At 45.0% G+C, this 72,089-nt stretch overlaps 1 protein-coding gene across 1 annotated transcript; it reads right to left on the bottom strand.

Annotated features, from left to right (window-relative positions):
* Nucleotides 1-5,550: 5,550 nt before the first annotated feature.
* sncb (synuclein, beta) lies at nt 5,551-35,701 on the bottom strand (the record flags this gene model as incomplete). Its single annotated transcript, XM_084332163.1, has 5 exons — nt 5,551-5,662; nt 9,743-9,826; nt 19,957-20,036; nt 25,469-25,498; nt 35,581-35,701. 5 exons carry the CDS (start codon nt 35,699-35,701, stop codon nt 5,633-5,635), a joined length of 345 nt encoding a protein of 114 aa, XP_084188289.1. The 3' UTR covers nt 5,551-5,632.
* Nucleotides 35,702-72,089: the final 36,388 nt, after the last annotated feature.

Below are 72,089 nucleotides of genomic sequence, written 5' to 3' on the forward strand. Positions count from 1 at the left end.
AAAATCAAATATGTGAAAAGATGCTGGTAGTGGATCGGGTACCTAAGAAGCGTTATAAATATGTAATAAAACAATAACAACTCGTCACGTATATACTCGTGGCTCTGGTCCACAACGCTCTTTTTCGAAACACGTATATACTCGTTCTCGGACGCCATAGTGTTAAGCTGCTGCGGTCAGGCAAGCGCCTACGGTCACACGCTGCAAGAACAGAGAGACTCCGACTCAGCTTCTTCCCCCAGGCCATCAGAACACTGAACACTGAACTCTCCACTCACAAATACACATGAGCACACACAGACACACACACACTACTCATGCGGCAACCGCTAAAAAAATCACTTTAAACAAAATGTCACTTTTAAAAAATATTATCTTTAGAAACACTTTAAAAGGAGGTACTGTATAGTTTAGATACAGTAAGAGTTAACATTGTAAATTGTATATTGCATAGTAGTGTATATAAGAACCAGTTTCTCAGGAACCTAGTGTGAGGTTTGGTTGGTTCCCCGCCACACGCTCTCCTGAGGTATGGTGCTGATTGGTGCATTCCCCACCACACGCTTTTTGAACGATTGCCACTTTCATCACGCAGCTGTCATAGTTTGTGATTAGCGCCCCAGAGGGCTTTATATACCAGGACCTTCCTTCTATCGTTGTCGGGTCGTTCTGGAATACAACTGCATTTGCCTGCTTTTCCCCGTTGCTGTTCCTGGTCTACTTTCTCTCCAGGACCTTTCTGTGGAGAACCGCTGTGGAGAACCTTGTTCCCCGTTTGGAGCTGCGCCTCGTTTTGCCCGCTTTACGCGTTGCGCTTGGGTGAGTGGAACCAAACCCCTCTGGATTATTCTGATTGTGTGTCTTAGAAGAGACACTGAAGACTTCGTTTTGTTGCACTAACTCGGCTAAATTGTGTGTTGTGGGGAACACTGAGGACTGTCACTGTCAATTGGTTCTGGACCCAGCTAGGGAGGAGGGAACCACACTGCCTCTGTGTTTCGTTGGACTGTTTCTGATATCTCTCTCTCTCTCTCCGTTTTCCACCTTGAGTGAAAGCTGGGAGTATCTGCAGAGCCGCTACAACGTCACATGCCAATTCCCCACCACTATCTGCTGGGAGTATCTGCAGAGCCGCTACAACGTCACATGCCAATTCCCCACCACTATCACCAGGAGGATTCTGCAGAGCGGCAGATGACTCTGCCGAAGGCAGTCTCCCCGTTTGTTTGATTATTGTACTTTATCCTTCTTTTGACTCTGTAAATAAATACGCCCTAGCATTTGGCTAACTCTGAACTTCCTGTCTGTGCCGTTGCGTTTGAGGTCGGTTACAAACCATAACACCTAGCATGTATTTTTTTTTACCATGCATATCTTTTGTCTTATCTATTTAATTTTTTCGATGCCTATTTTATTCTATTTTATTATTGTATTTTGCACAATCAATGCGGGCAAGACCACCCGCATTTCACTGTATGCCCTGGTATGGGGGTCACGCACTTGCTTGTTTTAAATCTTATTTAACTGATAGAACACACTGCATGGTCTATAATGATTTAACATCTGAGACCCTCCCAGTGCAATGCGGTGTCCCACAAGGCTCTGTCCTGGGCCCTTTGCTATTTTCGATTTACATGCTACCCCTCTGCAATATCATATGCAAATTTGGCATAAACTTTCATTTTTACGCTGATGACACCCAATTATATATATACCTATTAAGCCAAATGATTCCTCCCAATTACAAAATCTTGAGGCTTGCCTGCTTGCCGTCAAAAAGTGGATGTCGCAAAACTTTCTACTCCTTAATGCAGATACAACTGAGATGTTAATTGTTGGCCCCCCAAACCACAGAGGCCTGTTTCAGGACATCTCCCTCAACTTTGATACTTGTCATGTATCCCAGAGCTCCACCATAAAAAACCTCTGAGTAATTTTTTATTCCTCCCTCCCATTTAATGCACATATAAAAAATTTCACCAAAATTGCCTTCTTCCATCTTCGTAATTATCGAAAAAATTTGCACCATTTTCACTCTGGCTGATGCTGAAACTCTAATTCATGCTTTTGTCTCATCACGTCTAGACTTTTGTCCGCCCTACACTGGCTTCATATTCAAGCCCGATCTGACTTTAAAGTGCTAGTCCTCACCTACACAATTTTAAATGGGCTTGCACCGCTCTATCTATCCGATCTCATCTCCCGATACTCGCCCGCTCGTGCTATGCGCTCACAAAATGCGGGGCTTCTATCGATTCCTTTTTTTTTATCCACTTTTTCTCCCATTTTCTATATTTTCTCCCATCCCAATTTCGTATCATCCAATTCAACCCTCCCCTGTCACGAACGCTGTTTCTTGCCTCCCACAAGCCGGCTGCAATGTGGACTAAGTCATACATAGCACAAGTCCCCTCCGGTACTTGCGGTAACAGCAGTCGCATCTTTTCACCTGCGCAGCTCGATGGGATGGGACAACCTTTTAACCTCTGTCTCTGTCTCAACCGGTCCCATGGAACAGCTTCATACCGTCTTCTGTCTGGCCTGCAGTGCTGAACCTTCTGAGTGACTTCTCCTGCCCCCACGGGTATACGGCCCTGAGCTATTGTCTTGTATCTCATCCTGTATCCATATGCTTGCAGTAGTTCTATCTATTACTCTATTTCACAATTTTCTTATATACTATGATTCTACTGTCACCATGTATGCATTTGCTCACTACATGTATTTATTGCTCCATCTCCGCCCACTACAAACATGGGAACTCTCTAACCCCTGTCCCAACCCCCCCCCCCCCCCCCCCCCCCCCCCATCTCTCTGAGTGCTTGTCTCGTAGTGCTGACTAAGGTGGTGGATGTCTCGGGGTCTTGGCCAAGATTGCAGTGACTGTTCTATGTGCACCACAGAGGCCATGGGTCAGCTTCTTACCGTCTTCTGTCCGTGGTCTGTCAACATGGTTTCATTGCTGGGTTAAGTACTTCTATTCTATTCACATAATATGCTTACGTCATATATCTATTCTATTCACATATATGCTTACCACTTGTATCTATTGCTATGTCCGCCCATCACAATCACGTGAGCTGTCTAACGCTTGTCCCGTCTCCCTGTCTCCCTGTGAGTGGCTGTCCCGGAGTGATGACCGGAGTGTTGGATGTCCCGTGATGAAGACCGGGAGGATGCGACCCTCTCTGCATGCCCCCCTGTCTCCGGCTGTCTCGTAGTGATGACCGGAGTGTTGGATGTCCCGTGATGATGACCGGGAAGATGCGACCCTCTCTGCGCCGCCCCCTGTCTCCGGCTGTCTCGGAGTGATGACTGGAGTGTTGAACGTCCCGTGATTAAGACCGGGAGGATGCGACCCTCTTTGCGCCGCCCCTGTGCCTCAAATAGATCCGCTATCAGCTCTATCTTTAATCTTTCAAAATGTTCAGTTGCTATCGCTATCAGCTCTATCTTAAATTTTTCAAAATGTTCAGTTGCTATCGCATGCACTCATCTGTGTTTCACTACACACGAGTGCATGCTTACCAACTGTTTGCCTGTTTTTACTGCAACACTACTATCACCGACATCTAAGAAGGGAGATCCCCCCCTTGAATGGCCCTTCTAAGGTTTCTCTCCTCCACATTGCCTGTGGTGCATTTTTTCCTATTGCTAGGTTTTAGTGAGTTTTTCCTTACCTTCGCGTGGGGTATGTCTGGGAGTGTTGCATTTATTAAAAAAAAATTGACCTTATGGTGTTCTTGTTTTGTTCTTGACTTATTGTGATGTTTCTTCTTGACTTGTTTAAAGAAGACGTGTACGGCCCATGGGGACATTAACGTGTGTTGTCGGGCCTTACAAATAAATTTGATTTGATTCTTGATCTTTCGCCATCGACTAAAGACGCACTTCTTCAATCATTGTCTGAAATTTAAAAATTATAATAATAAAAAAAACTCTAACGCTAACTAACCTTACTGTCATGCATTTGTCCTAATAATATACTAACCTACACTGTAGCACTCAACACTTTGATGAACATTGTTACTCAGCTGATAGAGTTGTACCCTTCCTGCTGTCTTGTTAGTCACTTTGGATAAAAGCGTCATTTAGCTAAATGACTAAATGTAAAATGTAAATGGTAGGACATTCCTGTTGTAAACACTGGTGTCTGGTAGGAAATTCCTGTTCTAAACACTGGTGTCTGGTAGAAAATTCCTGTTGTAAACACTGGTGTCTTCTAAGACATTCCTGTTCTAAACACTGGTGTCTGGTAGGACAGGAAAATCATCCTCCACACAGGAAATTATGTGTTTTACATCAGTAAAATAGCAATCAGCAGCTTAAATATCAGGAATGCAAATTTCAATATCGTACAGTAAGTTAAAATTTCTCAATTTGATGTAAAAACTAGCCAAATCACTTAGCTCACCCTCAGTTTGTAAATCATCAAAAAAGGTGAAATACGTCATCAGTATGCAACCAAAATATAACAGAAATCCCTTTTAAAGAAGATCCACTGAATGACTAACACTAACACATCAATATGTTTCTAAGACCCTAAACATGGGGCTTTTACTGGTATAAGCTATTTTATGTCTCACTCCATTCAATTCTCTGCTTATTTTCTCAGAGCTGGTAACATAAGTAGCTAGTAGGGAGTTCCACTTCTCTGTCCCTCCCCGTCTCGGTTCCTCCCCGTCTCGGTTCTTGCACCACTGCGTCAAAGTGTCCTCAGGCATCGCTCACATGGCGTCCAAATAACCAGGGAGACGTTAAATTCAGATAAAGCCCAAAGAAAAAAAGGAACACAGTGTTTCTTTTTTTCCACGTTTTATTTACAGAGGATTTGTTCGTCTGGCTCGACACGTAAACCTTTATATTGACAAGTCCTGCGTTTTAAAGCACATTATTGATCCGACAACCATTATGATTTCAAGACATAATATACTGACTTTTAACTCGTTAAAATCTCTCAGTACACACAAACACGCACACGCACGCACACACACACAAACATGTATAGTTTGTCCATTTCTAACAGATAGAAGATTTCCACTGGAATGATTTCACAAGCAACTATAAAGATACAATGTATAAAACTCTTACTTCAAAAAACATTAAATAAATAAATAAATAACTTGCTTTTTCAAAGGAAATGCAAAAGAGAGAACCCCACAAACAGGCGTCGACACTTAAGAGGATTATTATTATTATTGTAGTCACTATCTGTTTGCAACCGGACTTTTTTTGTTTTGGGGTCACTCCCAACGTGTCATTGGAAGATGGGAGAACATCTATCACACATGTTCTAAATACAGATATTACACACAAGGACTAAGTCACAAGGGCCCTGGATCTGGTCTTATTTCATTGGGAGGGATTCAAGGAAATGAGACCGATTGAGGATGGCCCCTACATCTCAATAAATACCTACACCCAACACATTACATTGATAACATGACATTTACAATATTATCATAATAAAAGATTTGTCTTGAAGGAAGAACATTTTCCAGTGGGAATGCTTTTTTTTGTACTTTTTTGCAACAGGGGTTTAATTGTGACGGTTTCAGCATGTTTGTCCTTTTTATTGTTATTATAAATGTTATTGTGCTGCTGGTTGGACGGTGGCTTGGAATGTTGGTTTTTATGCTTCTGGTTCGTAGTCCTGGTTCTCCTGGGGGAAAGAGAAAGAAGAGGCACTAAATGGAAGTTGGCAGTAGAGGGGGGACCCTGGGTGAAATGTAGTTGCTCACTGCTGCAATAGGACACTTGTGAGCTCCACCCTATTCCTTATCAAGGGGTTTGGTATGGAGTCACAACAGGCCAGAAGGGGCCTCCATGACCAAGGTTTGAGAGGACCCTCTGAGTGTGTATTAGAAATGAGATTGTATTAGGAGTAAGTTGTTTCCACTTCAAAAGGACCAAATGACTCACAAGGAGAGTAGTGAAGGCTAGGACCACATGTGTGGGGCAGTTTAGCTGAAGAATTGTGCACTTTGTGATAAAGGCGTCAAACTTGGTACATAATGTAGCTTAATATATTTAGAAGAAATCTTGATATTGGGCCACTGCAAATTCGCCCCCTACTGGCCATGGCAGGCATCAATGTCATTAGATCGCTTTTTGGGGTGCTGAGCCCCCCCTACATTTCATATCAGCCATTCTGGAAAGACATAGGAGAATGCTACCTTTCCAGAGATACCAATATTATTATTCTAGTCCAAATAGAACCAGAGATATGCCATTTTACATGTTGAATGTCACCAATGCATGTTGAAAAAGGTTCCCAGTAAATTTTGAGACATTCAATATGTAAAATGGCATATCTCTGGTTATATTTGAACTAGAAAAATAACAATAACAATAACATGATTGTCTGCCGTTGTTGTGAGATTATTTCACTTCTTCCAATACAAAGGTTTCAAGAAATGTCGTGATGATATGTTGCTCTCCTAACGTCTTCTGCAGCAATGGTTCTGGTGAAAGTCTATGGAGCAGCACGAGACAGACGGTAACAATGACGTCACTACTCTATGTCGCCGTACTGCCGCAGTGACTCTCTCAGTCCAGCAGGGGGCAGAGTGAGCTCACGCCAGCCTCAAGGACACGTTGTGCTCATATCCTCAGCATCCTCGCAAAACCCTCACGAGCTTCCTCCTCCTCCTCTCCCCCCCCCCCCTCCTCCTCATCCTCCTCACACATGTCACAAGGGCTCCGGTCATCACTTATGCAACGTGATGAGGTCATCTTCTCATAAAGAGAGTGTGGGGTTCTAGACCAGGATATGTGCTTCTATATCTTTATATCGGTCGGCTGTCATGCGGCGCTGCTCGATGGAACAGCGGAGAGACTCCATGTTTACAGCACTGCAGGGAGACCCTGACACTACCCACAATGCACCAAGGCAGTGCACGTCACCACCACACCCATTCAGGCAGAGCGTGCGCTGCGTGCTGAGAGTACACGGGGAGGATGGGGGAGGGGAGAGATGCGGAGGAGGAGGAGGAGGAGGAGAAAGAGAGAGCGATGGAGGAGGAAGGGCACAGATAGAAGCAGGCTCTACTGTCTGAGAGACGTGCCGCTGAATCAGGACGGCGTTTCCACTCCCATTACAATCTAGACACACAATTACACTTTATATTTCTCGCTAATCTGATGTGAAGATTAAGCCCTTGGTGGAGGGAATTCTGGGAAATGAATAGTGTATCCTGCCCATGGAATTAAATGGTACATTAATTAAAGGCTACACACTAACGTAGCCTGGCAGGCATGTGCAGAGCTGAACATCGTGTCACATTTGCCACCTTTATCTGAACATTTAGATCTAGTCGACCTATCAGGAAAAATATAGGTAGAATAAGAGGAAATTATGTCTTTAATTTATATATTTCATACCCAGTTTAATCACCTGTACATTGTATATTATCATTGCACTTTACTGTTACATTTGCACTCTGGTTGGATGCCAACTTCTTTTCGTTGTACTGTACTTGTGCTGTATAATGATACATTTTAATCGAATCTAATTCCAACAACCTAACCACCAACCATTTTACATCCTAAATCACGCATTAAACATAACGTGAATTGTGCGATTTAATTTATTATTATACATTTTCATTTAGTATCTCAGTCTATCTGGTTGATACAGGCATGGGTTCAGTACAGACCGTCTCGTCCTCGAGAACCTGCGTCCAAAAATAGCCATCTGTCCTGGACTCGCTCCCATCCTCCACACACACACACACACACACACACACACACACACACACACACACACACACACACACACACACACACACACACACACACACACACACACACACACACACACACACACACACACACACACACACACACACACACACACACACACACACACACACACACACACACACACACACACACACACACACACACACACACACACACACACACACACACACACACACACACACACACAAATAAACACACACACACACACAAACAAACACACAGAAACAAATAAACACACACACACACACACACACACACACACACAGAAACAAATAAACACACACACACACAGAAACAAATAAACACACACACACACACACACTGTGCTAAATGCAGGAGGCACCATACCCAACTGTGTATGTGCCATCTGACTTATTAAATCAAACCCCCTCTTATTTATATTTTTGGTGGGAGGGGGGGTTATGAGCACCATAACTCACGCTGTGCTCTAATGCTTCTGAGGGACAGACACGGGGGGTAGGATTACAAAGAGGAGCGTTGCTGAAATGCAATACGGTTGAAATGTGTTACCGCCTAGCCACGGTGAATATTGATGAGCCTCCTTCTGCATTTATGTGGATGGAGTCATCCCCCCCGCCCCCTCCCCCCTCCTCCAACCCTTCCAAGTCACGACTAAACTGACACTACATCTAAAAGAAAGAAAAACGCCAATCACTGCTTTTTCAGGTGAGCTGTGGAAAACTGCATAGGTAGGAGGGTTGAGCTGGGGCAGTGGGAGGGTGGTAGGATGGGGGAGGCGGGTTGAGCTGGGGCAGTGGGAGGGTGGTAGGATGGGGGAGGAGGGTTGAGCTGGGGCAGTGGGAGGGTGGTAGGAGGGTTGAGCTGGGGCAGTGGGAAGGTGGTAGGATGGGCAGTGGGAGGGTGGTAGGAGGGTTGAGCTGGGGCAGTGGGAGGGTGGTAGGAGGGTTGAGCTGGGGCAGTGGGAGGGTGGTAGGAGGGTTGAGTTGGGGCAGTGGGAGGGTGGTAGGAGGGTTGAGTTGGGGCAGTGGGAAGGTGGTAGGATGGGCAGTGGGAGGGTGGTAGGAGGGTTGAGCTGGGGCAGTGGGAGGTGGTAGGAGGGTTGAGCTGGGGCAGTGGGAGGGTGGTAGGAGGGTTGAGCTGGGGCAGTGGGAGGGTGGTAGGATGGGGGAGGAGGGGCAGTGGGAGGGTGGTAGGAGGGTTGAGCTGGGGCAGTGGGAGGGTGGTAGGATGGGGGAGGAGGGGCAGTGGGAGGGTCGTAGAATGGTTGAGTTGGGGCAGTGGGAGGGTGGTAGGATGGGGGAGGAGGGGCAGTGGGAGGGTCGTAGAATGGTTGAGTTGGGGCAGTGGGAGGGTGGTAGGATGGTTGAGTTGGGGCAGTGGGAGGGTGGTAGGATGGGGGAGGAAGGGCAGTGGGAGGGTGGTAGGAGGGTTGAGTTGGGGCAGTGGGAGGGTGGTAGGATGGGGGAGGAGGGGCAGTGGGAGGGTGGTAGGAGGGTTGAGTTGGGGCAGTGGGAGGGTGGTAGGATGGGGGAGGAAGGGCAGTGGGAGGGTGGTAGGAGGGTTGAGTTGGGGCAGTGGGAGGGTGGTAGGATGGTTGAGTTGGGGCAGTGGGAGGGTGGTAGGATGGTTGAGTTGGGGCAGTGGGAGGGTGGTAGGATGGTGTTGTGGGTGTGTTTGTTAATGTTCTATACATTTTTTGTGAAGAATGTTAGTTGGAAGTTCAAAAAACATTTCATAATGTAAAAAATAAAATAAAAAGAAAGTGTAGATCAAAATAAAACACACTGCAGGCTACAGGACAGCTATACCTATATACATTAGCTATTTGTTATGTTAACAATGAATCGATCGATACCAAACTGTTAGCTAATGATTTATAAATTCTGATGACTACTGGTATATAAATGAGATCATGTATTGTTTGTTAACTGTTGACTGGTGACAACCATACAGAAGCCAGACTGTGGAACAGCCATTTTTGTTTGGGCCTCATTACCTGCTGGGTGTCATCATATGTCCCTTCTGGCTCCAGCATCGCCTCTCCTTGGCCCTCCATGGCCTCCTGCCCATACTCCTCAGGCTGAGAGAGAGAGAGATAGAGAGAGAGAGAGAGAGAGAGAAGTGAAAGAGAAGAGTTTAATTTACAACTACAGAATTTCTATCAATATTGAAAAAAGAAAAAACTAAAACCAAACGCTTGTATCATGAAGAAAAACATGGATTATCAAATGACTGGACAGTGGAAGATTGATATCAGCCTCTTTCGGGTATAATGATTTCTCATGTTTAAATGTCAAAGCCTGGTGCCCCTGTCCCCTGGAACCACAGGTATCACTGCCGGCCTGGGATTGAATCTCGCCAGAGCCGCCTGTCCTGCGTCTCCCTCCTCTGTCTCCCTGTCAGCCTTCCAACTGTCTCTAAAAAGAACCCTCTCTCTTCTGTCTCCCTGTCAGCCTTCCAACTGTCTCTAAAAAGAACCCTCTCTCTTCTGTCTCCCTGTCAGCCTTCCAACTGTCTCTAAAAAGAACCCTCTCTCTTCTGTCTCCCTGTCAGCCTTCCAACTGTTTCTAAAAAGAACCCTCTCTCATCTGTCTCCTCATCAGCCTTCCAACTGTCTCAATAAATAACCTTATCTCCTCTGTCTCCCCATCAGCCTTCCAACTGTCTCAATAAAGAACCTTCTCTCCTCTGTCTCCCTGTCAGCCTTCCAACTGTCTCAATAAAGAACCTTCTCTCCTCTGTATCCCCGTCAGCCTTCCAACTGTCTCAATAAAGAACCTTCTCTCCTCTGTCTCCCCGTCAGCCTTCCAACTGTCTCAATAAAGAACCTTCTCTCCTGTCTCCCTGTCAGCCTTCCAACTGTCTCAATGCAGAACCTTCTCTACTTTGTCTCCGTGTCAGCCTTCCAACTGTCTCAATAAAGAACCTTCTCTCCTCTGTCTCCCCGTCAGCCTTCCAACTGTCTCAATAAAGAACCTTCTCTCCTCTGTCAGCCTTCCAACTGTCTCAATAAAGAACCTTCTCTCCTGTCTCCCTGTCAGCCTTCCAACTGTCTCAATAAAAAAACTTCTGTCCTCTGTCTCTCTATCAGCCTTCCAACTGTCTCACTAAAGAACCTTCTGTCCCCTCTCTCTCAGCCTTCCAACTGTCTCAATAAAGAACCTTCTCTCCTCTGTCTCCCCGTCAGCCTTCCAACTGTCTCAATACAGAACCTTCTCTCCTCTGTCTCCCCATCAGCCTTCCAACTGTCTCAATACAGAACCTTATCTCCTCTGTCTCCCTGTCAGCCTTCCAACTGTCTCAATAAAGAACCTTCTCTCGTCTGTCCGCCTTCCAACTGTCTCATTAAATAACCTTCTCTCCCCTGTCTCCCTGTCAGCCTTCCAACTGTCTCATTAAAGAACCTTCTCTCCCCTGTCTCCCCATCAGCCTTCCAACTGTCTCAATAAAGAACCTTCTGTCCTCTGTCTCTCTATCAGCCTTCCAACTGTCTCAATAAAGAACCTTCTATCCTCTGTATCCCTGTCAGCCTTCTAACTGTCCCAATAAAGAACCTTCTGTCCTCTGCCTCTAAATCAGCCTTCCAACTGTCTCAATAAAGAACCTTCTGTCCTCTGTCTCTCTCTCAGCTTTTCAACGGTATCAACTAAGAACCTTCTGTCCTCTGTCTCCCTGTCAGCCTTCCAACTGTCTCAATAAAGAACCTTCTCTCCTCTGTCTCCCTGTCAGCCTTCCCACTGTCTCAATACAGAACATTCTGTCCTCTGTCTCCCTGTCAGCCTTACAACTGTCTCAATAAAGAACAGTCTGTCCTCTGTCTCCCTGTCAGCCTTCCAACTGTCTTAATAAATAACCTTCTCTCCTCTGTCTCCCTGTCAGCCTTCCCACTGTCTCAATACAGAACATTCTGTCCTCTGTCTCCCTGCCAGCCTTCCCACTGTCTCAATAAATAACCTTCTCTCCTCTGTCTCCCTCTCAGCCTTCCTACTGCCTCAATAAAGAACCTTCTCTCCTACTCTGTCTTCCTCTCAGCCTTCTTGCTGTCTCAATAAAGAACCTTCTCTCCTGTGTCTTCTCTCCTATATCTACCTCTCAGTCTCCCTGCTGTCTCAATAAAGAACCTTCTCTCCTGTGTCTTCTCTCCTATATCTACCTCTCAGTCTCCCTGCTGTCTCAATAAAGAACCTTCTCTCCTCTGTCTCCCTGTCAGCCTTCCAACTGTCTCAATAAAGAACCTTCTATCCTCTGTATCCCTGTCAGCCTTCTAACTGTCCCAATAAAGAACCTTCTGTCCTCTGTCTCTAAATCAGCCTTCCAACTGTCTCAATAAAGAACCTTCTGTCCTCTGTCTCTCTCTCTCAGCTTTTCAACGGTATCAACTAAGAACCTTCTGTCCTCTGTCTCCCTGTCAGCCTTCCAACTGCCTCAATAAATAACCTTCTCTCATCTGTCTCCCTCTCAGCCTTTCTACTGCCTCAATAAAGAACCTTCTCTCCTACTCTGTCTTCCTCTCAGCCTTCTTGCTGTCTCAATAAAGAACCTTCTCTCCTGTGTCTTCTCTCCGATATCTACCTCTCAGTCTCCCTGCTGTCTCAATAAAGAACCTTCTCTCCTCTGTCTCCCTGTCAGCCTTCCAACTGTCTCAATAAAGAACCTTCTCTCATCTGTCAGCCTTCCAACTGTCTCATTAAATAACCTTCTCTCCCCTGTCTCCCCATCAGCCTTCCAACTGTCTCAATAAAGAACCTTCTGTCCTCTGTCTCTCTATCAGCCTTTCAACTGTCTCAATAAAGAACCTTCTCTCCCATGTCTCCCTGTCAGCCTTCCAACTGTCTCATTAAAGAACCTTCTCTCCCCTGTCTCCCCATCAGCCTTCTAACTGTCCCAATAAAGAACCTTCTGTCATCTGTCTCTAAATCAGCCTTCCAACTGTCTCAATAAAGAACCTTCTGTCCTCTGTCTCTCTCTCAGCTTTTCAACGGTATCAACTAAGAACCTTCTCTCCTCTCTCCCTGTCAGCCTTCCCACTGTCTCAATAAAGAACCTTCTCTCCTCTGTCTCCCTCTCAGCCTTCCTACTGCCTCAATAAAGAACCTTCTCTCCTACTCTGTCTTCCTCTCAGCCTTCTTGCTGTCTCAATAAAGAACCTTCTCTCCTGTGTCTTCTCTCCTATATCTACCTCTCAGTCTCCCTGCTGTCTCAATAAAGAACCTTCTCTCCTGTGTCTTCTCTCCTATATCAACCTCTCAGTCTCCCTGCTGTCTCAATAAAGAACATTCTCTCCTCTGTCTCCCTCTTAGCCTTCCTACTGTTTCAATAAAGAACCAAATTCTAAGGGGAGTGGATTACCCACGCTCATTTTAGAGAGTGAGAGAGAAAGAGAGAACAAAAATAATTCCCAAACGATACCCATATATGGGCAGTAGCCATTGTGACATGTTCAGTTCTCAAAATTCTAATCTCATGTGTGAGATTGTAGAATAGACCTCAAAGGGTAAAAATCACGTCCTGTATTAAAAGTATCCGGTTTGCTTTGTAATACAGCACCTGTGACTCTGGTTGCCTGGAAATTAAGCTAGTGGGTCACAGCATATTTATTTTTAAACACTGCGCTAATTAAGTCAATTAGGCCACAGTGGAACAGACCATAATCCCCTGTTCTCCCATCACGGCCAGCATTATAACTGTAAGCCCACCAGACACGATTAGCATGGACACAGTGCTAAGACAAGACTAACAAAACAACTAACATACCATGCAGGTAGACCACTGTAGTCTGTATGGGGTGGTACAATGGGATCATAATTGCACTGTATGAGAACAATATTGCTACAGTGGTTCACATACGAACGTGCAAATTTTAAGAGCCCCCTTCAGCAAAAGAGTATATAGTAGAGGAATGTGATGAGTATGGTGATATAACTGTATATATAGTAGTAGAGGAATGTGATGAGTATGGTGATATAACTGTATATATAGTAGTAGAGGAATGTGATGAGTATGGTTTTATAGTGTATACTGTATAGTAGAGGAATGTGATGAATATGGTCATATAACTGTATAGTAGAGGAATGTGATGAGTATGGTGATATAACAGTATATAGTAGAGGAATGTGATGAGTATGGTGATATAACAGTATATAGTAGAGGAATGTGATGAGTATGGTGATATAACAGTATATAGTAGAGGAATGTGATGAGTATGGTGATATAACAGTATATAGTAGAGGAATGTGATGAGTATGGTGATATAAGGCTATAGCAGCGGGTCTGCGGTATTTTGTCGGACTGCACTGATATGAGAACCAAGTTGTACCCCACAGAGATGACCTTGAAGAAGCCTCTTAGACCAGATGGGGATATTTACTAGATGCGTGCGTCAGAGGAAAGGGTCCTGCTCTGGGAGCAGGAGGGTACAGGGCAGGAGGGTACAGGGCAGGAGGGCACAGGGCAGGAGGAAGACCATTCTGCATCACTGACAGACCTGCAGACGGCAGGTGGCCGCTGTGCATCCAAAGTGTGAGAGAGATGAAGCCTGCAAGAGAGTTGGAGCACAGCGCTCTGGCCGCTACGTGGTCAATGTAGAGTGTGTTTAAAGGAGAGGACAGGATAGTCAGGGCAATGTAGGGCGCAAGAGACTATGGGCTCAGGTCGTCTGGTAATCAGAAGGTTCCCAGTTCGATTCCGGCTCCTCTGGGAAGTGTTTTGATGTGTCCTGGAGCAAGACACTTAACTAACTGCTCCCGATGAGCAGGTCAGCATATTGCACATTGCCTCCGCCGTGTGCTGCATATGTTGTAAGGCACTTTGGATAAAAGCTGTTATATAAATGTAGTCCATTTACCATTTATTAGGCAAAATACTGAAATGACTTAAAGGTCCACACCTCCGTTCCATATCTTTTGTGGAAACTATCAGTCTTATCCTCCTCTCCTCTCCTCCCCACTCTCCTCATATCCTCCTTTCCTCTCCACTCCTCTCCTTGCCTCTGCTCTCCTCCTCTCCTTTCCTCTCCTTGCCTCTGCTCTCCTCCTCTCCTTTCCTCTCCTTGCCTCTGCTCTCCTCCTCTCCTTTCCTCTCCTTGCCTCTGCTCTCCTATCCTTTCCTATCCCCTCCTCTCCTGTTGCCTCCATTACTCCCCACTCTCCTTCTCTCCTCCTTTCCTCTGCTCTCCTCCTCTCCTCTCCTCTTCACTCCTCTCCTCGCCTCTCATCTGCTCTACTCTCCCCTCCTTTCCTCTCCACTCCTATCCCCTCCTTTCCTTTCCTATACACTCCTCTCCTCTCCCCTCCTCTTCTCTCCTCTACCCAGCTCTCCTCTCTCCTCCTCTACACTCCTCTTCTATCCACTCCCCTCCTCCCCTATCCCCTCATCTCCTCTCTCCTCCTCTCATCTTCTCTCCTCTACCCTTCTCTCCTCTCCTCTCCACTGCCATCTTCCTCCCCTCTCCTCTTTACCTGTCCACTCTTAACCTTGTTTTGTCTCCTCTCCTCTCCTCTCCTCTCCTCTCCTCTTCTCTTTTCTTCCCCTCCCCTCTCTTCTTTTCTGCCTGGCACCCCAGACGCTCTGTGGTGTGTGTGTGTGTGTGTGTGTGTGTGTGTGTGTGTGTGTGTGTGTGTGTGTGTGTGTGTGTGTGTGTGTGTGTGCGCGCACGCGTGTGTTTTAACTGATAGGAAACAGGGACACAGATATCAGTGACCTTGGCTAAGGTCGGCAGGGTGTGACTGGGTTGGAGGAGAGCTGATAGTCCCACAGAGAGATCAGAGAGGTCATTATGTGGCACCTGCCTGGGGGCGACAGTAGCTCAGGAGGTAGAGCGGTCGTCTGGATGGTAATCAGATGGTTTCTGGTTTGATTCCGGACGTGTCAAAGTGTCCTTGAGGGAGACATTTAACCCCTAACTGTTTTGACTCTGTTCTCATGACTGCCGACTTTCAACTTGGTGAGTGAGCAAGGAACTGCAACTCCACCCCTTATTTTTATTTTTTTGTCTTTTTCCCCCTCCATTTTCCTCCGATTTTTCTCCCATCCCAATGTTAGTCGTATGCCAATTCCCAGTCCCTTCCTGGTCGCTGCGCACTTACCCCCCACAGTCAGATCATCTGGGAGAGTGGAGGCTACCACGTGCTTCCTCCGACACACGTCCAGCCAATCACCGCTTCTTTTCACCTGGCAGCGCGGATTCTCATCGAGAGGGCGTAGCGTGTGGGAGGATCACACTATCCCCCTCAAGTCCTATCCGCGCTTAGCAGGCGCCCCGACCGAACTGTAGGAGTCGCTGTTTTACAACGACCCGGACCCACCCCGCCAGCTTCTCCCACCCTCTAATACAGCCAATTGTATTAGTGCAGACGGCCAGCCAAGCTGGTGACAACCCCGGAGCTGTGAGCTGGATTCGAACAGGCGAATCCAGCTCACAGCTCCGGGGTTGGTGACGAACGCAATCTCCGCTCGGCCACCTAACCGCCTAACTCCACCCCTTATAATAACCCTAACCCTAACACTAACCACAACCATAACCATAACTTTAAAGGAACACACCAACATTATGGTAAATCCTCTTACTGTCTTCTCCAGAGTCAGACAAGAACTATTTTCTTGTCCTCTCTGTGGATTGAATAGAAAGCTATCCGGCTGCACAGCCTAGCTTAACACAAATGAATGAAAGCAGACTTGTCTCTGGAGAAGACGGTAAGCGTATTTCCCATAGTGTTGGCGTGTTCCTTTAACCTTAACCTAACTATGACATTAACTTAACTGCAAAGTCACAGAATTGAACTAAGAATTGTTGGGCAACTTTTTGTACGAGCCGATTCATGAGAATATGTTTTTTAACCCTTTCACTAACACTACCAAAGGGTTAACCCCTTCACTGTGTCAATACAGAAGGTTAACCCTTTCACTGACACATGACAAATGGTTAACCCTTTCACAACCACACTACAGAAGGTTAACCTTCTGTAGTGTGGTAGTGAAAGGGTTAACACTGAAGTGTGGTTGTGAAAGGGTTAACCCTTTGTCGTGTGGCAGTGAAAGGGTTAACCCTCTCTGTGCCGCCCCCATGCCTCAAATAGATCCGCCATCAGCTCTATTTTTAATCTTTCAAAATGTTCAGTTGCTATTGCATGCACTTATCTGTGTCATTACACATATGAGTGTGTTACGGACGGTGTCCTTATGTATGTATATAGAGGGAGTAATGTATCTTATGTTGTATATATAGGCATGTTTTGTTTGTTGTTGTCTTGTCTCCCTCTTGTGTCTACATATCCCACTCTCAGGTTCCCAGTTGCAGCAGCAGCTGGTCAATCAGCAACTCACCCCGGTGCAGCGGCAGCTGAGACTCGTTCTGCAATCAACATCCACTCTCCCTTCATATACCCTTTTTGTTTCAGTGTTAGTTAGCTCCCTGGTTCGTTTGGTCTGTGTTGGTGGTAACTATGTCTCTGTGCTTTTGTAGGTAGAGCTCTCTCCGTTTGTGTGGTAATAGAGCTGGTGAAGGCTCTGGCACTTTGTGCTGTTAGTTAGGTTAAGAGATATCTTTTGGGTTCAGCCTTATTGTAGAACTGTGGCTTTTGGAGCATTATTGTAATTGTAGAGCTGTGTGCTTTTGAGGAAGAACTATTTGGTGAATAGTTCTTTATTGGAATCCTTGTGTATTTTGGTGTTTGTAGTACATTTCTGTCTAACCTTAATCCTTTGTATATTTGTTTGTCACCCAGCCTATGGTGATTGTTTTTCTTGTTATTAATCTTTTGTTTCGCACACAGGGACATTGAGGGCAGGAAGATACCCTGGGTCTACATTCTGCATCACGTAGGAGAACTACTGTTAAAGACACCAGCTTTAGAGTGAGCACCACCTCCTGTACTTTGGGGCGTCCGCGCCTGTAAAGGGGGGGAGGGTTTTTGTTTCCTTTTGATATTATTTGGTGCTCACTGGTAGGTCCTCTTTGCTCTCTGTGTTGCTGATCCTCATTTGTGAAATAAATATTATTATTTATTTCAATCTGTCTCTGGCGTTTTGTGTCACTGCACCCTCACCTACCCTGTCTGTGGCCTAGTGTTGCGTCTCCCCACGGGGGCACGTAACAGAGTGCATGCTTACCAACTGTTTCGCCTGTTTTATTGCAACACTACTATCACTGACATCTAAGAAGGGAGATCCCCCCTTGAACGGCCCTTCTAAGGTTTCTCTCCTCCACATTTCCCGTGGTGCATTTTTTCCTATTGCTATGTTTTAGTGAGTTTTTCCTTATGTCTGGGAGTGTTGCATTTATTTAAAAAGAAATTGGACTTTATGGTGTTTTTGTTTTGTTCTTGATTTATTGTGATGTTTCTTCTTGACTTGTTTAACTCATTCACGCCCAATCACGTAATATTACGTATTTGCTCGCCAACCGTTGGGCGCCAAAAAGGTAATATTAAGTTTTTAGATTGTTTTTTCTTTTATTAGATTTTAATATCAATATTACACTCACAGACCTATACCGCTGAAAGCCATACTGAGACGCCAAAAGTGCAGTACCGGCCAAATCCAGCTAGGTGGCAGTATTGCCCACCCTTTGAAACCCTGTTCCAGACCCTGTGTCACATCTAATGTCCTCCGGACGGAGAATTTGGTCCAGGCAAGTCGAACGCTTCACCCAATCACATTGAAACGCGTCCATGGCCCCTCGATGCATGTGTTGTGCCGGATTATGTCGGGGACCCGATGGACACCAATACTGGAAATCGCGATCAGACAATTGGAATATTCTTTTTGGAATACCCCCGATCAAAGGTAAGGACTATCTAACATAAATTCCACCTTGATCCTACAATGATTTCATATCGATCCAGCTGGTCAGCGTGTGTGGTGTTAAAAACGAATGCCGTTAATGACGATCAGATCATCAAAAAACTCCCCCCCCCCTTTGATCTTTGATGCATTCATGATGAAACATAATACCTATTATATACATTTGATTTGGAAATAGTCGCGTGTCCAGGCGAGAAACGCCAACGACTTTAGCAAAATTCACATAGTGCCCTATAACTCAGCTTTTCAGGAATTAGCCCAGATCACTCCTAAACTATACAATATTCACCACGGGATGACGCGTGAACATATACATGAAAAATGTATCTCTTTCTTGCATGTTCGACAGGAGAAAGTGACTGTCAAATGACCATAGTATTGTCTCCATAGCTATAATATAGAATATAGATATAGCTCTCCAAACATAGTGATGCACAGTGAAAATAGGCTATGGAAAGCTGGCGCATTAGCTACAGGGATAAGGGTAATGGCTGGCGCTGAAAATGTTAAAGAAGACGTGTCCGGCCCATGGGGACATTAACGTGTGTTGTCGGACCATACAAATAAACTTGATTTGATTTGATTTAAGTGAATCATTTCCACATCAGCACCACCAGGCATCACAGTGGACTAAGCATAGAAAGAGTCTATTTTTTGGACAGTCCATGTATTTACATTTGTAATGTCAATCCCAATCACTTCCACTGTGAATGAGAGTCTTTAACACATTCTGTGCCACACAGTTTGCCCATCATATACCACTCTCTGCCAGTGCTGTAAGCCTATGGAGTCGCTCACCTTCTTTGCAGGGCTATAACTTTTTAAATATTATATAGCTATATCGACATTACTATGGCCCATTCAACATCGGGTATCTATCTTTCCGGATGTGGGAACGTTATATTTTTCCATTCATACATTGTCGTGGTAGTACCGTCGTGAATATACGTATGTTTTTGGAGTGTATAGCAGTAATTCCTAGAATGCGAGTTATAGGCCCCGTCCCATTTTTTCCGTTTGTATGACGCAATAAACGCTGAAAGCATATTGATTCTTGCGTCTCGAAAGCGATCAAATGCACTCAAGTGTTTGTCTTGATCAACATAACAAGATATCTCTGCCAGAGGATTTCCCCCGATGCAGAGAGCACCACATCCGGTTTAGAGTAGAGTGCAACTCGCCCGAAATCCACCAGGAGGCGGTATTGAGGCGTTGAAATATCAGACAGGGTCCAGCTGGTCCCCGGAGCCTTCCTGGATGAATTATGAATGCCAATAGCGAATAAAGGAAATAACGATTATAAAAACGAGTAAACTCGTTGTTGGCGTTATTAGATTGGCGGGCAATAACGAGTAAAGATGTGGAATAAGAGTTATAATAAAAAAAAATCACAGATGGGGTGGTGCTTACGCTTACGGGGAACTCGTCCTTCTTCACGAGACCAGTGGCAGCAGCAATGTTCCCCATGGCCCCGTGTGTCTTCTCAGCCACTGCAGGAACACACACACACACACACACACACACACACACACACACACACACACACACACACACACACACACACACACACACACACACACACACACACACACACACACACACACACACACACACACACACACACACACACACACACACACACACACACACACACAAGCACTTTAGAGAGCATTTTACAATATTACCTGGCTTTTTTGAAAACCAAAATGTTTTAATTCTTCATTGTGGTCAAACATGTATATAGCTACTGTCTGCACGGCACACACACATGCAAGCACGCACACACGCCAGCCCAATCTTACGTAAAATATGTAAATAAAGTACTTATTGACGACAGGAAAAAGGTACATATTGTACATTATGTTATAGCCATAAGTTATATATTGACACATTTACAAAAATGTACAATGTGTATGTATTAGTTCAGTTTAGTTTATTTATTTAGCACATTATTATAAAAAAAAAAAAAAAAAACAGTGCTAGGAGGGAACGAAGCCCAAAGGGCTTGTACAAAGTTCCACTCCCATCTCATCAATGTCCATAATGATATATGAACAAAATACGTGTCAACATGGTCTAGAAAATAAACTCAAAACAAGATCATAGATCAAGGCAAACACTATAGCGAAATATAGCTATAAAATCTATAACGAAATATATATTTAAAATAAATATTCTATTTATTTTATTCGATATAAATAAATAAATCATAACATACTGTTCCATAAACTGTCCCAAAGAGGGGTTCCTAAGGTCACAGTTAGGATTTTAGCATTTTGGTATGCCCATCAGCTTATACAAGTTAAATGGGGTAACTCTATGTCAGCTCATTTTAATGTGGGTATGGAGTAAGACAGGGCGGGATTTTGTCTCCCTTCCTGTTCAATGTATATATGGATGACCTCTCCACTAAACTAAGGGAATGTAAGACTGGATGTATGGTGGGGGAGAGCCTTATAAACCATCTGATCTATGCTGATGATTTAGTCATACTGTCCCCCTATAGTGCTGGTTTACAGCAATTGCTTAAAATCTGCTCTGTGTATGGTATATACAACATGATATCAAATTCAACCCAACAAGAGTGTTGTTATGATAGTGAAAACTAAGGAGGACCAGAAGCAAAAGTTTCCCTCCTTCTTGCTGTCTGACTGCGCTCTAGATGTGGTGAAGAGTGTGCGATATTTGGGTCACAATATCACTGATGGCATGAGTGATGATGCTGATGTGCAGCGCCAGTGCTGCAAACTGTATGCACAGGCCAATATGCTGGCACGGAAATTTTTGTTTTTTTTGTATTTTATTTTTTTATTATTTTTTAAACAAACATAAACAAACATGACAACACACGATAAGATATACAAGCATTATTAACAGTGCACATCCAATGAAATCACCATATAGTTAAATGTCTTATACAGGATATACCCCCAATACCTGCTATCTAATACCCTACACACATGCTCTAGCTCGTACCCCCCCCTCCCGGACCCCCCATTGGATAATCCATCCATTATCCCTCGCTCCTAACCAGACACTACCATTATATGCTAGCTTTTATTTTCTCCAACACTTCTAACCACATTGTCATTTTGGATTCATTGACACGGAAATGTTATGTTTACAGACAGTGTGAAAATAAGCCTGTTCAGAGCCTATTGTTAGGGTGTTAGGGACCAATTTTAAACATTGCTTCTGCTGGTACAATTGACAATGTTATAGAACAGACTCTAAGAAGCACAACGCACTTTGTTTCGTGAAGATAGGTCCTACAATTGCAGAGATACAACACTTTTTGTGAACCAAGACGGGTTCAAAAAGGCCACGCACCTCACTGCATTATGTCAATGGAACAGCTGTGTTCAGGAATGGCACCAAATGCACCTTTTTTACCACTACTTTTGACATACTTTCCTTAATAGCTTAATATAGGTTGGTCACATTGTAATGACATTTTCAGGGATGATAGAGACTATAATGCTTGACATAAAAAAAAGAAAATCTGAAAATATTATGCTAATCCAATGAATAATATAATATTCAAATATATGTGTAATTTACGTTCTACGGGTCTGTCACTGTTTTAATGATCTCATAACTTATTATTATTAAAACGGACATTGATCAAATAATACAAAACTTTAAAACAAAACACATAAACGTATATTTTAATGTTGAAATGTAAAATGTATTGTCATATATTTGGCACAGAGTGGATATTTATATTTGTACTTCTGTGTTATTTTGTAGAATTCTTCCTAGCGTCCGCATTCTGTCACGTGACCTAACGCCCTACCATTGTACTCCATTTTATACTGCACACCTATGGTCTAATTATAGCACAGCAAAAATTCAAAAATTGCAGGTAGCATTTAGGATCCTCCTTAACACTTTCCGTGCCACTCACGAGATATCTCGTGTTTTTTTATAGGTGGTTGAAAGCCACTCACGAGATTTCTCGGAATTTTTTTTTTCTTTTTTTTTAGCGATCTGAAATCATATTGCATCACCCGAGCCTACCCGAGTATAACCGAGCGGCGCCGGCGATCATTGTGGAAAAAAGCGCCCCCTGTCGTCTCTCAGATGACATAAGTGATTTTGGAATGGACTCAATGAAAATGAATGGGGAAAAAAATTCTCCACATTTTCCAGTCCACTGATCCAGCCGGGGTTACCACAGTTAATTCTGGAACATCAGAGCCCCGCTGATCATGGAGTTCTACTGTATCGCGTTGGATCCATACACTTATCGATTTTTTCGAATGGTGATCAGGAATTGGAATATACCAGTTGGATACCATCTGATGTCAGGTAAGGACTCTATGTTATCAGTGTTAGGATAATCAGAGTAAGTTTGATGAAGTTATAAGCTGTTTTGTGAAATGTCCGCTTTCGGTTTCACTGTAAAAGTCCGAGAGGAAATCAACGGGGCGATTATCCGTGCGCGGCTCGAATGTGCTTGCGTGCACGTATAATATTGATCATCTAGCGTTTATTTGAAAACGATTCATAAAAAGGCTGACAAATATCAACGTTTTGGAATATTCCAGTAAAAGACGATTTTCATAGAATGCTCCAGAATGGGCTGTTTTTTTATCTGAAAACGGGTGCTTTTCTAAATGCTCTGAAGCGGAAACGACGCGATAAAAAAACAATCTGCCTTGACAGCACTGACTGGAAAATAGCCTTTGATAATGCGATGGGCAGATTAGACACATAGCCATAATGTAAAACATAGATTAGGCTATATTAACGTTAACATTGGCGCCGATGGTGGCATTCAGCGGGTAAAAAGGAAAACCCGGCGTGGCGCTCAAAGTGTTAAGCTCCCAAGACGGACTAGTGCAAGCCATTTGTTTGTGACTACTTGCTTCCATGCTCTGCGGAGGAACATGATGTTTAAATGTATGTGTCGTTTATTGGAGTCATATTATGTGTAATATGGACCTTGAGTCTGAAATAAAGTCTTCATCATCATCATCATCATCATTGATTGATTGATTGAATTGATTGAAAAGTTTATTAACAGATTGCAGAATGGGTACAGTACAGTACATCTCAATACATACAATTGTTAAGGGGATGCAGACCAGAGAAAGACTTTCGTCTTGTTTCCACCAGGGTCCCCCATTTTCAATTCATCATAACATATATGACATACATGACATACAGATAGACAGTACTGCTACATCTATACATTTATGACATATCAGATTTGCAAATACAGTACTGTTTGTGATACAAAAGTGTCCAGAAAAGGAGTGTATATACATTTGGCGTAGAAACTGTACATTGGAGGAGGTTGGTGGGGTGGGGTTGGGTGGGTTGGGTGAGGGCTGTACATTGGAGGTGGGGGGGGGGGGGTTTGGGTAGGGGACACACACACATTTTACACTGTACATTGGAATATTGACAAAGCCTTACTTGGTCATTTACTGTACAACTAGGTTAGGACATTTGTAGGGGCCAGTTTCGAATTGCAGTCTCACGTAGGTGTTTTTTGAGAGTGTTTTTGAAGGTGGGTAGTGATTCACATTCCTTTACAGCTTTAGGCAGGGCGTTCCACATTGATGTGGCATAATTGCGAAACGTGTTTAGTCCCTTGTTTGAGCCGAATCTGGGTTTTACATGATTTGTGGAGCTCCCTCTGGTGTTGTGATCGTGGTATTCACTGACCTTTGGGAAGTATTTTGACATGTACATGGGTACCTTGGTCGCGTAGTGTATCTTGTAGACCAGGCCCATTGCAAGTTGCTGTACTCTGTCGTCTACTCTAAGCCATCCTAGGTTGTCAAAGTGGGCAGGGGTGAGGTGGGTTCTAGGAGTCAGGTCAAGTAGTAGTCTGACTAGCTTGTTTTGAGATGTTTGTAATTTGTTTTTTAGTGCCTTTGAGGTGCTTTGGTACCATGAGGTGCAAGCATAGTCGTAGTACCCTTGAATGAGTGCTCCTGCTAGAGTCTTCAGGGTATTCTTGTTTACCAGAGAGGAGATCCGGTACAAGAATCGCGTTCGTTGGTTGACTTTTTTTATTACATTGGATGCCATTTTGTCACAGGAAAGATTAGCCTCTAGGATGGAACCCAGGTAGGTAATTTCATCTTTCCTTGTGATAATATTGTCACCCACTGTAACCGAGAAGCCGTCGGTCTTGCTGAGTTTGTTATTTGAGCCGAAGAGAATGGACTCTGTTTTGCCCATGTGTAATGATAGTTTGTTGTCGGCGAGCCATATGCAGATTTTGCCTAGTTCCGAGCTGAGGGCTTTTTCAACCTGTAACTTGTTCTTGTCAGAGACCAGCAGGGCTGAGTCGTCCGCAAACAGGAACAAGTTGCAGTCACAAGCTGACGACATGTCATTTGCATAAATTAGGAATAGTAGCGGTCCTAGTATGCTTCCTTGTGGAACACCACAGCTCACTGTGAGGGGGGGGGATAGGGTACCGTTTACTTCCACCATCTGTTCCCTCCCCTCCAGGTAGGATTGTATCCAGCTCACTGATAAACATCATCATGATCATCATATATTAAATAAGTAATATATTAACGGTTGAGTTCCTGGGGAGCGAACCCAGGACACTCACATGGGAGGCAAGTGCCTTTACCTGTATAAATATATTACTTATGGCTATAACACAATGTACATTGTGTACCTTTCTTACTGTGGTCAATTAGTACATTATTTACGTTTTCTGTTGCGCGCACACACACACACACACACACACACACACACACGCACACACACTATACAAACACGGTTGCGCTAAAGGCCATACGGCGACAACAGACTAATCTTTCTGCTCAGTTTAAGGCCAAACTCTCATTTTCTAATCAGTCGTAAGTGTCTTGTCACCGTAAAGTAACTAAGCCTCTTACTCCTCCAACCGTATTGATGTCACCGTCTGGCTTCTAGAGAGCTAACTTACCTGAGCCAACGCTGTCTTTGGCCTTGCTGCCTGTGGAGAGAAGAACAAGACATCAGTGAGGAAAAACATACCTTTTTTAAAGTATTTAAAGTTGCACTAAAGTTGAGGAAATAATTACTCGATAAACAGTAATTTGGCAATTCTTAAAATAGAAATCTATTTTCTTTATGAACCAAAGCAACATCTTATTTGAGGCAGTACAAACCAAACATAGACCCAGAAGATACTTCTTAACCCTTTCACTACCACACTACAGAAGGTTAACCTAACCGGCTGTAGTGTGGTAGTGAAAGGGTTAACCTTCTGTAGTGTGGTTGTGAAAGGGTTAACCCTTTGTCATGTGGCAGTGAAAGGGTTAACCCTTTGGCAGTGTGGTAGTGAAAGGGTTAATATTATATGTAACTAAATGACAGGCCCTGACACATGTAAACAACACAGTGGTAACAGTAACTGTCCTGGTAGGTGTCGAACTTCAAACGGTGTTCCAGTGACCCATTCTTCCTCTGAGGACAGATCGTTTAGTTAGTTGTTAAAATAACTACATGCTACGGCTTTAAACAGAGTGAACCATAAAGCTGGTTTCAAAGACAGTTCTATTTGCCGTCTCTATAGACCTGCTGTTATACCTATTAGGAAGTACACTGTACTGTAGGGGTACACTGTTCTGAGGCCATGCATAGTGTATGTAAAAGAATATTCATATCAGACTGATCTGAATGAGCACCGGGAGCTGTGATGTTTTGGGTTCTCACTGTAAGCTGCTTGGAACAGACTGTTCTTCCAATCATTCATTTATTGATGATTCATGGGGGCAATCTGACTCTATAATATCTTGTATTGTTGTCAGGTGCATGTTACTCATGTAGCACAAGACAAAATAACTGAAACCACAGTTCAGAAACTACAGTCTGAATGGCTTTAACCCTTTCACTGCCACACTACAGAAGGTTAACCTTTTACTATCACACTACGGTTAACCTGCTGTCGTGTGGCAGTGAAATGGGTTAACCTTCTGTGTATTGTGAAAGTGTTAACCGTTTGGTAGTGCGGCAGTAAAAGGGTTAAACAAACCGCACTCCAGCCAGAGGTCAGTCCTGTCTATGTGGACCACTGGTGCGGATCACTCAACCTTACTGTCATCCTCTATACTGTCCAGCACTCACGTCACTCACTGGTCCCTGGGGGCCTCTGAGAGCCCAGTAAGAAGAGGGGGGGGGGGGTGATGAGGTATAGAACTATAGATCTCGTTCACAAAGCAGAAGCCCTACAGCAACACATGCATCAGGCTGAGAGATGCATCCATTTAAGAGCTGCAGAGGCACTGACACTGTGCTGCGTATCTGGATGACGTGGATCGAGGACTAGAGGACTAGAGAGGCTATACACGTGTATGGTGGACTAGAGAAGCTATACATGTGTATGGTGGACTAGAGAAGCTATACATGTGTATGGTGGACTAGAGGACTAGAGAAGCTATACATGTGTATGGTGGACTAGAGGACTAGAGAAGCTATACATGTGTATGGTGGACTAGAGGACTAGAGAAGCTATACATGTGTATGGTGGACTAGAGGACTAGAGAAGCTATACACATGTATGGTGGACTAGAGGACTAGAGGACTAGAGAAGCTATACACGTGTATGGTGGACTAGAGGACTAGAGGACTAGAGAAGCTATACAGGTGTATGGTGGACTAGAGGACTAGAGAAGCTATACACGTGTATGGTGGACTAGAGGACTAGAGAAGCTATACACGTGTATGGTGGACTAGAGGACTAGAGAAGCTATACACATGTATGGTGGACTAGAGGACTAGAGAAGCTATACACGTGTATGGTGGACTAGAGGACTAGAGAAGCTATACACATGTATGGTGGACTAGAGGACTAGATAATTAGAGGAGCTGCATGATCGTATGGTGGACTAGAGAACTCTAAGCCTAGAGGATCTATACAATGTATTGAGGACTGAAGGACTAGAAGACCTGTACAAGTGTATGGAGGACTAGAGGAGCTGTACAGGTGTATGGAGGACTAGATGACTAGAAGGCTATAGGAGTTGTACAAGTGTATGGAGGACTAGATGACTAGAAGGCTATAGGAGTTGTACAAGTGTATGGAGGACTAGATGACTAGAAGGCTATATGAGTTGTACAAGTGTATGGAGGACTAGATGACTAGAAGGCTATAGGAGTTGTACAAGTGTATGGAGGACTAGATGACTAGAAGGCTATAGGAGTTGTACAAGTGTATGGAGGACTAGATGACTAGAAGGCTATAGGAGTTGTACAAGTGTATGGAGGACTAGATGACTAGAAGGCTATAGGAGTTGTACAAGTGTATGGAGGACTAGATGACTAGAAGGCTATAGGAGTTGTACAAGTGTATGGAGGACTAGATGACTAGAAGGCTATAGGAGTTGTACAAGTGTATGGAGGACTAGATGACTAGAAGGCTATAGGAGTTGTACAAGCGTATGGAGGACTAGATGACTAGATGAGCTGTACAATTGTATGGAGGACTAGAGGACTAGAGGACATCACACCACGGCCCTCATTTATCAATAATGCGTAGAAAGTGTTCTATTTTCGTTCCTAAACACGGAATTTAGAATGTCTCTACGCACAGAGAAATTGGGATTTATCAACCGTGCATGCACAGGTCCTACGCACACTCCGTGTTGATAAATACCACTTACCGTCTATGCTCGTGCATGATTGTAAGCATTTGCATACTGAACCGCCCTTAATGAACCATATATGGCCATGAAACACCCCCATGGAATGTAGAATAATGGACTAAGCGGACTTGAAACTTCACTGAGAGCGAGTCCTCCGTGATCAATCTCGCTCTCAATTTTTTTTCAACAGAGGTCATCTATTGACCAACCAACAAAAAATGTAAGCTAGAAAGCATTTCGTTGTGACCAATCTTATTTGGAAACATGACACAAAATAATAGTATTTCGCTTTTTATTTTAAACAATATTTAATCGTACGGCGGCCGGGTAGCGCAGCGGACTAAGCGTCTGTCTACCACCGCAGATACACTGGTATCGAATCCGGCTGTCAGCGGTGCCTCCGGCTTGGCCGGTCGTCATACAGACACAATTGGCAGTGTCTGCGGGTGGGAAGCTGGTGGGTGGTGTTCTGGTCGTTGTAAACAGCGACTCCTACAGGTAGGTCAGGGCGCCTGCACAGCAAGGGAAGGAGCTGGTGAGGGTAGTGTGACCCTCCCACGCGTTACACTTCACCAATGAGAGTCCGCGCTGTCAGGTGAAAAGAGGCTGCTGGCTGTCTTCCTATGTATCGGAGGAAGCATGTGATAGACTTCAGGGCTCCCTAGATGAACAAGTGGGGGGCAAATGTGCGCAACGACCAGGAAGGGGAGGGGGGAATTGGCATAATGACTAAAATTGGGATGGGAGAAAAATACAGAAAAAAATAGGGGGAGAAAAAAAAAAGTGGATAAAAATAAATATATATTATATATTTAATCGAGTTTGGAGGTCGGTGTTCTGCGTCAGCCCCCCCCCCCCGTGCCAAACAAGCAGGCCAGCTGCGCTCCAACGGGCTCTTGTTCGCGCGTGAGCCGGTTATAATTGCACTCCTGTTGGGTTGTTCGTTGGGTTGGTCAGAATCATTAACTATGGCTTCAGTGGATAACCCCGATCACCTGCACTTAAGCGATATTTTAATTACAGATACCCCAGTAATAACATTACAATTGAATTCAATACAATGCGTGCCTTCCTCCCGGTCACCAGCAACGACATGTATCAGTCAAATGCGCATCGCAACATTGAGTGGAATCCCTTTCTATTCACATAACTGAATTTGTGATGGAGCTTTAACAGCTACATGGGTGGTACAGTAACAGTCTATTGCTCGATCCATCTCCAATATATCACGATGGACCGTGCCGGTGGCCAAAGACCCGAGGGTGGAGAGGACTTGAATGTGCATGGGGTGGCATTTGTGCGTTTTGTTCCACGCTCAAATTTGGGTCCCAAATTGCGGTACAAATCAAGGAGAATGTGTCTCGGGTAGCGGACTCTAATATTATGTTCTCTCGGCAAATAGACTGTCCTATCTCTGAAAACAGCTCCCCACGGAGCGCAGTCAGCACACCCTGTAGTATTCCGATAACGCTATATAGATATGCTATTTATAGGGTTTGACAATAATTACACCAATGTCGCTATTTTACAATTAACTATAATGAATTACGGGTCATACCGAACATGTCAGTGTTGAAACTAATGCATGAAAGCTTATTTCCGTGTTGCAGTTTTCTTATTCTACCACTGGGCGCCATATATGCACGGTCTGAGCTGTGCGTATATATACGCACAATCTCAAGCACACGTTCAAATTGATAAGTCCCACACTTTGCTTAGAAATGATTGTACGCACGGTTTACGCACATATCTGTGCGTACGCACCATTGATAAATCAGGGCCCAGGTCTTTTAAACAGTATGACCAGGCTTACAGGACATCACACAATGTCTTTTAGTTTCTCAAGGTGTGTATGAATCACGGCTGGAAGGGGGGAGGGTGGGACCAGAGACACAACATGTGCACAGCATTTCTTGTTACACCCCTGGGCACAGTTATGGAATTATCGATTAAATCATATCTCACAACTCACAACCAATATCTTCTCAGAAGGAGGTGGGGGGGGGGGGGGTCCATGGCCTGTTACACATCAACCTGGGGTCTTTGACACGAAGAAGGTTTTGAGAACCACTAGTCTGGAGCAGGGCACCTTCCTCGTCCTCTCTGACTGCTCTGCTCAGCTGGGTGGGCGGTCCGCAGCAGCAGCTGTTAAAGGTGGGCCACGGACCTATCAGCTCCCTCTCGCCCCTCCTCCACGAAGGGCCTTCGAGCGAATCACATGCCGCTTTCTAGGGCACAGCACCAGCAGCACGCTCAGCATGCAGGAGGGGGCAGAGGCACGGGGCTACACACGCACGCCTGTCCCCCCCCGCAGCTCTACGGGAAGAACCCGAGCCAAGCTGCAGCATGGACGCATTGGACGGGGCCAACAGAGACTCGCCTGCGTGCGTTTAGATCACAGCCCACAGAGATTTGAACCCTTTCACTACCACACTACCAAAGGGTTAACCCTTTCACAATGCAGATTGTTAACCCTTTCACTACCACACGACAAAGGGTTAACCCCAGCAGGTTACCCCTTTTTACTGCCACACGACAAAGGGTTAACCCTTTCACTACCAAAGGGTTAACCCTTTCACTGTGACAATACAGAAGGTTAACCATTTCACTGCCACACAACAAAGGGTTAATACTTTCACAACCACACTACAGAAGGTTAACCCTTTCCCTACCACATTACAGACGGTTACAGCCGGTTAACCATCTGTAGTGTGGTAGTGAAAGGGTTAAACCTGTATTTATTCTCGAAAAGGGACGTTGAGGTTTTACCCTCGTTCGCAACACACGTTTGGTTTTGGTGATGATGAGCAGAGAGACACGCTGCCATCTTTGCCTGTATCGTGTGTTATGTGTTGTACTTCTCTCGTTGTAAATGAGAGCTCGCTCTCGGTGATCCTTCGAGATTAAATAAAGATCGAATGAATATCTGGGATGAGGATCGAGAAAAGAGGGTGGAGTTTCACACCGGTCAATTGGATCCGCACTTGTTCCGAACTGCTCTGCCTCGAATAGATACATGTCTCTCATTTGGAACAAAAAATATATATAATAATAATGAAAATAACAGTCAAATAAAAATCTGAATCAAGAGTCAGAATCACTTCAATCGCTGATGTTGTTTGGAATTTGACCTTGTTGTGACTAGAATTTGATGAATTTTGTGACAGTAATAATGCATTGGAATGGGATTATAAAAGGCTCCTTGTGTAATAAAATAGTAAATCCATCAGAATAATCTCCAGATTTCTATCCTTAGTGAGAGACGCTGCTACTTGCAGTGTTGTAGTACTCGGCTGATTTTCAGGACTTGTGACTCGACTTGGACTTGAGCACTGATGACTCGGACTTGGACTCAAGCATTGACTGCATTTGGACTCGGAAGATGCAGAGGACTCGGACTTGTTAATTGATAAATACAGTTATTTATTTATTCAGACTCGGGTAGGGACTCGACTCGGACTCGACTCTGGCTCTTTGGTGACTCAGACTTGGACTCTGACTCGAACACTGGGAACTCGAGACTCGAGATGTAGTGACTCGACTACAACACTGGCTACTTGGATGCCTGGATGGCTGCTCAGAATGTGCATTCATTCTGGAACCTCCTCTACGGACTAGTTATCGATAAGACAAGATAAGATATTCCTTTATTGATCCCCTTGGGGGCATTCAGACTAGGTATCAATTAGTGTGTCACTATTCACTATTATTACTATGTTCTATATTCATTACTATTGCTATTATTAGCTCTTCTGCCTGTACCTCCCCTCCCCCCTGCTGCTATGACACCTGTATCTCCCCTCCCCCCCTGCTGCTATGACACCTGTACCTCCCCTCCCCCATGCTGCTATGACACCTGTATCTCCCCTCCCCCCCTGCTGCTATGACACCTGTACCTCCCCCTCCCCCCTGCTGCTATGACACCTGTATCTCCCCTCCCCCCCTGCTGCTGACACCTGTACCTCCCCTCCCCCCATGCTGCTATGACACCTGTATCTCCCCTCCCCCCCTGCTGCTATGACACCTGTATCTCCCCTCCCCCCCTGCTGCTATGACACCTGTATCTCCCCTCCCCCCTGCTGCTATGACACCTGTATCTCCCCTCCCCCCCTGCTGCTATGACACCTGTATCTCCCCTCCCCCCATGCTGCTATGACACCTGTATCTCCCCTCCCCCCCTGCTGCTATGACACCTGTATCTCCCCTCCCCCCCTGCTGCTATGACACCTGTATCTCCCCTCCCCCCCTGCTGCTATGACACCTGTATCTCTCCTCCCCCCATGCTGCTATGACACCTGTATGTCCCCTCCCCCATGCTGCTATGACACCTGTATCTCCCCTCCCCCCTGCTGCTATGACACCTGTATCTCCCCTCCCCCCATGCTGCTATGACACCTGAATGTCCCCATGGGGATTAATAAAAGAACACTTGACTTGATACCTTAGCTAATCAGACCTTACTGTCTTTGTCTCGGTTGGCGGAGGGTTCGGGTTCGACGAGAAGTCGCCTAAAGCCAACCAGAGCTCATGTTCATCACACCTCTGGTCGCCTAAAGCCAACCAGAGCTCATGTTCATCACACCTCTGGTCGCCTAAAGCCAACCAGAGCTCATGTTCTGTTCATCACACCTCTGAGAGTACGAGTGCTGATCTGACACAGTGCTCACGTCACATGCTAAATGGTGCACTTATATAGCAGCTTTTATCCGAAGCGCTTTACAATTTGTTCCTCACATTTGACCCAATCACGGCGGAGGCAACCATGCAAGGTGCCGACCTGCTCATCGGGAGCAGTTATTATAAGAAGTTGTTCTTAATTGACCTGTGTGGTTAAATACAGGTTAAATAAAAGAAAATCCAAATAATGACTGTGCTCAAAGCGTGTCTTTATGAATGTAAGATATAAACAATACCACTGGAACCTACTGAAACGATAACTGTGGCTGGTAGCTCCTTGTTTGAGGTCCCTAAGGTATCTCTGATTGTGGCTCTTGCTGACTGGCCTGAATATAAAGGAGAGAAACACAGAAGCCTGGAGGGGCCTCTGGCCACTCGCTGAGACTCTGCCTCACAATCTGTTTCCATCCAACTCGCAGACATGTGACCTGAATCTGCTGGCTCCCCCGAGGACCAAACCACCCCACCCCCCTCTCTCTGTCACCACTCCCAGCCTCCTCTCTCTGTCACCACCACCCCCAGCCTCCTCTCTCTGTCACCACCACTCCCAGCCTCCTCTCTCTGTCACCACCCCCACCCCCCTCTCTCTGTCACCACCACCCCACCCCCTCTCTCTGTCACCACCCCCAGCCTCCTCTCTCTGTCACCACCACCCCCAGCCTCCTCTCTCTGTCACTACCCCCAGCCTCCTCTCTCTGTCACCACCCCCAGCCTCCTCTCTCTGTCACCACCACTCCCAGCCTCCTCTCTCTGTCACCACCCCACCCCCTCTCTCTGTCACCACCCCCAGCCTCCTCTCTCTGTCACCACCACTCCCAGCCTCCTCTCTCTGTCACCACCCCCAGCCTCCTCTCTCTGTCACCACTCCCAGCCTCCTCTCTCTGTCACCACTCCCAGCCTCCTCTCTCTGTCACCACCACCCCACCCCCCTCTCTCTGTCACCACTCCCAGCCTCCTCTCTCTGTCACCACTCCCAGCCTCCTCTCTCTGTCACCACCACCCCACCCCCTCTCTCTGTCACCACCCCCAGCCTCCTCTCTCTGTCACCACCCCCAGCCTCCTCTCTCTGTCACCACTCCCAGCCTCCTCTCTCTGTCACCACTCCCAGCCTCCTCTCTCTGTCACCACTCCCAGCCTCCTCTCTCTGTCACCACTCCCAGCCTCCTCTCTCTGTCACCACTCCCAGCCTCCTCTCTCTGTCACCACCACCCCACCCCCCTCTCTCTGTCACCACTCCCAGCCTCCTCTCTCTGTCACCACCCCCAGCCTCCTCTCTCTGTCACCACCCCCAGCCTCCTCTCTCTGTCACCACCACCCCAGCCTCCTCTCTCTGTCACCACCCCCAGCCTCCTTCTGCAGGCCGGCCAGGTCAGAGGACACAGGACCTCCACACTGTCCTACATCACACTGTCCCCTACATCACACTGTCATACAGAACACTGTCCTACAGAACACTGTCCTACAGAACACTGTCCCCTACATCACACTGTCCTACAGAACACTGTCCTACAGAACACTGTCCCTACATCACACTGTCCTACATCACACTGTCCTACAGAACACTGTCCTACAGAACACTGTCCTACATCACACTGTCCTACATCACACTGTCCTACAGAACACTGTCCTACAGAACACTGTCCTACATCACACTGTCCTACAGAACACTGTCCTACAGAACACTGTCCCTACATCACACTGTCCTACAGAACACTGTCCTACATCACACTGTCCTACAGAACACTGTCCTACAGAACACTGTCCCTACATCACACTGTCCTACATCACACTGTCCTACATCACACTGTCCTACAGAACACTGTCCTACATCACACTGTCCTACAGAACACTGTCCTACAGAACACTGTCCCTACATCACACTGTCCTACAGAACACTGTCCTACATCACACTGTCCTACAGAACACTGTCCTACAGAACACTGTCCAGCTCAAATCTTTAAAGAAAGCGAATGCTTCTAGTTGTTCCATTGTGTCCTTGTTCTAAAAATAAAATGCCGGTTAATCAAAGGCTCCATTGACTTTACTAAGTGGAACAAAGGTATATTGATCAATTTACTGACTGACTGGTAGATTAATTGATCTGCCCACTGCTCTGTTAAATTGCATCCACCGAGGCAGAGCATTCGCCATTCGGTCACCGTATGGGGCTCCTCATTGTGAAATATCAGTTATTTCATAATACTCTGATAAATCTGACATTTCATCACAATGTGTATCATGCCTGCTGATGACAGCATTATTTATATCCACTTGAAAGGTGTAAGACAATGGGAGTTTATTAGGCCTATAGTATAGTCTGATGCCATGCTATGTTAATGTGGAACCACTCTAAACCTTTGTTCCTGAGGTTTTCATAGCAGCTCTAAGAAAACGTCACTCAAATGAGAAACCATAGTATAGAACCGTTCAGCATCCATGGGGGGTAGAAATAAGAGCGTTTACATAATTTTAGGTGTAACATGCTGCTAACACGTCAAGCCACTAGTCTTAATTTATGACAGAGTGGGGAGCAAAGCCCCACCTCTTATCCAGCCAATCAAGACGATTTACAATTTTCTCTGGACCTATGGGGGGATGCTGTGATGAATAAAACATCCTCAACGCTGATTTGTCACCTGTTACATGAAGCCAGAGAAGACGATCGGACGGTGCCCATATATAGACGCGTGCTTTGCATCGATCGATATAATAATATATCTGCATGGTACTGTATATTATAGATAGACCATCTTACCGACAAACATCACTCCTTCTTTAGTCTTCTCGGCTGCAACGGCGACGCCTTCCTTGGTCTTCTCCGCGGCCACCGCCATGCCCTCTTTCGCTTTAGACAACCCCTTCATGAACACATCCATCTTGGCCGAGCTACTGTGGAGAGATGGAGCATATAGTCAGTTATCTGTTGTAGAGGCTTTAACAACCCATTCTCCGTAGTGTTTGTGCCTTGTGTATTGCATCACTTCTAATAATCATGTAATATGAATAAGTAGCTCAACATTCATTCATTCATTCATTCAACATAGTTTAATTTAGTCTGAGCACCATTTCTACAAAGAGTCACACCGTGGTGGAGGATGGCTGCCTGCCTGGCTGTCACCAAGGAGGAGGCCACGGGGAGGTGAAGGACGCAACGCATCCAGCCATTATAGTAAAACCCTCCATTCACTGAAGCGTTCACCCCCCCCCCCCCCCCCCCCCCCACCACCACCACCTTTCACATCATGCACGTCGCCAATGCATGAAATATTCAGAGCAAATATATTTCAATGAAACGGTTAATTGTGCACGCGCTCATTAATTATTGCACACTTGTAATGCAACTCTGTCAATGTGCCTTTGAACGGAGCGCGCACGGCCTTAGTGGCATCTGATGGAGCGCATAGCGATACATATTCAAGGTTTAGCCGAAAGTGGTGGGGGGGGGGGGGCATCGTTTATATTATGTTATTAATATGTTTATTATTTTGGAATAACAATTATATAATGGTGATCGAGTGACGCTTCCCACTTACAGCACGGCTTTACACAAAAATAACCAATTTCAAGATATGTGTTGTTGCTAGGGGTGACGTGTGTCACGAAAGATACAGTAGCAATTCGTCAAGAATCACACCCTGGAAATATCAAGTCTAGCCTTCGGTTACTAAATGCAACAATTTGCTCCGTATATCATTGGTCCTGTTTTTATTTTTAATTATTAACTGCGTCTTGGAAATAATCCTACAAAAATATATTATAGGATATATGAACCTGAAATAAAACGCGATGCGAATATTGAGTCATTTCTGCGAGTCAAAGGCGTCCCCTATAATGACGTTATATTATGCACGGTTTAAAAACCATTTTCTCACGACAAATACTCAATTCAAAATTCAAATGGTCTACGCCGGTGTTATATATAAAATATAATCTCATTAAATAAACGAAAGGAAGGGTTCTTCTTCTTACCTTTTTCTTCTCCCTAAAAAAACCTTCGGCTCGTCCCCCTATGATTCAACCGTACAGTCGATTCAAAAGCTCGTCTAAGTGGGAGCGAGATGTCCAAACGGTCTGCTAGGTGGCGGGCCTTCCTCTCGTCTGGATGCTCGCTCCACCAATAGGGACGTCCGTCTGCACAGCGCGGCGCAGCCCCCTACCAGCTCCACCACTATGGCCGCCTACACGTACGTGACTCGTGCGAGTCGTGCCTACTGGGATGGAGAAAGATGCATAATGAACAAATAAGCATAGTGTGTAACCGAGGAGCACCCAGTCCTTGTTGTCTCTCTCATCCTCTATTGTGGCGTAAAAGTATAGCCTACAACACATTTTATTAGATGCGATTAGATTCAAATGTCATCATCATCATCATCATTATACAGCACAAGTACAGTACAACAAAAATAAGTTTGGCAACCAACCAACCAGAGTGCAAATGTAACAGTAAAGTGCAATAGTATACAATGTACAAGTGATTAAGCTGGGTATACAATATATAAATGAGTACGAGTAATAGTTATAATTAGTTGTATGTGCAATGTTATAGTATATTATATGTACAGTGATACAGGTATAAAGACACTATATGGTAGTAATTCATACTGTCCAGCGGTATAGTGTAGGGATATGTACAGATATAGATATAGTATCTATAAAAAGGGTTATACTATAGATATGTACAGACAGATGTGGATAAATATGTATATGTACATGTACAGAGAGCTATGGGTTATATGCAGGTATGGGTTATATGCAGATTATGTTTCATCAGACTAATAGCCCACGAGGGAAGAACAGACAGGCTACTATGATGTCAAACCTATATATCAACACATCCAAATATGTTATAGACCCACTGCCCACATAGTCGACATTTGGCCTGGACATTTGAAAATATTCTATGATTTCAATCATTTGTATACATTATGTTGTAATGTTAACTTGTTAAAATGATAGTTAAACATTATTTTTTACTGGGAACCCCAGGTATGTTTGTCAACGTCAAGTGTATGATCATCATAATATAGACTACATGGTACTCGTCGGCATCACATCTTCCTGCAGAACCAACCACCCCTCTCATCATATATTATATATGATATATAGGATATATAAATAAATGCAAAAAACAAAACGCGCTCACGTCGACTTTGTGACGTCCGAAGCTTGTCTTATTTCATTGTTATATTTATATCATAAAACTGACATTCTGAAACCTGCATTGACCAAATAAGAGGGGAATCCGAGGGTCGTACCATTTTTACGACAGGGGTGGATTCTCAGATTTGATCTTTGTGTCCATATCGTATTTCCACTCAACAGTTATGCGCCTCGTTACTTTGGAAAACAACCGTGTTTAAGCTTGAAATGGCAACATTGGCCTCTGGGACACATGTTTTTTTCCGCGATTGTTTCAATCGATCAGCAGAAAGGGTTAAAATCACCATTTTACTCCGACATGTGCGCGCAGTGACGTCACGCTCGTGGAAGTGCGTAACCCCTTTCCCCCCCAATCCCCCCCCCCCTCCCGTCGAGGAATTCCCAGACCCTCCTTAAATCTCCTACCCTAGACTCTGTTACCCTATGAACAGCCCATACTCAAGTTGTACCGGCACTGCTTTCTACAACTGCCTCACACTGTAATCATATAATCATAATTATATATGTATATGTATGTATATTCAGGCAGATATGGATATATATTATATATATTATAATATATTATATATGTATTATATATCCATATCTGCCTGAATATACCTACATATAATTATTTCTATATACTTATACACCTGCATATAACCCATACAACTCTGTATGATAGCATGTACAATAATTCTGTATATATATACATATATATATATATTCTTACACACACATAGTATATATATATATATATATATATATATCCACCATATACATATTTGTCCACATCTGTCTGTATATACCTGCATATATTCCTGTACATATCTGTAGATACTATATCTATATATGTACTTATATCCCTTGCCTACTTTTACTAGTTATGCTGCTGGCCAGTATGACTTACTACCATAGTGTCTTTATACCTGTATCACTGTACATAATAATACTTCAAATATGTACATACATCTGATTAGTACTATTACTCAGTAGTATTCATTTATATATGTTATATCCAATCCATCACCTGGACATTGTATATTACTATTGCACTTTACTGTTACATTTGCACTCTGGTTGGATGCCAAACTTATTTTCGTTGTAATGTACTTGTGCTGTATAATGACCATACATTTGAATATAATCCAACTTGAATCTACACCCCCTTTAGCTTGACCGGGATCTGGCCTTTCTGTTTTGTTTTCAAGTTATTGGTGTTCATATTTATTTTTCTTTCTCATAACACGAAGGCCATTGTGGATATCCCCATTCTACCTGTCATTGTATTGTGACACATGGGATATTGTCATCCCATCAGAGACTTAACTGCCTTGCCTTCCTTTCCCTGTAGAAGATATCCAGGCTGTGCTCTAGTCTAGGTGTTACTCTAACAAAGGTGGGTATTATGTGAACATGCAAAGACAAGTTCATTGAATATAGGATGAATTCCAGCAACAAAATAAGTGCACATTTCAACTTGTTTTCGAGATTATACTGAAATTGACCCTGACTTTACAAGAAGCTTCAGACTTTGCTGCTGCCGGGAGCTGTCCAGGGTGCTGAACCCAGAGCCCGAACCACAGTTGGTGCTGAACTCAACCGACAGCTGTCCACGGTGCTGATCTGTTAAACGTGTCATTTCCGTTTCATGTAAATTATAATTGACCCAGTTTACTTTCCACCAACGTCATCTCGTAGGCAAAGTGCATCTAAAGTGCGTGCGCGATTCTTGAGTTGAAATCATAGAATAGAGGCCTCAATGTATAGTTATCTGTCTTCCAACATGGCTGCCTGTAACAGCAACCATTGCTTTGTACACGACAATGACAGAGACATAGACCACCGCAACTCGCAACACTTCCGGTATTATGAGTTTATGGAGAAGCGCGGGGGGAGAAAATGAATGGATGTGGATTTGAGCCTCGACGTAAGTGGTTGTAGCTACTGCTGACTGTGTTGGTGATGGAGACATGATCCAATATACTTTTATAGCCCGAGTCTCCTGAACACGGAGAGACCAACCCCAAGTCGATCGGCACTTTCTCCGCCGAGATACTCCCCGAACTCTGGATGCGCTTCAGTGTTAAGGTTCTGCTAGCAGACCCTATGACTTGTAAGCTGTTACTGCCCTCTTGTGGTGTAATGGTGGTACTACACAATTATCTCTTTTCTTTTGGAGGCTGTAAGCTACAGTACACTGCTATTCTTATAATCAACCATATGAACATGTCTATGTGAGAGGGGGAGTTCCATGCTGCATAGATAGAGATACAGCTTGTGGCATTGGTTCTTGAAGTGGGGTCATTCTAGGGGGTTCCCAGAAAGATAGAGAGTAGTTAAATTTCACTAATATTCTATTCTCAACACAATGTGTAAGAATGACTATTCTGATCCTAGGCGTCACTCTCCCTGGTTCCTATACAGTATAGACAGTATACAGTAGTTATGGAATTCTCAACTTTTCTTCTTTCTTTCTTTCTTTCTTTTTTTCTTTCTTTCTTTCTTTCTTTCTTTCTTTCTTTCTTTCTTTCTTTCTTTCTTTCTCTCTCTTTCTTTTAAACATTTAAACAATAAAAGATACAACTCCAAACATAAAATATAAATCAAACAATCTCCATCAGAAAAAAACAAAACAATGGATGTGTTCAAACTATTATTTAACAACTTATCAGGTGGGGGTCCCGAATCAAATCGGGGTCCATGGCTTGTTACATATTCTTTACCTGAAAACATTTTAGAACCAATGGTCTATAGGAGAGAGTCAGGCATGGTCTATAGGAGAGAATCATGGTCTATAGGAGAGAGTCAGGCATGGTCTATAGGAGAGAGTCATGGTCTATAGGAGAGAGTCATGGTCTATAGGAGAGAGTCATGGTCTATAGGAGAGAGTCAGGCATGGTCTATAGTAGAGAGTCATGGTCTATAGGAGAGAGTCAGGCATGGTCTATAGTAGAGAGTCATGGTCTATAGGAGAGAGTCAGGCATGGTCTATAGTAGAGAGTCATGGTCTATAGGAGAGAGTCAGGCATGGTCTATAGGAGAGAGTCATGGTCTATAGGAGAGAGTCATGGTCTATAGGAGAGAGTCATGGTCTATAGGAGAGAGTCATGGTCTATAGGAGAGAGTCATGGTCTATAGGAGAGAGTCATGGTCTATAGGAGAGAGTCATGGTCTATAGGAGAGAGTCAGGCATGGTCTATAGGAGAGAGTCATGGTCTATAGGAGAGAGTCAGGCATGGTCTATAGGAGAGAGTCATGGTCTATAGGAGAGAGTCAGGCATGGTCTATAGGAGAGAGTCATGGTCTATAGGAGAGAGTCATGGTCTATAGGAGAGAGTCAGGCATGGTCTATAGGAGAGAGTCATGGTCTATAGGAGAGAGTCAGGCATGGTCTATAGGAGAGAGTCATGGTCTATAGGAGAGAGTCATGGTCTATAGGAGAGAGTCATTGTCTATAGGAGAGAGTCAGGCATGGTCTATAGTAGAGAGTCATGGTCTATAGGAGAGAGTCATGGTCTATAGGAGAGAGTCATGGTCTATAGGAGAGAGTCAGGCATGGTCTATAGGAGAGAGTCATGGTCTATAGGAGAGAGTCAGGCATGGTCTATAGGAGAGAGTCAGGCATGGTCTATAGGAGAGAGTCATGGTCTATAGGAGAGAGTCAGGCATGGTCTATAGGAGAGAGTCAGGCATGGTCTATAGGAGAGAGTCATGGTCTATAGGAGAGAGTCATGGTCTATAGGAGAGAGTCATGGTCTATAGGAGAGAGTCAGGCATGGTCTATAGGAGAGTCATGGTCTATAGGAGAGAGTCATGGTCTATAGGAGAGAGTCATGGTCTATAGGAGAGAGTCATGGTCTATAGGAGAGAGTCAGGCATGGTCTATAGGAGAGAGTCATGGTCTATAGGAGAGAGTCATGGTCTATAGGAGAGAGTCATGGTCTATAGGAGAGAGTCATGGTCTATAGGAGAGAGTCATGGTCTATAGGAGAGAGTCAGGCATGGTCTATAGGAGAGAGTCAGGCATGGTCTATAGGAGAGAGTCATGGTCTATAGGAGAGAGTCATGGTCTATAGGAGAGAGTCATGGTCTATAGGAGAGAGTCAGGCATGGTCTATAGGAGAGAGTCAGGCATGGTCTATAGGAGAGAGTCAGGCAAACTCAGGCATGGTCTTTGCTCCGGGAAGCAGGGTCTGCTCTCTGTGAGTGCCCTGGCCCTTATAAAATACAAAGACTTCTCAGGTAAGTGTTTCTCATGTTGAGAAAATTACACGTTGTGTCTTTTTAAAGTGCCCTCCAGCCAGGAAATATCAAGATGCCAGTAATGTCTAGTGCAGCACTCCATTTAGACTTCTCAATATGAACAGGGACCTTAGACTAAATTGGTGAAGGACCCCCACCCGCCTCATGCACTCACCCCCACTCATCACAATTGCTGACTTTAAGAGGGTCCTTGTCTTGCAGTGAAGGAAAGGAAGCCAGATAACAATATGCTAGTTGGTTGATTCATACTGTGGCTGCATTATCATCATGTTGCTCTATTTAATGCAGCATGGGTCACGGCACCAGTGTAACAGAGGCAACTCGCCCCTGCCACGAATTCGTCCATGCATTGAGTGGGAGTCGAACCCCAGGCGTCCGCACTGCGGGCGACATCACAAACCGCTGCGCCAAGAAAGGAATTCCCTTCTAAGCGCTCAGTTTGGATGCCTCTGGGGAGTGAGTTTTACACCCGTTACACTCACCCCCCCTAAACTCACACCACCCAAGGCATCCGGGTCACGGCACCAGTTTGTAGCGTGATCCAATCTGCGTTGTGTCTGGTGTGAGGTGGAAGGAGACTCCGACAACGGTACTCAATTGATGGTTGTTTTATTGGTGACCTGTTATTTAACCACAACAGCACACACAAAACATGGCGTGAGCTACCATCCTAGCCGTGCAGTCCACCTCTGCTCTCGTTCACGGCAAACTCAAAGAGCGCGCGCGCACATTCAAAACAGCGCGCCATCCACAGTTACAACAATTGTTAGCTACTATTAAATACATGTAGCTCAGTACAAGTCAACTTCAGCAAAAACATATGAAATAATATGAAATGAAAGACAGTGTGTAAGCATTAATTAAACCGAAATACAAAAACAACGGTTCATACCTGTTATTGAACCAACACAGCACACACAAAACATGGCGTGAGCTACCATCATCACCGTGTAGTCCACCTGTGATTGCCAAACAGAATACTAGTTAGCACACAACGGTACTGTGGCTGTTTTACACAGGGTGAATTAATGTCATCACACAACAGGGTATTTCAGTACCAAAACCAAAACATAAATCAATTTTACAAGTTATACATAGCAATTAAACCAGATATTAGATAACCGAAAGGGCGTACCTCTGCTCTCGTTCATGACAAACTCAAAGAGAGCGATCACTTCCGCCGGCGTGTCTCTCGTCGACAAACCGGCTAAACCATTTTGTACATTGGTTGAAAGTATTTACTATACAACAATTACTCAACTGGAAAGATGACCTATCCTCTCTAAACCCATTATAAAAGACCAAAAGGGATTTCGTTTGGAGAATCAATAACTCAATATGAGGAAATTAATATAAACTAGTAACCAAGGCACCCCTCCAAAAACCTTAGAGTGAGCTCGGTCCACTTTGTTCCTTCAAAGTAAGAGTGTTTCCGTCTTGGCCTACTTATTTAAGATGAAAGATAACAGTTTCTGTCCATGATTCTAGCATAACAACTTCACTCTGCTACATTGGCACAGATAAGGCTGCATTATCATCATGTTGCTCTATTTGTGTGTGTATATATATATATATATATATATATATATATATATATATATATATATATATATATATATATATATATATATATATATTAACATTTAAAAATGTTACTGAACTGAAGACATTGAAATGAAAAGAAAGACAAAGAATAGAACATATCTGGACATTTGGTAATAATTTTGTTTAATATTTATTTATTTGATTTTTTTTTATTATTTTTTAGCATTTTTACAGCTTTATTGGTCACGCAGGACCGACAGAGGAGAGGGCGAACGGGAGGAGAGGTGGGGAGGACATGCGACAAATAACGACGGGAGCTGGGATCGAACCCGGGTCGGCCACGAGGGCGCCCCAATTTTGTTTAATTTAATAAAATTTCCCTTCAAACCTTTGGGGCGGGAAGGCAACTTTACAGTCACGTCGAGTGTACATACTGAAATAAATAAGCATAAAAGCATATTAATGGTAAATGGTGCATTTATATGGCACTTTTATCCAAAGCACTTTACAATTTTGTTCCTCACATTCACCCATTCACTCACACATTCACACACCGACGGCAGGTATAAAATCACACAGCATATAAAATCATAACAATAAGACAACAAGACAAGGCAAAGAGCAAGGATAACAAATCAATTAAAACACACACAACTTGATTGACAAAGGTTGGAGATCATGGATTGAAACTCTCCAACAGAGAGAAGAATTTCACGCTTTAAGGACTGTTTATTAATCCAGGAGCTAGGGGCCTCATAGTGAAATGCAGATTTACCCTATTCCGAGCAAACTCAGGGGACCTTAAGACCAGCCAGCCACTAGAACGGATTCCAAAGGTTGCAAAATTCCATTCCAATACTGATGTAATATAATGAGGTAGCTTACCAGTAAAGGCCTTAAAAATGAACAAATACCAGTGTTTGTTGCGCCTCTCCGTCAGAGAGGGCCAACCAACCTTCTCATAAAGGACACAGTGATGCGTGTCATATGTATCACCACTGATGAATCTGAGGGCAGAGTGATAGACAGAGTCAAAGGATTTAAGGGTTGAGGCTTAGAGTCCAAGACTGATAAGAAAACAGATTCAACAACTCTCTTCCTACTAATCAAAGGAAAGCTGGTTCTGTTTCTGTATAGGAAGCCAATTTTCTGTCGCAACTTGGATGCAAGGTTGTCTACATGGAATTTAAATGTAGATTTATCATCGATCCACACACACCAAGATATTCATATTCAGCGGTAGATATGTGTACACCATCATAATCAATATGTATCCCATAATCCCATTCCCCCCATCTGGCTTGCTGCAAATAAGCTTTCCAGATTCTAGGTCTGTCCCAAATTAAACCAGACATTATTTTATCAATGGATGCAAAACCTATGTATGTATTAGTATAGGAATCATTTAGAATAAAAACAAAAAACGTAGAAGAATGTTAATTATTTTCACTGCATTTATTCTGCGTGCCAAAGAGACTAATTTATAACCTGAGATCTCACCATATCCCTTCATAATAAACATTATGTTAGCGATGGACTTGCAGCAAGGAGGTCATCTGCAACCAAAGACACTTTATTTCCCACCCATCCTCTATGAATTAGCATGGCCTGCCTTGTCTCCCGTTGTAGGGGGATTTGATAGTTGGTCATCACTGAGGTGAGAGGGGATTGATACAACTTAACACAAGCTATGCAATTCTCACTCAGACCAAACTTCTCAAGAACAGCAAACAGAAAGTCCCTTTTGATTCTCAGCATCCAGGAAAACATGAACCTTCACCTGCCGAGGGGCAGAACAAAATATTATATAACCAACAAAGATTCATCCACATCTAAAAGGATGACCGGCCTATAGGAACCTGGTTCCTTAGGGTAGTAGTAGTAGTAGTCATAGTAGTAATAGTAGTAATAGTAATAGTAGTAGTAGTAGTACTGTAGTAGTAGTAGTAGTAGTAGTAGTAGTAGTAGTAGTAGTATGAATGAATGAATGAAAACTTTATTTAACAGATTGCAGAATGGGTACAATACAGTACGGCTCAATACATACAATTGTTAAGGGGATGCAGACCTGAGAAAGACGTTTGTCTTGTTTCCATCAGGGTCCCCCATTTTCAATTCATATAGACATATATGACATACATGACATACAGATAGTCAGTACTGCTACATCTATACATTTATGACATACCAGATTTGCAAATACAGTACTGTTTGTGATACAGAAGGAGTCAAGAAAAGGGAGTATATACATTTGACGTAGAAACTGTACATTGGAGGTTGGGTGGGGGGGGTTGGGTACATTGGGATATTGACAACCATACTGGGTAATTTACATTGGAGGTGGTTGGGGGGGGGGGGGGGGGGCGGGGGGCATACTGTATAAACAAGTAACACTGTACATTGAGGGGGGGGGGGAGGAGACACTGTACAAACAAACACAATTGTACATTGAACTATTGACAAAACCATACTAGGTAAATGACTGTACATTGGAGGGGGTTGGAATGATTGGGTTAGGATATTTACAGGGGCCAGTGTTGAATTGCAGTCTCCCGTAGGTGTCCCTTGAGAGAGGTTTTGAAAGTGGGTAGTGATCCACATTCCTTTACAGCTTTGGGTAGGGCGTTCCACATTGATGTGGCATAATTGCGAAACGTGTTTAGTCCCTTATTTGAGCCGAATCTGGGTTTGACATGATTTGTGGAGCTCCCTCTGGTGTTGTGATCGTGGTATTCACTGACCTTTGGGAAGTATTTTGACATGTACATGGGTACCTTGGTCGTGTAGTGTATCTTGTAGACCAGGCCCATTGCAAGTTGTTGTACTCTGTCGTCTACTCAAAGCCATCCTAGGTTGTCGAAGTGGGCAGGGGTGAGGTGGGTTCTAGGAGTAAGGTCAAGCAGTAGTCTGACCAGTTTGTTTTGAGATGTTTGTAATTTTGTTTTTAGCGCCTTTGAGGTGCTTTGGTACCATGAGGTGCAAGCATAGTCGTAGTACCCCTGAATGAGTGCTCCTGCCAGAGTCTTCAGGGTGTTCTTGTTTACCAGAGAGGAGATCCGGTACAAGAATCGAGTTCGTTGGTTGACTTTTTTTATTACATTGGATGCCATTTTGTCACAGGAGAGATTAGCCTCTAGGATGGACCCCAGGTAGGTAATTTCATCTTTCCTTGTGACAATATTGTCACCCACTGTAACTGAGAAGCCGTCGGTCTTGCTGAGTTTGTTATTTGAACCGAAGAGAATGGACTCTGTTTTGCCCATGTGTAATGATAGTTTGTTATCAGCGAGCCATATGCAGATTCTGCCTAGTTCCAAGCTGAGGGTTTTTTCAACCTGTAACTTGTTCTTGTCAGAGACCAGCAGGGCTGAGTCGTCCGCAAACAGGAACAAGTTGCAGTCACAAGCTGACGACATGTCATTTGCATAAATTAGGAACAGTAGCGGTCCTAGTATGCTTCCTTGTGGAACACCACAGCTCACTGTGAGGGGGGGGGATAGGGTACCGTTTACCTCCACCATCTGTTCCCTCCCCTCAAGGTAGGATTGCATCCAGCTCACTGATAGACTATCAAAACCAATTGCTTTTAGCTTGTCAATCAGAATGGAGTGATTGACCGTGTCAAAGGCCTTTTGTAGGTCCAGCATGACCATGCCGCAGTATTTGCCTGCGTCCACCTCTTGTTTGATGTGGTCATTCAAATAGAGAAGGCATGTGTCAGTGGAGTGGGATGTTCTGAGTAGTAGTAGTAGTAGTAGTAGTAGTCATAGTAGTAATAGTAGTAGTAGTAATAGTAATAGTAGTAGTACTGTAGTAGTAGTAGTAGTCGTAATAGTAATAGCAGTAGTAGTAATACTGTAGTAGTAGTAGTAATAGTAGTAGTAATAGTAATACTGTAGTAGTAGTAGTAGTAGTAGTAGTAGTAGTAGTAGTAGTAGTACTGTAGTAGTAGTAGTAGTAGTAGTAATAGTAATACTGTAGTAGTAGTAGTAGTAGTAGTAGTAGTAGTAGTAGTAGTAGTAGTAGTAGTAGTAGTAGTAGCAGTACTGTAGTAGTAGTAGTAGTAGTAGTAGTAGTAGTAGTAGTAGTAGTAGTAGTAGTAATAGTAATACTGTTGTAGTAGTAGTAGTAGTAGTAGTAGTAGTAGTAGTAGTAGTAGTAGTAGTAGTAGTAGTAGTAGTAGTAGTAGTAGTAGTAGTTTTATTCAGTCATCACACACACTACAATATGAATAATTCCAGACTGTCAATGGTCTTTGATTCTGGCAGTGACTGAAAATGTATTTAATTTGTATCAAATTAAGCCTCCACAACTAAAACAAATATTATTATTTGTAACCCTCAAAAATAACCATACAAATAATTATTTTGAAATCCAAAAGCGAATGACTCATTCTTAAGTACTGTATATCAGCATTGTTCCACAAGTGAACCCCAACCATAGAAATACATCTAAATTTAATCCCTTTCTTAGCATTTTTTTAACAGTAGACTTACAAACATCTCAAATAATATTTGCTCTCCTGTATTGAAAACCTTTGCACAGAGTCTGTGAGTAACTTTGTTTCAGCTCTGTACATTATTTGCATTATTTTATAATAAACCTAATCATTAAATGTCACAACATGGGACTTTATAAACAGTGAATTTGTGTGGTCATAGTAATCAGCCTTATTGATACTGTAGGAAAGCCCTGGTTAAGAAGACAAGTTTAATTTGGTAATTGATAATTGCCCATTAGATATATTATCATTGTTCATTGGCACAAGATAATGATTAATTTTATGCCAATATAATTGTTCAATATAATCATATACCCCAATTAGTATTACATACCTACTTCCAACAACAGCATACAGGCCACTACAATAGAAAGTAGAGCCACTGCTGATGGACAAGTGTTTCATTTGGCTGCCGGAAAACGCCTAAACACGTCATTCCCGGCCATGCTCAAGTTGCCGAAGACGCTTTACAGCGTCTTTAATATCAATATTTCAAAAATCTGGGATCGGATTCATATTTCCCCTCCGCTGGCCTGAGATCCACCAGGAGGACCCACTGAGCTCTCTGGCGGTTCAGGAGCGCCATCTGGTGGCCGATCGGCGCAATCGCTTAACAGGAAGTGCTATGGAGATTGTGCTGGTCGGCCGTATTACTTCCGGGCACTAGCTATAGGTTCCGGGACTCGATCTCGACACACTACATAGCGATCGATTGCCAATAACTCGATAAACAACATGATTTGGACGTATATACCATTATACAAGCTGGAGATGGACCGGGTAAATCGACATCCCATAATGGTAAAATTTCTACTCTACGATGATCGCCCAACGGCGCGCGGAGACTGGGGTGAGTTTTAGCGTGTAAAGTTACCGTCTTCGATACTAACTGCTATTATCAACATTTGACCCACATTAGATGATTGGTATAACGCTGCCCACGGAATTATAAACGCCCCCTAACCCATCCGGTCAACATCAGATGTCTAGTTGGAATTTTTTATATCGCGCTGATTGCCATAAAACTGTATTGCATCATCAATATAATGTATTTGGGGCTATAGATCACGTTCTGGAGAAAGCTGCAGAAAGAGATGAAAACATACTTATACATTAGACCATACTTTACTATGAATATGTGAATGAAAAAGTTTAACGTTGCTACACAATGAACAATACATATAGGACTTTGAATGGGCCCTAATAATGGCAATGTAGCAATAGAATTTAAAAAGTTATAGCCCTGCAAAGAAGGGGACTTTCTCTATAGACAAATAGAGCCGGCAACCTACGGTTGATAATGAATTTAACCCATGGCAGCCAAAGTGTTAACAGAGCATGATGTGAGAAGGACTTTCAAGAAATTGAATACCAGGAAAGAGGCAGGACCGGACGGCATCCCTGGACGCATTCTAAAAGTCTGTGACATAAGCGATACCGGAGTCTCAAGGCGAGCACAGAAAGACTCAGAAGAAGCTTCTATCCCCAGGCCATCAGGCTGCTAAACGAACAATGAACACTACACAACAACAACCACCAAACGCACATAGCACACACATCCACACGCACACACTCACTTTAAACAAACACACTGTAGCACCCACTCCACACACTTTATAGCACACACCCACTTTAAACAAACACACTGTAGCACCCACTCCCCACACTTTATATTTATTGATGAAGGATTGCACTACAACTCGTACACCTTACTGTAAATTGTACCTAAATTGTACCTCATCCCATTTCTGCTTTGCACTATATAGTACTGTACATTAGTACACTGCATAGTATTGTATATTATATGGTAACTCAGAACATTGTACATATGTCTATACCGAACACTGTGACCTCATTTTCTTCTTCTAAATTACATGCTATACTATGTTATTTGATACTATCTTGTCTAGCACAGTCTCTGGAGCGTAACAGTAAGAAGCATTTTGTATGAAAGTATTCTGTACTTCTGTATGACAACTATTAAAGAAACTTGATATTCAACCTGTCCCCAGAACAGAAGTCTACTATTGTCCCTGTACCTAAAAAAGCTACACCTGCTTGCCTCAACGACTATCGCCCTGTAGCTCTCACCTCCATAGCCGTGAAGGGCTGTTCCTCCCTCCCCAACACCCTGGACCCCCTGCAATTTGCATACCACCCCAACAGGTCCACGGAGGACACCATAGCCAATGTCCTACACACGGCAGCATCACACCTGGACAAGAGGATGGGGACCTATGTGAGAATGCTTTTCATTGACTACAGCTCAGCATTCAACACCATAGTCCCCTCCAAGCTCGTCGTCAAGCTCAGATACCTGGGCTTGAACTATGACCCCTGCCAGAGGGTCTTGGACTTCCTGACAGGAAGACCCTAAGTGGTGAGAGCATGTAACTGCATCACTCTCAACACAAGTGCCTCCCAGGGCTGTGTTCTGAGCCCCCTCCTCTACTCGCTTTACACACATGGCTGTGTGGCAAAGCACAACAGCAACAATCAAGTTTGCTGATGACATAGCTGTGGTGGGCTTGATCTCTGCAAATGATGAGAGGAAAACCTGGTGCTGAGGTGCCAGGAGAATAGCCTCTCCCTGAACGTCAGCAAAACCAAAGATATGATTGTGGATTTTAGGAGATCTGGAGCAAGGAACTACAGCCCCCTCAGCAGTCGAGAGCGTGAACAATTTCACACACACAAAAACACACAACAAGGATCCAAAGGATAACATGAGAAAGAGTAAGACCCTTATTTCTGTCATGGTCCCAGGGCTGTTAGGCCACAACAAAAACATGACAATGACACAAAACACATATTTAAAACATTAGAAGTCTAACCTATAGCTACAGTAACATTTTATATCACACAATAACTAAAAACTGATTGGAAACCCATTAAATGTATAGGGGGCTATTCCTCTATTCTGTCCATGAGCCACTTCCTGACACTTCTCTTGAAGCTGTGGAGGCTCGAGCTCTGCTTGATGGGGATAGGCAGCTTGTTCCAATCCTGGGCCCTCATTTATCAACATTGCGTACGCACAGATATGTGCATAACCCGTGCGTACGATCATTTCTAAGACTTATCAAATTGAACTTGTGCTTGACTTTGTGCGTATATCTACGCACCGCTCGGAGCATGCGTACCTGGCGCCCGGTGGTAGAATATGAATATTACAACGCGGAAATAAGCTTCCGTGCATTAGTTTCAACACTGGCGTGTTCTGTATGGCCCGTAATTCATTATAGTTCATTGTAAAATAGCAACAGTAGTGTAATTATGGTCAAAACCCTATAAATAGCATTTGGAATAATAGGTATTTCTCTCCGAATGAATGCAGCATGGTTTACATATAGCGTTATTGGAATATACGGGGTGTACTGACTGCGCTCCGCGTAACTCAACTCGTTATTATTTTGCGCATAGATTGCAGAAATACGGGAACGTTTTGATTATATTTTAAAGGCTTTGCCATAACGTTAAACGAAACAAGTGGAATTTCGAAGCTGTAAGCAGAATACAAGTCATATGAACACCCACGATAGTGTTCTTCCCCCTTCCTACTGTATAATAATTAAAAACGCAATGCAACGAGAACAGAGGTTATTTGTTGAGTTTATGTGTATACAAAACCCTTGCAATAAATGTGTCTTAAATGAATGAAAAGCATACATGCTCTGGATACAGAGCATATCGTGTGGGTGATATGACTTGTATTCTGTTTACAGAATTCCACGTATTTAGTTTTACAATGTCAAAGCCTTTTAATATAAATCAAAACGTTCCCGTATTTCTGCAATCTATGCGCAAAATAATAACGAGTTGAGTTCTAACAAAAAACGTATTACATGCTGGGTAGGCTGATAGAGTAAACTATGATATGAATATGAATATATGATATAAGGTATACTGGTCCGTCCGCGAGGATAGCGAGGAGTCGGATAGCCATTAACACTTTAATCGCCGGGAACGCCGTAACTCGTCTTTGCTCGCCATGCTCATTCTGCCGAAGACGCCGTAACTCGTCTTTGATATCAATATTCTCTGAGCGGATCTCGGCCTGTCTGTCCGACATCTCCGCCTGGATGACGACCAACCACCTCAAACTGAACCTAAACAAAACAGAATTGCTCCACCTGCCGGCCAAATCCTCCCCCCTGACCGACCTCTCCATCACAGTCGAGAATGCAGCTGTGACCGCGTCGCCGACCGCCAAGAACCTTGGTGTTGTCCTCGACGACCAGTTGAACTTCTCTGCTCACATCGCAGCGACAACCAGAACCTGCAGATTCCTCCTGAGCAACGTCAGAAGGATACGCCCCTTCCTGACAAAAGAAGCCACCCAACTCCTCGTCCAATCAACAGTCATCTCCCGCCTCGACTACTGCAACGCACTGCTAGCTGGCCTCCCGGCCACTGCCACCAAGCCTCTTCAACTCATTCAAAATGCAGCGGCCCGCCTGATCTCAAACCTACCGAAGTCGGCCCATGTCACACCACTTCTTAGGGACTTGCACTGGCTCCCCATTGCTGCACGTATCCGCTTCAAGGCCCTCGACCTAGCATACCGTGCGGCAAAGGGAACCGCTCCCGCCTACCTCCGGTCAATGGTCTCTAACTACACACCCTCAAGACCCCTACGCTCTGCATCTTCTGGCCGCCTCAGATCTACTCCTATCCAAGCTCCCGGAGGGTCATCAAAGAGAAGCCGCCTATTCTCAGTCCTTGCCCCACAATGGTGGAATGAACTACCCATCCCAGTTAGGACAGCCGAATCCCGTCCAATCTTTCGCCGTCGACTAAAGACTCACTTCTTCAACCATTATCTGAAATGATAAAAAAAAAAAAATCTAACCCCGACTAACCTTAATGTCATGCACTTGTCCTAATAAACTAACCTACACTGTAACACGCAACACTTTGATGAACATTGTTACTCAGAGTTATACCCTTCTTGCTGTCTTGTCGCACAGAACTTGTAAGTCGCTTTGGATAAAAGCGTCAGCTAAATGACTAAATGTAAATGTAAATGTAAATATTTCAAACATCTGTGATCGAAATCATATTTCTCCTCCGGGGACCTGAGCTATACTGCTGAGCTCCACTCAACTGTCTAACGGTTCAAGAGCGCCATCTGGTGGCCGATCGGCAGATCGGCCAACAGGAAGTGACGCGCCAAACAGGAAGTGCTCATCCATATTTCGTCCGGGCACTCGCGATCGTTAGCCGGACTCCATCTCGACACACTGGATAATCAATCGCTCGCCCTAACTCAATAAACAACGTTATTTGGACGTATATAGTATTATACAACCTGGAAATGGTTCATCTCTAGATCAACATCCCATAATCGAAAACTGTCTACTCCAAGCTGATCGTCCAACGGCGCGAGGAAGATACAGTAAGATCCAGCGTTATTTTCTAACGTGTTCCATATAAACTGCTCTGATGATCATATGACCCACACTAGATGAATGATATAACGTTGCCCACAGAATTATAAACGACCCCCCGCCCATCCAGTCATCATCAGATGATACGTAGTAACTTCTAGAAGTACGTCCAGTTGAAATTTTTTATCTGGCACCGATCGCTACCAAACTGTATTTGATCATCAATATAATGCATTTGGGGCTATAAATCAAGTTCTGGAGAAAGCTGCAGAAAACGATAAAAACATACTTATACTTTAGACCATATTTTAGTATGAATATGTGAATGAAAAAGTATAACGTTGCTACACCCTGAACAATATATATAGGACATTGAATGGGCCATAATAATGTCAATTTAGCAATAGAATTTAAAAAGTTATAGCCCTGCAAAGAAGGGGAACTTCTCCATAGACAAATAGAGCTGGCTAGGGATGGTAAATTATGAATTTAACCATGGCGATCAAAGTGTTAAATGCCATTTGAGAATATAGGCTATTAACACTTTGAGCGCCACTTACGGCTAATCTCGAGTTTACGACGTTGAAAGCCACGTCGCGGCTTTTCTCGGAATTTTTATTTTTTATTTTTTTTAGCGATCTGAAATCATATTGCATCACCCGAGCCTACCGTTGGAAATCCAGGGGCCGCCGGCGATCAGATGTGAAAAAAGCGCCCCCTATCGTCTCCCAGATGGTAAATCACCCTTTTGGAATGGACTCAATGAAAATGGATGGGGAAAAAAATATATTCCAGTCCACATTTTCCAGTCCACTGATGCAGCCGGAGTTACCAGAGTTAATTCTGGAGCCTCTGAGCCGCGGCGAGCATGGGTTATACTGTACACACGTTGGATCAATATACTTATCGATTTTTTCGAATGGTGATTAGGAATTGGAATATACCATTTGGATACCATCTGATGTCAGGTAAGGAATCTATGTTATCAGTGTTAGGATAATCAGACTCGTTTTCACAGAGATATAAGCTTTTATCAGCGTGCGGCTCGAACGTGCGTGCGTGCACATATACTATTGATCATCTAGCGTTTATTTGAAAACGATTCATAAATAGGCCGACAAATATCAACGTTCTGGAATATTCCAGTAAAAGACGATTATCATAGAATAGGTTGTTTTTCGGGCGGCTACGTGGCGTAGTGGGCAAGGCGCTCGCCACGAATGACGGAGACGCTGGGCTTGCCTGTTCGAGCCTAGCGCTCCACATTGCTGTCAGTTTAGCTGGCCGTCCATACTAATACACATTGGCCGTATTAGGGGGTGGGAAACTGATGGGTGGGGATCGGGCATTGTGGACAGCGACTCCTACAGGTCGGTTGGTGCGCCTGCGCAGTAGAATCAGGAAGTGTCGGGGGCAGCGTGAGGCTCCCACGCGTTACTCCTCGCCACAGAGATCGAGCTGCGCAGGTGAAAAGATGCGACTGCTGTTACCTCAAGTACCGGAGGGGACTTGTGCTATGTATGACTTAGTCCACATTGCAGCCGGCTTGTGGGAGGCAAGAAACAGCGTTCGTGACAGGGGAGGGTTGAATTGGATGATACGAAATTGGGATGGGAGAAAATATAGAAAATGGGAGAAAAAGTGGATAAAAAAAAAAATAGGTTGTTTTTCACCTGAAAACGGGTGCTTTTCAAAATGCTCTCAAACGGAAATGAAGCGATAAAAAACCAATCTGCCTTGACAACACTGACTGGAAAATGATTCTTTGATAAACGACGGGCAGATTAGACACAGCCATAATTTAAAACATAGATTAGGCGATATTAACATTAGGGATGCACGATATTGATTTTTTGACACAGATACCGATAACTTTATGCTCCTCAAGCCGATAACCGATATCGATAACCGATATTTATTGTATTGTATTATACATTTTTTTAATGAATATATATTAGGGCTGTCAGTTTATCGCGTTAATTAGATTAATTAATTACACAGCAAATTATCGCGTTATGAAAATTAACTCAAAATTAATTACAAAAAAAAGTTTTTTTTTTTTCTTTTTATCTCATTCATTCCATAAGAACGTAGAATACACATTACAGACTTTTTTTATATGGTCCATTTGCATGTTCTTGGTATCTGATTCTAGGGACATCTATGGATCTCAGGGAATGTATTCCCAGTGTCAGAAATACTGTGTCTGTTACTAGGCTTGAGTAAATTGTAATGAACCAAATGAGAATATCAATAAAAAAAAAATGTATCTTTGACTGTGAATAACACTATGCTAAAATTGACCAGACCTGAAAAATCTAAGCAAATTAATAGATGGAAGATGATTAAACAGAAGGTTTTGTAGATACAGTACTGAATTCTGCCATCCGGACACATGCAATTTGAAATATGATTATAGAATATAGAATATCAGGCATAAAATGGTTATGCGATTAAAATGCGATTAATTCGATTAATTAATTACAAATCCTGTAATTAATTAGATACATTTTTTTAATCGCCTGACAGCACTAATATATATATATTATCAAAAAAAATTTTTTTTTAGTATTTATAAGCTCCGACGTCATCGGTACTGCTATCGGTACTCGAGAAGTTTTTTTTTTTTTTTTTTTTTTTTTACTTTGGCCAGTCAGCTGGTTCTTTTAGCGTTTATCGCTTTTTTCTGGTCAAGCATGACTGTAACTGAGGGGTACAATTCCCTGACTGTATTACTAGATATGATACTTACTACCACTACCTTTGTACTTAATATTCGGCCACCCAGTACACGGCATAAATATATTATCATAAACACTCTCACGTAGATGAAACGGATCCAACACAAATGTACGAAGTCGAAACAGGTCTTTATTTCTACACAGCGATGGTGTGTAGAACAAGCACTTAATCACTTAATTACATTTATGAATTGAAATAGTATGCACTTTTATGGCAAAGAGTATTCGTCGGTATATCAATAGAGAATGTCCAATCTCTGATGGCGCAGGTGGTAAATATACGACCTGGAATAGTTAAGGAATAACAGCAATGATACTTTAATGATTATATACTAGATACACTAGAGGGGGTTAATCCGGTCGCTTGTAAGCCGACAGGAGTAGGGGGGGGGGGGGGTAGAATCCGGCTGCCTCGTCCGGCCAAGGGTATCCCAGGTGAACCCACTGTAGTGCCGTTCAATGCGCCGGCGATCCTTGGACCACAGATGAAAGCAGGTGGACTCTTTGTGGGCCGGCTCTCTCCGGTCCACGGGGGAGAGACGTGAAGCGACCTCGTCTTGCAGAGCGTCTCCTCACCTTGCGTCCTCTCCAGGGGGGGGGGTTCCAACACACGGCAGTGTCGGGGGTCTTTATCCATGGAATAATCAAAGTATACAAAGCATAATCCGTGCCTGGGAAGGCGGGCTGTCGTCGGTAGAATAATCCGGTATACAGGTCCACTCGCTCGTCGGCTCTGGGGCTCCTCGGGTGCAGCTTCACATGGGGTCAACCACCCTGGGTAAGCAGCCAGTTCTCTGCCCGAAACGATGGGGTACTGACTACGGTAGTATTCTCACCGCACAAAGCACTATATATTAACAGACTATTATTAGCTTAATAGACTACGTCCAACTCGACGATATAGTGCCAAATATGACTATTCAAATATTAATATACACGATGTCTCAATACCGATGGTAGGCGAACTTGGCCTTACTCCCACACGTGGCGTCGCGGGGAGGCTTTATGTCTGTGACTCTATTGGAGGGTAAGAAACTGGACTGAAAAGAAAGTCCTACTTTAGTAGCGCAGTATATATACGCACTATGAACAAATAGTCCCATTAGTGGTGCGGTAGCCAGATTCCTACGCGGAACTAGGACTTGTTCGTACATGTGGAGCGGTACGTTTGAACTGGGTCTGAGGGGTATGGCAGCCTGGCACCAAGGTCTCGACCAATAGTAGAATGGAGACTATTATGGGATGTTCAGTAGGCTAGAATGGATATTCAATGCATATTGTACAAGGAATATGCAAGGGATATCAGGGAATATTAGAGAATATACAAATACAATTAAATATATATATATAAATAAATATATATATTCGGTTTAATCTGGCCCTTCACAACAGCCACCCCCTGAATAGGTCCCAGACCTAATCAGTTAAACAGAGACAGATTAATCGCGTTGTCTATTTACACATAAGGGTTTGCTGTAGGGGTCAGTCAACTTCACAAAGTCATAGGGTTGTAGGGTCATGGTCATCATCGATTGTGTCTGGGAGTCGAGGCAGTTCTATGAGCCTCGCCACGGGACGGGTGTAAGTGCGACCCTGGACGAGCACTTCAGCTGCTCGGACCTTGCCGTCGGCACCGGTGATCACTTTGCTTACGCGGCCGGCCGGCCACATAGCTCTGGGCAGTGATTGATCAATAATCATGACGACTGTTCCTTCTGTCAAATTGTCTCTCTCCTTTACCCACTTCTGGCGGGTCTGTAGAGACGGTAGGTAGTGCAGTAGGAAACTGTTCCAAAACTTGTCGGCTAATACTTGGCTGTACCTCCACATTCGTCGGCCGTTCAATACGATCGGGTATTTAATGTCATCCGGTAGATTGGGGGCTCTGCGTAGGCGACCACCCACTCTGATGAGGGTATGAGCGTCGCTCTCGGGGGCCAGGTGAATTAATCTGCTGTCGGATGGGACGGGCTTTCCTCCCTGTAGACAGGCCAATTCATCGGGGAACGAGTCTCTCTGGGCTCGCTGCAGTAGAAGCAATTCTGCTTCCTCGTAGTTAGCTGCTGACATATCAGCGGGGGACTTGCACTCCGGGTGGTACCGCAGGAATGTTCTTTGTTGTGCACTCTCTATGGACGTGCAATCGTCTATGTTAGGGTCGGTGGAGGCTACGGTGCTCAATCCACAGAACACAGACTTCTTATTTTCCACCTCCTCTGGACTTGCTTCCCTCGGGATAGGCATGGGCCACTGTCCTTCCGGGAGTCTTAGGAATGCGGGGCCGTCACTGTAGACATTGCGACGGGTGAGGTCATCCAGGGGCATCCCCCGGGTGATGACGTCAGCTGGGTTCTGTTTTGTATCAACGTAGCGCCACTCTGTTTCTCCGGTTAACTCTTCGGTTAAGTCTTGAATCTCGGTGACTCTGACTCCCACGAAGACTTTGTACTTGCATGAGTCCGATTTGATCCAGGCGAGTACCGTCGTGGAATCTGACCACAGGATTGTTCTAGACACCGGTATGGTGAGCTCACGTTGGATGAGCGTGGCTAGGTGCGCTCCGGCTAGGGCTGCGCAGAGCTCTAGACGTGGGATAGATTGTTGCTTGCGTGTGGCTATTCTCGAGCGGGCGAGGACAAATGCTGTGTAGATCTCTCCCCCCTGGTCTTGGGCCCGCAAGTAGGCTACTGATCCGTATGCGACCTCTGAGGCGTCACTGAAGACGTGTAAGTCCATTTTACATGTCTCTGGCCTCACCGTGGGTGGGAAGTAGCTTCGGCGCATATTAACGCCTGGGAGTGAGTGGAGCTCCATCTCCCACTCTCTCCAGGTGGATGCAAGGTGTGCGGGAATGGGGTCGTCCCAGCCCTGGTCCTTGTCCCACAATGCTCGTACAATCATTTTTGCCCTGGTGGTGTACGGTAGAATACATCCTAGCGGGTCATATTGTCGGGCGAGTGTTGTGTACACACTCCGTCTGGTGGTCGGCGCCGCCGCCGGCCTTCCCTGCTCCGTAGTCAGGGGCTTGTGTCTGTAGTGAAGCGAATCTGTTTTGAATCGCCACACCAATCCCAGGGTCATCTCCTGGGCTTCTCCCGGGATTGTAGCCATCCAGGTCTCGCTGCTGGCTGCCTTGTCCTCGGAGGAGAGGCTGCGCAGTACTTGCGGATCGCTGCTGGCCCACTGCCTGAGATCAAAGCCGCCTTTGATCAATGAGGCGCGGAGTTTAATCAGGAGAGCCTCGGCTTCTTCCTGGGTTGAAAGGCTTTGTAGACAGTTGTCTACGTAGAAGCTGTTCTTTACGCTGTGTCGGACCTCTTCGTCCGCTGCTGGGTCCTCTGCTACATGTTTCTGTAGTGCAAATGTCGCACAGCAGGGGCTGCACGTCGTTCCGAAGGGGAGGACTTCCCATTGGTAGATGGCTGGGTGCTCATCTCCTGGCTTCTCTCTCCATAGGAACCGTAACAGGGGCTTGTCCGCCTCTACTAATCTCACCTGCAGGAACATTCCTTTAATGTCCCCGCTGATGGCCACCTTTTCCTGGCGGAAGCGGAGTAGAACGCCGAGTAGGGAGGGGCCGAGTGTGGGACCGGGCAGTAACTCTTTATTCAGATTTTGGGATCCGATCTGGTAGCTGCAGTTAAATACTATGCAGTCTTTACCGTTGTGATGGACCTTGTGGTGGGGCACGTACCACGATTCAGTGGTCTGGTCAGCCTCTTTAATGTCCATCTTTGTGACGTGTCCCGCTGTGATGAGCTTCTCAATCTCAGCGCGGTATACACTCTCTTGGGCGGGGTTCTTGGCTAAGCGCCGCTCCGTGTTCAGCAGGTACCGTTCTGTGGCGTCTGTCTTGGCGTGGAAAGTAGGCATTCCTTCTCGCCGCAGGAGTGGCGTGGCGTATCTCAACACGCCGTTGACCGGGACTCTCTTGGTCCCTGTCTCGAGGAGGTGAATTGCGTAAATGTCATCTTTAGAGCGAATGTCTTTCTTTCCGTTCTTAAAGGGCATTTGTTCCAAGGTCCATAGCCGCTCTACGTGTTGCAGGAGTGCGGTTTCTCCCTCTGTGACTCGGGAGTGGAGACATCTAGTGGCTGTACTTCGGTTGAGAGATTTGGCGAGCGGGCCTTGGAGAGTCCATCCCAAACGGGTCTCGACTGCTGCAGGACAGCCTCGGGGTCCGGTATGAACCCGGTCTATCGGGACAATGAGGTCTGCATGGTCGGAGCCTATCAACAGGGTCGGCATAGCATTGTCTATGAGCGGGATCGGTAACTTGCGCAGATGTGCATATTTCTCCATCAGCTTGGCGACGGGGTATGTGTACCGCGACAGTCCTATTTCTTGGCTGGTGAAAGCGTCTGCAATCTGGTACCGTCGCTCAGGCTGGCCGCTTGCTGCGATAGAGAATGAGACATTCTCGCCCTTTATCGTCTTCAAATCTCGTCTTATTGTCCGAATTGTCATTTGGGTTTCGCTTCCCCGCAGCCCTAGCTGGGCCGCAGCGGAGGCGAGCAGCAGGGTCTTCTCTGACCCGTCATCGAGGACGGCGTAAGTGTCCAGGACTTTATTCTGGTAGCTTAGTGTCACACGCACTACTTTTAGGAGTACTCGGGCTCCACTGCTGCTGGCGGGATCGATGTACATGACGCTCGCTTTGCGGCTGGATGGTGCAGGTGAAGGGCGCCGTCTGTTACTGTCGTGAAGTATGTCCAGATGGGCTCCATCGCACTTGGTGCACCTTTTCTTTAAGCGGCATTCGGCTGCCATGTGTGAGCGCGCACAGCGAAAACAGCGCTTGTTGGACTTTATCCATTGACCTGCTTCCTCCGCGTTCAGCTTGGGGAAGGAGTCACATTGCGCTAGCCAGTGTTCTTTCTCACAGTAGGGGCACACTATCTTCCACTTCTCCGTTCTGGAGGGGGTACTGTGGCTCCTGCTGCTCGGTACTGACTCCGATTGGTGCATCACAGTCACCGATCTTCTTCCATCATTTAGTCGTCTGGTTCCTTCTCTGGAGCCAGGGGTGCTCCGTCCGAATGTATCTAGCCGTAGGCTGCTGACTTCTCTCGCCAGGAAGTCTGCTAGATCGAGGAGGTTCGGTTCGGGGCCATTCGGGTCTCTGTGGTCCCTCTGCCGCCTAAAGCGCTCCTGACGAGCGGGCGGCAGCTTCTCCAGGATCCTTTCCACATTTGAGTTGGCGTAAAGTTCATGCCTCCCCTTCTCTCTTTGCGCTCCCAACATCCCTACCAGGGACTGCACTCTGATGGACAGGTCGTCCAGTGCTCGATTGTCTATTGCTGGGGGTAAGCGGTCGATGTGTCGGATCTCCTGGATCACGTAATCCCATATGCGCCCATACCTCTGGTCCAATGCTACCAGCGCTGCTGTGTATGGGGTGGTGGAAGTCGCGTAGGCGAGCGCTATATTATGTGCGCGGGGTACCTTTAAGTGCTTCAGTAGGATGGCGTATTTGTGGCGTTCATCCAATACATCCACCAACATGGTCTCCAGACACATGCGGAGTTCTGTATACTGGGCCCGGTTCTCTTGGGTGAAGTCGGGTACCATAGGCGTGCCAATGTATGACGCTGACTGTGGATACATCGGCGAGCGTTGGGGGAGAGGCCTCCTAGGCGAGTCTCCTCCCGCTCCTTGGTATGGGCTGGTACCGGCAGTGTACCATGGCCCGCTTGTCCAGGTGCTGTTCCTTGGTGCGGGTCGTGCGTCGTGCTCACCCGGGTATAGAGTCGGGGGTCTGTAGCGCAGCTCCGCGGGAGTATAGCCTGGGCTGTACCGGGCCTCCTGGTCCGGTAGAGTACTGTGCTGTCTTCGGGCGTGGTTCTCCTCCTCTTCCTCTTCGTCTTCAGTTAGGTCATCCAGTGCTTGTAGTCTCTGGTTTAGCCTCTCCACAGGATATGCTGCTCCTTCCCGGTTGCTAGGTCTCGCTTGGACCGGTGGGGGGAGGTGGTCTGTGGGGGGTATAGACCTCGTCTGTTGGTCAAGTTCAGGGTTGTTTACTCGGCTAGGGGATGCCGCCCTGGAGGTGTGTCTAGACGAGTTCCTGGAGCCTCTGGCGGAGGGAGAGGGTGTTGTCCGTCTGATCAGCTGTTCTATTAGTTGCGACTGCTGTCTGTCGCGCGCTGCGTCCCGTTGAGCACCGGCTCGTTCTCGGGCCACATTCTCTTCCATCTGAATGCGTCTTATTTCTAGACGTATCTGCTCGTGTTCGCTTCGCTGCTGGATCTGCAGTCGGTCGCGTTCAGCAGCGGCGTTCAGGCTGATGAGGAAGGCCTGCTGTAGGGTCCTCTCTGCCTCGCTGGGAGAAGGCGGTTGTATAGGGGAGCCTTCCCTCGGGGTACTCCTTGCGGAGCCTTGGAGCTCTATCTCCACGGTGCTCTCCCCGTCTTCTTCCGTGCCGAGTTCTCTCTCGGTAGCGTTGTATTCCTCCCGGGACTCATCGGGGACTACTTCTTCAGTACTGGCGGGGTGTGAAGTCATGTCTGGTTCCCACTGGTCCCCACCGTGAACTTGGTCAGTTACATTAGAGCCCGTAGGGGCCTCTATGGTCGGGGTAGTCTGGGCGTTGGGGTTAGACATACTTTTACTTTCTAGTTTTACCGCGTTTACTGTTAGTAGAAGACTAGGTTGTTGACTGACAGCGTAAGCCTCTAAGTACTGAGGGAGCCGTCGTTCGCGCTGCGGGCGTTGGTTAGGAGGATCGTTTCGTGGAGTGTTCATCATAGGCCATTTCAATATTAATAACACTATATTAATATTACACTAATTACCATCCGGCTCGAAGGACCAATTGTAACTGAGGGGTACAATTCCCTGACTGTATTACTAGATATGATACTTACTACCACTACCTTTGTACTTAATATTCGGCCACCCAGTACACGGCATAAATATATTATCATAAACACTCTCACGTAGATGAAACGGATCCAACACAAATGTACGAAGTCGAAACAGGTCTTTATTTCTACACAGCGATGGTGTGTAGAACAAGCACTTAATCACTTAATTACATTTATGAATTGAAATAGTATGCACTTTTATGGCAAAGAGTATTCGTCGGTATATCAATAGAGAATGTCCAATCTCTGATGGCGCAGGTGGTAAATATACGACCTGGAATAGTTAAGGAATAACAGCAATGATACTTTAATGATTATATACTAGATACACTAGAGGGGGTTAATCCGGTCGCTTGTAAGCCGACAGGAGTAGGGGGGGGGGGGGGGTAGAATCCGGCTGCCTCGTCCGGCCAAGGGTATCCCAGGTGAACCCACTGTAGTGCCGTTCAATGCGCCGGCGATCCTTGGACCACAGATGAAAGCAGGTGGACTCTTTGTGGGCCGGCTCTCTCCGGTCCACGGGGGAGAGACGTGAAGCGACCTCGTCTTGCAGAGCGTCTCCTCACCTTGCGTCCTCTCCAGGGGGGGGGGTTCCAACACACGGCAGTGTCGGGGGTCTTTATCCATGGAATAATCAAAGTATACAAAGCATAATCCGTGCCTGGGAAGGCGGGCTGTCGTCGGTAGAATAATCCGGTATACAGGTCCACTCGCTCGTCGGCTCTGGGGCTCCTCGGGTGCAGCTTCACATGGGGTCAACCACCCTGGGTAAGCAGCCAGTTCTCTGCCCGAAACTATGGGGTACTGACTACGGTAGTATTCTCACCGCACAAAGCACTATATATTAACAGACTATTATTAGCTTAATAGACTACGTCCAACTCGACGATATAGTGCCAAATATGACTATTCAAATATTAATATACACGATGTCTCAATACCGATGGTAGGCGAACTTGGCCTTACTCCCACACGTGGCGTCGCGGGGAGGCTTTACGTCTGTGACTCTATTGGAGGGTAAGAAACTGGACTGAAAAGAAAGTCCTACTTTAGTAGCGCAGTATATATACGCACTATGAACAAATAGTCCCATTAGTGGTGCGGTAGCCAGATTCCTACGCGGAACTAGGACTTGTTCGTACATGTGGAGCGGTACGTTTGAACTGGGTCTGAGGGGTATGGCAGCCTGGCACCAAGGTCTCGACCAATAGTAGAATGGAGACTATTATGGGATGTTCAGTAGGCTAGAATGGATATTCAATGCATATTGTACAAGGAATATACAAGGGATATCAGGGAATATTAGAGAATATACAAATACAATTAAATATATATATATAAATAAATATATATATTCGGTTTAATCTGGCCCTTCACAACAATGACCGACAGAAACAGGTTGAATGGGGTATAGATCGGGGGAAAGACACTCTGAGAAAATACGGCGAGTCCGGGAGTCCGCACGGTTGTCCCCGACGCCGAAATAGCGTCCGAGGTACGCGGTGAGCTACTGGAGCTCCCCTCGAGAAGTTTTTTTTGAGGAATTTAAACGTCGCAAACTAATCTTGTTGGCCGTTTTCTATATCTCTCCTGCCTCGGTGTCTCTGCCTGCGCGAGGAGCGGGCTGTGCTCACACACACACTCACTCACACACACACACACACACGGGTGCTGCCGAGTACAGACAGCTCTGCTCTCATCATGGCGGACAGAACGAAACGTTCAAAAGTCTGGGTCTATTTTACTAAAGTCGATGCTGACAACGCTCGTTGCCACAAGTGCAACAAGACATTTGCCAGTAATGTATAAGCGCTGGTACTTGTCAATGTGGCTGGTGGGGAGCTAACGTTATTAGCCTGAGCTCCGAGTAGAATAATGGCTGACAATCCGGAGGTAAATAAACGAACGAGAGCTTCTGATTGGTGGTAAGAAGAAGAGGTGGGTGCAAGCGGTGGGACGTAATTGGCAGATCGACTGTCTGCCTCCGAATGTAACGTGACTACGTCACAGCCAAGAAAGGGAGCGCTGGATTTGTGAAAAACTCCCTGTTCCTAAACCACACGCTATCAATCGTACCACAGTACTGGCAAAACAGGAGGAGGCTATAATAAAAACAAGCGTCCTTCATCCAAATCCACCCACACCGGATTTCTTTTAACCAAAACATTTATTATATATTATCGGAGCTATCAACAACGTTATCGGGTTTATCGGGATGACGTCATAATTGCTGATATCGGCCCGATAATTATCGTGCATCCCTAATTAACATTAACATTGACGCCGATGGTGGCATTCAAGGGACTAAATGTGAATTAACCCACGGCACTCAAAGTGTTAATGCAAAGCGACGGCCTATAGCCTATACATATTATTGAATGTTTTCATAAGCGTAAAGATACAACAGCTAGATGAATGATCAAGTTAGTTTACTGTATGCAGGCTTCGCAGGGCTGTGCCATGTGTTATTATATATGCGCAAGTTACTGTTGCATAATGTAGGCTATGGCTGCTATTATATGTAATTCATATAGGCTACCTAATACCGACAACAAAATAGGTTGTATGCCTCTAGTACAAATCATATTATACCCGGTAGCCAATCGAACAAAATGAATAAAGGCATTCATATTCCAGCATGGTTATAATGACACACCAACGCCAAACAGTGGTTAACGAACGGTCTTTATTAGTATTTCGAGCTGTCCAGGCAGAATTGCAGCAATGGTCTTAGGGAGTTGTTGATATCTGACATCACCGTGTACAAGTCCGCCAGCCTTTTATTGATCCCATAACACGGGTTGTGTCTTCTTGGTTCGAGAGCGCCTCAGTGAACAATCTCTCGTGGAGTTTCTCAGAGTTCGCTCGGGTCAGTCCATTATTTCACATCCCATGGGGGGTGTTTTATTACCATATATGGATAATCATGCACAAGCATCGACGGTAGAACAAAGAGGTATTTATCAACACAGAGTGTGCGTAGGACCCGTGTATGCACGGTTGATCAATCCCAATATTTCTGTGCGTACACACATTCTAAATTCTGTGCTTACGTACGAAAATAGAACACTTTCTAAGAATTGTTGATAAATGAGGGCCCTGGGCTCCTGAGAAAGTAAGGGAGCACTGGCCCAGTTTGGAACGGAAAGAAGCTGCAGAAACTCTGCACTTTACATTACACTTTATATATATTTATTCAAATTATTAATCCTGCTCTGCACTGTCTTTGTCCTGTGTCTGTTGTTGCTGTTGTTATGGGAAAAAAAGATCTATGGCAAAATGCATACACTGTAATGCCGAAACAATTACCAACGTGTTTACACATATGGCTTATTAAAGGAATCTGAATCTGAGAAGGCATGAGACGTGATAATGTTACCCAGAGATTTAGTGTAGAGGGAGAAGTGAAGGGGTCCTAGGACCGAGCCCTGGGGGACACCCGTCCGCAGGGGGGCGGGTGGCAGACAGGGTCCCTCTCCATGACATAGAAGGTATGATGAGGTATGACATTGAGGTATGATGTCAGCCATGTCAGTGCAGAGCCAGCCACTCCCATTCCTGCGAGGGACGCGAGGAGGATCTGATGGTAGACTGTGTCGAAGGCTGCAGATAGGTCTAGGAGAATCAGGACAGACTAGAGACATTTCGCTTTTGCTAAGTGAAGTGCCTCTGTGACCACAATGAGGGCTGTCTCTGTGGAGTGACCAGTCCTGAAGCCTGACTGATTAGGGTCTAGGAGGACATTCTGTAAGAGATAAGCAGTAAGTTGGTTGGATACAGCATGTTCAAGTGGTTTAGAAAGGAAGGAGAGAAGAGAGACAGGACGATAGTTGCCTATGACGGTGGGGTGAGCACATCTGATCACAACGCCATCTTGCTTTTCCCCCCGCCTACTGGCAGAGATCACGGGACACTGTCATGTCACGTGAGGTAAAGAAGTGGTCTGACCAATCAGAGGCCACGCTACTGGACGCACTCGATGACGTCGACTAGGGTTGGGCATCGGTTGGATTTGAACGATTCCGGTTCCGATTCCGATTCTCCATTTCGATTCCTGTTCTAAACGATTCTCGATTCCGATTGTTTGAGGTGCAGGTCAAAACAGGTCACAGCTTATTTCGCAGAACTACTTTTACGCACGGTTTGGTGCAAACAGTAGCGACGCTAGCTCACCGGCTAACGACGTCACTGACGCGCCAGCCGTCGTGGAGGGGGGGGGGGGCACTCTCTCATTGACGGAACACAGTGTGAGAAGAGCATTTATGCGGGTGAACACCAGAAAGGCAGCTGGCCCAGATGGGATAACAGGACGTATACTTAAAGGGGAACTATTTTACTATTCCTAGCACTATTTGGGCAACTTTACACAATTCCTGTGAGTCTATTGAAGACATCTGTACGGTTTTTTTCAAAAAAATGCATTGGTTTATATTTCTAATCAAGTATTCAAAACCATCATTTTTCAGCCTCCGGATTTCAGGCTGTTATGGCCTGGCTCCGCCCCATAAGCACTTTGAGTGACAGTCAGTCCACACAGTCTGCGAGAGAGAGAGAGAGAGAGAGAGAGAGAGAGAGAGAGAGAGAGAGAGAGAGAGAGAGAGAGAGAAAAAGAACTGTGTAAATACTCTGCATGTCTCCCGGCTCCGGGAGACATGCAGAGTGTTTACAGTTCTCTCTCTCTCTCGGTTCGGGAGCATGGGCTGTGGCGCAGCGCGGTGGTGGAATTCCTCGAACGGGAGAAGGAGAGGGAGACACGCAGAGTGTTTACAGTTCTTTCGCTCTCGCTCGGCTGGCAGCTAGAGGGGGGCGGGCGTTATTATGCAAATGAGGACCATCTGACGTCCCGAATACGCTAATTTTCAGATGACTCACTTGAGGGAGGGACATTATTGTGAGATGAGAATTGGAAGAATGCGCCAAATCGAGAATTAGAGACATAGATCCTATTACTATAAGTCCACATAGCTAGAAAATGACTCTAAACACTGGAAAAGGTCATTTATAAGATAGTTCCCCTTTAAGTCCTGTGCTAACCAGCTAGCCCCAGTGTTCACCAACATATTTAATCTATCCCTGGCTGAGTCCGTGGTCCCTGCCTGTTTCAAGGTGTCCACTATAACAGGGGTTATAGAGAGCCGCGACCCTCACTATTATGAGGCTAAAAAGAAAAAAAAAAAAAAAAAAAAATTTAATTTAAATTTTTTTAATAAATGGAAATGTATGGTTGGAAACATGCACACGTTCAAACGCACACACACTAATAAGCATTGGAGGCTTTTAACCAGGGCCAGACTGGGGAAATCATTCAGGCCAGGAAATATAGTGCAAAATATAGCCCCAGTCAGGCCACTTTTTAAGTAGGGGGTCTGGGGGTCCCCCACCAGGACATTTCTTGTTACAAAGACTTCATTTCCTGCATTCTGGTGCAGGCATTCTTTTTATTTGTACCCTTTAAATGCCAGTGTTTGTGATGGCATCACAAATTATTGTTAAAAAACAGGCTAGCATATGTATGATTAGCAACAACACTGATTTTGATGGATTTTCAGTTTTTTTGTAATGTCAGATTGAAAATAATACAATCTTTTATTCAACTTCAGCCCTGATCATAACACCACATATTAATTTTATAATTCTAACCCTTTAAATGCCAGTGTGTGTGATGGCATATATTTGCAATATATCAAATGCAAAGTAGATTTTTCTGGGGGGGATTATTACAGGCTATGTGTCAATGATTAGCAACAACAGTTTTTTGTAAGGGTCCCGCCTCCACCAATCACATGCGGCTCCTTTTGTGTGTGTGTGTGAGAGCAAGAGAGAGAGAGAGAGAGAGAGAGAGAGAGAGAGAGATAGTTCTCCAATTTGTGTGAGTTGCAGTGATCTCCTGGTTGTTCCCCACCTAGGTTATCTAACTATTGTGCTGCTGCAACTAGAAACACTGTCCTGGCCGCGTGAATATTAAAGGCAACCAACTTGTGTTCGGCTTTTCTCTGATTGGCCGCGCCCCCACGCGCAGGCAAGCGCAGTCGTCCCACGTCCCAAATGAAATCCAAGGAGCGCAAGCGAGCGGCAGCGCGGGCAAACCAACTTGTGTACCATGGGCTGCTGTTCCAACGCACTTGTGTTGGGCTGCTGTTTCACTCGTGTATAAACAAAGCCCATACAGTTATGAAATGCGCTGAACTAGAAAGCGTAATGTTATTATGTTTCGCGTTTTTAACAACCAACTACCAGATTCACTCGTGTATAAACAAAGCCCATACAGTTATGAAATGCGCTGAACTAGAAAGCGTAACGTTATTATGTTTCGCGTTTTTAACAACCAACTACCAGATTCACTCGTGTATAAACAAAGCCCATACAGTTATGAAATGCGCTGAACTAGAAAGCGTAACGTTATTATGTTTCGCGTTCCATTGATTAACGCCATTACCTGCTGTGCTGTAGGAAGCAGAGGTACAGTAAGTTACAGTAGGTGTAGGTTACATGTTTAATCAAAGCCCATACAATTTTTTAGATGAATGATTGTGGATATAATATAGAAAACACATCATTATGATATTGTCAGAGGGAGAGGCATGACTTCGCGACAGCCATATTAGACACTCACTGTACATCAGTGTGGAACTGTAACGTTATATGTTATTTCGCCCGTGGAGGCTGCTGAGCCTGAAGCGCCAGCGGGGCGACGCGGTGGTTTATCCCCGGCTTCCGTGCGCCGCCGCCGGCTTGATACAGCTTCAGCAGCAGCAGCGGTGGTGCTCTGTTGTAGGAAGCCCTTCAATGACAGCGGCGCGCTCTCATATTTTGCGAATGCATAAACTATATCTTAAATTATGGCTATGTGTCTAATATGGCTGTCGCTTATCAATGACTTCGCGACAGCCATATTAGACACATCGCCATAATTTAAGATATAGTTTATGCATTCGCAAATATGAGAGCTCTGTCATTGAAGTGGGTGGTGGCAGCATTACTAACAGTAGCGATTTTTATTGTTTTGTCATGACCAAACATAATCCCAACATAGATAGGAGGTGTACTGTATGTCAAATGTCGGTCATGTGGTGGAAGAGTTTAGTACAGTCACACAACAGAACACCGCTGTAGTACAGTCACACAACAGAACACCGCTGGTTCGACCAGCGCTCCTGCCGCGTCTCTCTTGCCGCAAGGGCGTGTGCTAGTGGATTGATTGATTGGCCGTGTGGCCAATCAGAGAAACACTGAACGAAAAGCTGAACACAAGTTGGTTGCCTTTAATATTCACGCGTCCTGGCCTGCTTCTAAGTTCAGTGGCCTGACTGCAAAAAAATATATATAATATGTGGGTCGCGACCCCGACTTTGGGAACCCCTGCACTGCACTATAATACCGGTACCAAAGAAATCCTCCTCCCCAACAGGTCTTAATGACTACAGACCGGTGGCACTCACCTCTGTGGTCATGAAATATTTTGAGAGGCTGGTTAAGGATTACATTTGTGCCTCCCTCCCTAGTGATATGGACCCTATGCACTTTGCATACAGGCCAAACCGGTCCACTGACGATGCGGTCTCCCAAGTACTACACAGCACCCTCTCTCACCTAGACTGCCAGAAGGGGGGCTATGTGAGACTGTTGTTCATTGACTATACTGACTATACCGAGCCTTCTGCACGGCTGCACCACGCCTGTGGAACAGCCTCCCCATCCAGCTGAGGGCACCACAGAGCCTGGACTCTTTTAAAACAGGCCTGAAAACCTACCTATTCAAAAAGGCCTTTGACTGTTAGCTTTTTATTTTAATTTTATTGCGCTGTTGTTTTTAAATTGTCGGTTTATACTATGTTTTTAATTAACTATGTTCTATTTTTATCTTACTTTTATTCTGTATTTTATTTTATTTGTTTTACTAATAACTATTTTATTTCAATTTTTTTTAACTATGTTCTAACCCTGTAGTGTAGCACTTTGGGATCCCAGCGAACAAAAAGTGCATTACAAATCCAATCTATTATTATTATTATTATTATTATTATTATTATTATTATTATTATTATTATTACTGTAGCTCAGCGTTCAACACCATAGTCCCCACCAGACTCACATACTGGTGGACAAGCTGATCGAGCTGGGTCTGAGCTCCGCTCTGAACGCCTGGATACTGGACTTTCTGAGTGAAAGGCCCCAGGCGGTCAGGGTGGGGGGTCAGACCTCCAACACCATCACCCTGAGTATCGGGTCCCCCCAGGGCTGTGTTCTGAGCCCCCTGCTGTATTCTCTATACACACATGATTGTGTGGCCAAGTTCAGCTCCAACTCCATAGTGAAGTTTGCAGACGACACAGTGGTGGTGGGGCTGATCTCTGACAACGACGAGAAGGCCTACCGGGAGGAGGTTGAGGTACTGGAACGCAGGTGTCAGGACAACAGCCTGCTCCTGAACATTGATAAAACCAAGGAGCTGATCGTGAATTTTAGGAGAACACAGCAGGGGACACACACACCACTGAGGATAAACGGGGCTACCGTGGACAGGGTGAGCAGCTTCAAGTACCTGGGGGTCCACATCTCAGAGGACCTGACATGGACAACACACATAGACTCAGTCGTAAAGAAGGCGAAGCAGCGCCTCTACCACCTGAGACAGTTAAGGAAGTTCAGAGTATCGGGGAAGATACTCCAGTCCTTCTACTCCGGAGCTGTAGAGAGCATCTTGACTGGAAACATCACTGCCTGGTATGGAAACAGCACGGCACAGGACAAGAAGGCCCTACAGAGAGTGGTGCGCTCAGCTGAGCGTACTACGGGTATTGCACTACCACTCCTGCAGG

Source organism: Notolepis coatsorum (assembly GCF_963971535.1).
Source record: "Notolepis coatsorum genome assembly, chromosome: 16".
In the NCBI taxonomy this organism is placed as follows: domain Eukaryota; kingdom Metazoa; phylum Chordata; class Actinopteri; order Aulopiformes; family Paralepididae; genus Notolepis; species Notolepis coatsorum.